This window comes from Hyperoodon ampullatus, assembly GCF_949752795.1.
Source record: "Hyperoodon ampullatus genome assembly, chromosome: 6".
NCBI lineage: Eukaryota > Metazoa > Chordata > Mammalia > Artiodactyla > Ziphiidae > Hyperoodon > Hyperoodon ampullatus.
The window spans coordinates 20,821,368-20,893,456 of NC_136919.1; the positions used below are offsets into that span (position 1 = coordinate 20,821,368).

Below are 72,089 nucleotides of genomic sequence, written 5' to 3' on the forward strand. Positions count from 1 at the left end.
GTAAATTTCAAAATGACAGCTCTAAAAATATCCACTCTCCTTTTGTTCTCCTCCTATCCCTTTGCTCTGAACACCTCTGCCCTGAGGCTTTGCCTTTACCCTCCTCTGATTACTGCTCCAAAAGGGTTTTTAAGAGCAGGGAGTATTTATGGTTTCATTTGCTCCGAAGTCCTTGGTGGAAAAGGATGCTTGCTTCCTTGTTCTTACTAATTCCACACTCACATCGTTAACACAAAAATCATTTTAAAAAAAATTTCCTCAGCGTCATATTTCTTCTGGACCAACACTGAAAGAATATTTTCAAAGAAACAATATCCTCTCTCCTTTGCTCTTCTGAGTTTCACGTTCTTACCTCCAGTCTCATTTTCAACCCTTATTACAGGATGCATCACAAAAATAGAAGAAAGTTCTGTGTGCTTTCCCTGTACCAGCCAATTATGCTAATTTCTTCTATCTCTAAGGAACAGAATGCGAAATCAACACAAAGCCTGATTATGCGACCTCTTCCAAGGGAAAGGTCTGAGAGTTGTCTATTTACTGATGAAGCTCAGTGTGTATTAAGGGTTGACTGAAGCAATCATCAGGAATTTTCATCCCTTAAATTAGTGTTTTCCACCAGATGCACATCTTTCATTTCGGATAATATAACTTTTAAGCTCAGGATACAACTGGACAAAAGAAAAGAAAAAAAGGTAACCAACACAACATTTGCAGTAATAACACACTAACAGCTATCATCCTTCCCTGAGGAATTCAGCCTACCTTATGGACACAATTTAGTACAAACTCATAAGAAAGTTAACAAAACCCAAAACCACTTCACAATAGCGTAGAGAGGTAAAGGTCAAAACTTATTACTGCCAGGCCCAGCAGACCATGGCACCTACCGGAAAGAGCACAGGACAGGAAAACCTGGAAGCCTGTATTCCAGTTTTGGTTATTCCTGTAAGCATTAGTAGGATCTGAGTGAACTCAGCCTGCCCTGCTTTTTCCTTTTATAAAAGCCTACATCACCCTCTCACTAGAGTGAAATGCCACATCTGAAAAGTTGCAGATCTCTTTAGGAAAGAAACAAAACTCATGCTTTCCAACCAAAATGGAATAATTCAGTCAATGGAGACTTAATAAAAATCTGCCATAAAGCAACTGTTTACTTGAAATCTATCTTTTGTGGTATAATTTATTGGGGTAAGGAGTGTAAGGAAATCATAATTAGAGTTACCAATTATTCCAGAAATCAAGATCATTGAGTTCAGATTCCAACTTTGACCTTGACCCAGGCTTACAGAGATGTAACATGTCCCAATACCTCATATCCACCATACATGGGAGAAACAAGGTATGCAGACAGATCCTCTTATGTAGTGGTTTTAATACAGGGTCTCAGATTCATTGCCATTCTTCGCATCCAGATGTGGCCATTTTCCCTTGAATTTAGGCAGGCTTTCCATGGCTTCAAACAATGGAGCAGGGGTCAGTAAATTATGGCTGGTGGGCCAAATCTAGCCCTCTACCAGCTTTTATAAATGAAGCTTTATTGGAACACAGCCACGTTCCTTAGTATGTGTATTGTTCTGTCTGTTTTCACATCAGAGCAGCAGAGCTAAGTAGTTGCAAAAGAGACAGTATGGCTTGTAAAGCCTAAAATATTGAGTGTCTGACACTTTATGGAAAACGGTCCCCAATGCCTGCAATAGTGTATAATGAAAGTGATGCTTTGTAACATCTAGGACTAGATCATAAAAGGTCATGCAGCTTTTGCATGATTCTCGTGGAATGCTTTAACTCTGGACACTCATTCTTGGGATACTCTATCTTGAATCCTAACTACCACGTTATGAGAAGTCCAAGCCACATGGGCAGCCATCTATAGGCACTCCAGGCAACAGTCCTTGTTGGGCCCAATCTTCAAGTCATCCCATCTCAAGAGCCAGACATGGGAATTAAAATTATCTAGATGATTCCAGCCCCAGCCATTTGAATCCTCATGAGCTGAGGTTTCAGATATCAGTCATGGAGCAGAGACAAGCCATCTCCTCTGTGTACTCTTTGAACTGCTGACCCACAGAATCTGAGCACATGTTAAAATTTTTGTTTGTTTCAACACTAAGTTTGGACTTCTTTATTATGTAGCAATAGACAACTATAGCACTGTGTCTGTACACAGGAGATCTACATTTCACAGAGCACATACTTTTAGATGTGAATGTTGACTGCTCAATTTCTAAGAAGAACGTACACACACATATAGGTACACAATGTTTATGTATATGTAAATATTAGACCTATATAAACTAATCTATATTATCCATAAAATGAGGGGCCCTTGATAATGGCTAACATTTATTTTCGGTATTTATTGTGTTCCAAGAACTGATAAATTCTTGCATTGTATGAATTTTCTCTTTTAACCCTCATAGCAACTCGCTGAGAGAAGTAATGTTATCTCTATTTTATAGATGAGAAAACTGAGGCAAAAACAGATAACATGCTCAAGAGAACTCAACAAGTAAATTTTAGAGTCTATATTTGAACCCAAGTTCTCAAGTTTTAGATCGCTTACTCATAGTCACCAAGCTATAGACTGAGGAAGGGGATGAAAGCTGAAGCCATTACCTCATGCTCAAGAAGTTAGACAAAAACTTAGCAGGTATGGTTGAAAGAAGACAGGACTTGGAGTCGTAAGTCCAGAGCCTGAGTGATGAAATGACTTCTCCTCTCCTCTAGATGTAGGTTTGTGTTTAGAAAATGAAGATGAGCACTGCATATTTTGATTGTTAATTTCTGGACTTAATGATGACCAAAGAATGGAATTTTACCAGGGAGCTATTTTGCAATGACATAAATTATTGATTCAAAATCAAACTTTTATTATAAATTACTGATTCAAAATCAAACCTTTATTAAGTCTCCCTTGCATCAGAAATCTTTCCCACTCTTCATTTCTTTTTAAACCCTTTCCTGTCTACTCTTGGCCAAAGCTTGAAGCCTAACTTAACATTTGGAAATAAAATAATGAAATAGTCATAACACAGCAATTCCAATGCCTATTGAAACGGAAGCTCTAAATAATTTTTCAGATAATTTAGGAAATTAAAAATATTTACATCATAGATGCAAAGACAGAAGTTATTTGTGTAATAAAATAAATGGTGAGACAAAAAGTTTCTGGTCAAGTAGATTTGTTTAAATATGAACACTAATCTGAGTTCTACCCCTGTGCTAAAACCCAGTGACAGGTTGCATACAGCTTCTAACAGGATAGTTCAGTGCATTGGGTCAAATTCATGCCCTAAAATGTGGTATTATTAATAGTACTAGAAGACAGAGTGTGACTGTCTTCTTTGGGACATAGATGAAGACCCCAAGATAGACAATATCAAGGACAAGTTATGTAGAATAAGGTATTATCTCAGTCCTTGGAACATGTCATCCAGGATAGAATAAGAAGTAGATTTATTATCAAGTACATGAAGACAGAGACAGTAAGCAATGAGTGGTAGTTGGTTAAAATAGACAGGTTTTAGAAGTAGAGGCACAGATGTAGAAAACAAACTTAGGGTTACCAGGGGATTGTGGAGGGGAGGCTAAACTGGGAGATTGGGACTGAAATATACACACTACTCTACATAAAATGGATAACTAATAAGAACCTGCTCTTCTTATTAGCACAGGAAAGTCCACTCAATACTCTGTAATGGGCTATTTGGAAACGACTCTAAGAAAAAATAAGAGTGGGGCTTCCCTGGTGACGCAGTGGTTGAGAGTCCACCTGCCGAGGCAGGGGACACGGGTTTGTGCCACAGTCCGGGAAGATTCCACATGCCTCGGAGCTGCTGGGCCCGTGAGCCAAGGCCACTGAGCCTGCGCGTCCGAAGAGTGTGCTCCACAACAGGAGAGGCCACAACAGTGAGAGGCCCACGTGCCGCAAAAAGAAAAAAAAAAAAAGTGGGTATATGTATATGTATAACTGATTCACTTTGCTGTACACCTGAAACTAACAACACTGTAAATCAACTATACTCCAATAAAAATTTTCTAAAAAATAGGTTTTAAGAACCATAGTCAGGGAGCAGTGTGGATTGGAAAGACCTGGCAGGAAATATTTCTGCATCCTCAGACAGTGCTCCCCAAGCTGGCTATTGCAAGGGTGAGCATTTGAGAGATCTTTGACCTAAGGAGGACATGAGATTAACAATCTATCACAATGTGCATGAATTATTCTCCTCAGTGCTATCAGAAAACAGATGGCATCCTAGAGCAAGGGTCAGCAGATCTTTTCTGTAAAGGGTCAGATAGGAAATATTTTGGATTTTGTGTACCATACATCTCCGTTGCAACTGCCCATCTGCTGCTGTAGCACAGAAACAGCCATGCACAATACGTTAATGAATGGGTGCGGCTGTGTTCAAGCAAAACATTATGTACAAAACCAGGAGTCAAGCGAGATCTGATCAGTGGGCCAGAGTTTGCGGACCCCAGTTCTGGGTCAGTGTTCACAGCTGAATGAGTCATGAGGCCTTAAGTTCCAGTTCTCATTGTACTACTTTCTACCTGGGTGAACTTGGGTTCATCCTATTATTTATATGGGCCACTATATTAGTCAAGGTTCTCCAGAAAAACAGAACCAACAGCAGGTGTATACAATGTGCCCATATATATTGATAGATATAGATCTAGATATCGATATTGATATCTATATCTATATCTATATAAAGATAGAGAAAGAGAGAGAGAGATTTTAAACAACTGGTTCACACAATAATAGAGGCTTGGTAAATTCAAAATCTGCAGGTTAGGCTGTCTAGAGACTCTAGGAAGAGTTGCAGTTCAATTTCTGTAAGTCTTCTGGCAGAATTCCTTTCTGCAACAGGGAAGTCAGTCTTTGTTTTATTAAGAGCTTTAACTGATTGGATGAGGCCCACCCATATTATGGAGGATAATCTGCTTTACTCAAAGTCCACCACCAATTTAAATATGAATTTCATCCAAAAACACCATCACAGGGACTACCCTGGTGGAACAGTGGTTAAGGATCCACCTGCCAATGCAGGGGACACGGGTTTGAGCCCTGGTCTGGGAAGATCCCACATGCCGTGGACCAACTAAGCCCATGCACCACAGCTACTGAGCCCATGCACTTAGAGCCTATGCTCTGCAACAAGAGAAGGCACTGCAATGAGAAGCCCGTGCACCACAACGAAGAGTAGCCCTTGCTTGCTACAAATACAGAAAGCCCACGTGCAGCAACGAAGACCCAACGCAGCCAAAAATATAAATAAATAAATAAATAAATAAATAAAAAATTTAAAAAACACAAAAACGTCATCACAGAAATATCCAGAATAATATTTGACCAAATAACTGGGCATGGTGGTCCAGACAAATTGACATGGAAAATTTACCACCTAAGCCATAGTTTTGTCATCTTTTACTGAGAAATTTGACTTATCTGAACTATTTTCATACCTAGAAGATACTTTCTACAGTATCTGTAGAAACATGATTTGGCTCCAAAAACCATAAGCTAGAGCATTTCATTCCAGGTCCCTCCTCAAATATCCATGATAGGTAGAAATTTGACATCAGTAGTTCTTGAAATCTCCCCAGGTGATTATAATATGCAACCAGGGCTGAGAATCTGGAGATGTAGAGAGAATTTAAATTGAACTTTAGTTAAACAGTAAAACAAGCTCTGACTCTACTGGCTGGAGCTAGACAAGGGATATGCATTTAGTGGGATGAGAAGATAAACAACACTAGGGAGTAAATCAAATGCTTTACACCTGTGCTTAGCTAATTGTTACTCAGATAATTCAGACAATCTTACAGCACCTGAACCCTGAAATTCCTTAGTTCTGTTTAAAAAAATGTAACTCTTCAAGTAACTGAACTCTGAGAATCATGTAAATCATAAAGAAAAAGAAGAAATCTTATTTTCTGAATTAGTTGATTTCATATATACTGTTTCACTTTCATGATATTAACTAGTTATCTTTCTTTCCATTTTATGTTTGAGGAAAGTAAGGCTTTAAAAATCTCAGTAATTTTCTCAAGGTCACTTGTTAAGTGTGTGGTAGGCAGCATAATGGCTCCTAAAAATGCCCTCACCCTAATCCCTGGAACCTATTAATATGTTACCTTACATGGTGAAGAGGACATTGCAGATATGACTGAAGTTATAGACCTTGAGAGAGAAAGATTATCCTGGATTAACTCATGGAACAAATCTAATTCCATGAGTCCTTAAAAGCAGAAAACCATTCCCAACTTTAGAAAGTGAAAGAGAGAGATGTCCTAATAGAAGCAGAATCAGAGTGATGCAACATTTTGGGTTTTGTAGGTGGAGAAAGGGGACTCTGAGTCAAGGACTACAAGTGACCGCTGGAAGCAGATAAAGTCCAGGGAACAGAAACACCCCTAAGAGCCTCCAGAAAAGAATGTAGCTCTGCCAACACTTTTTTTTTCTTTTTTAACCATCTATATTGCAGTATAATTGCTTTACAATGGTGTGTTAGTTTCTGCTTCATAACAAAGTGAATCAGCTATACATATACATAAATCCCCACATCCTCTCCCTCTTGCGTCTCCCTACCACCCTCCCTTCCCTATCCCACCCCTCTAGGTGGACACAAAGCACAGAGCTGATCTCCCTGCGCTTTGTGGCTGCTTCCCACTAGCTATCTATTTTACATTTGGTAGTGTATATATGTCCATGCCACTCTCTCACTTCATCCCAGATTACCCTTCCCCCTCCCTGTGTCCTCAAGTCCACTCTCTATGGCTGCATCTTTATTCCTGCCCTGCCCCTAGGTTCTTCATAACCATTTTTTTTATATTCCATATATATGTGTTAGCATATGGTATTTGTTTTTCGCTTTCTGACTTACTTCACTCTGTATGACACTCTCTAGGTCAACCCACCTCACTACAAATAACTCAATTTCTTTTTATGGCTGAGTAATATTCCATTGTATATATGGGCCACATTTTTTTTTTTTCAGTACGTGGGCTTCTCACTGTTGCGGCCTCTCCCGTTGCGGAGCACAGGCTCCGGACACGCCGGCTCAGCAGCCATGGATTATGGGCCCAGCCACTCCGCAGCATGTGGGATCTTCCTGGAGCGGGGCACGACCCGTGTCCCCTGCATTAGCAGGCAGACTCCCAACCACTGCGCCACCAGGGAATCCCTGTGCCACATCTTTATCCATTCGTCTGTCGATCCTGCCAACACTTTTACTTTACTCAATTGAGACCAATGTCAGACTTGTAATAAATTTACCTGTTTTGAGTCACTAAATTTTGGGTAATTTGTATGAAAGCAATAAAAAACAAATACAGAGGTTCTACAAGAGCCAGGCTATATATTTATACTTAAGTATTTCTGAAATGAATTTAACCTTGTGATTGACAGAAGCAGCAACAGCTTCCAAGGGATCCCACCACACACCTGAGGCAAAAGCAGCCTAATACAAAGCCATGACAGCAGCAGGTCACTGCCCCACACTTGGAGTAGAGGGGGACTTGATCTACTGTAGCAGCAGCATAGCCTGAATGGGAACTCATCCTCCTGTGGCACTAGTCCCATCAACATTAGTCTAGTCTGCTAGCATCTGCTGAGCCAACAGGCCCCACATATACAAACCCTCCAACTCAGCAGTATTAAGTGAGCCAGGCTCAGGGTTTCCTGAAACTCATATCCAATGGCACTGGAAAGCCCAGATATCACCTACAGTTATGAAAACATAAGAAAACAAAAACAGAACACTGGGAACTTCAGAAAGAAAAGGGGAACAATGGAATGGGTGAAAACAAATGGGGTAAATATAAGAGACTATCATTAGCCTCGTGAGTTTCTTAAATACTATATGATGGTCAAAGCGAAAATTATGACATCATGTGATGTGGTTCTCAATGTAGACAAAGGAAATACTACAGAAAATCAAACTTTAAAACTGGGGAATATTAAGAGACCTAAATGGAAGTAAAATTTTGAAACTTCACTTGAAGTAATAAAACACTGATTGCAGTAGGCTATGTTAAGTTACATATGTATACTGTAATGCCAAAAGCAACCACTAAGAAAACTATACAAACAGTATACACAAATGATTATAAATAAATTAAATTAAAATGGGCTTATTAAAAAATGTTTAAGTAACCCACAAGAAGGCAAAATAAGAGAAACACAAGATTGAGAAACTAAGGTAAAAGACAAAACAAAAAATAAAATGGTAGACCTAATCTTTAACATAGCAATAATTCATTAACTGTAAATTATCTAAATAGCCAAGTCAAAGACAGAGATTGGAAGAGTAGATTAAAAAATCACAAGCATGATCCAACTATATACTGTCTATAAGAAGCTTACTTTAAACATCATGATATAGGTAGTTCAGAGTAAAAGGATGAAAATGATATATCATGTGAACGTTAATCAGAAAAAGCAGGAATGGCTAAATTAATATCATATAAAGTAGATTTCAGAGCAAAGGAAGTTATTAGGGGCAAAGAGGGTCATTACATAAAGATAACAGGAATAATCCACCTAGATGACCTAGTGTTACTAAATGTGTGTGCACCAAACAACAGAACTTCAAAATACATGAAGCAAACACTGAAAAAGGTAGTATGAGGAGAAAATTTTAAATCCACAATTATTATTTGAGACTTCAACACAGCAATTTATAGAACTACCAGACCGAAAAATCAGCAAGGATATGGAAGAACTGAAAACATCATCAATCAACAGGACATAACTGACATTTAAAGAACACACTCAATAAGAGTGGAATACATATCCAAGTGTCCGTGGAACATTCACTCATATACCATATATTGGGCGATAAAAAAACATTAGCAGATTAAAAAGAATTAAAGTCATACAGAGTATGTTCTCTAGCCATAATGGAATCAGACTAGAAATGAATAACAGAAAGACAACAGGAGAATCTTCAATCACATGAAAACTAAACATCACAATTCCAAATAACTCATGGGTAAAAAAGACAGCGTCAAGGAAAAATTTTTTAATGCATAGAATAAAAGAAAATGGAGATATAACAGATCAAAGTTTGTGGAATGAAGTGAAAGCAATGCTGAAAGGGAAGTTTATAGCACTAAATTGGGAAAGAAAATATTTCAAAGCAATAATCTAATTTTCTATATTACAATAGTAAAAAAGGAATAGGAAAAAACACTAAAGAAGCAGAAAGAAGGAAATAATAAAGATGAAACAGAAGTCCATGAAACTGAAAACAGGAAAATGGTGGGGGAATCCATGAAACAAAAGGCTGGTTCTTGGAAATAAACAATTTAATCAATAAAGATCTAGCAAGACTGATAAAGGTAAAAAGAGAGATGGCACAAATCACAGCTATCAGAAATGCAACCAGGGATACCATGACACATCCTGCAGGTTAATAAGGGACAAGTTATTATGAACAAGTCTACACTATAAATTCAAAAATGTAGATGAAATGGGCCAATGCTTCTACACCCAAAACTACCAAAACTCAGCCAAGATGAAATAGATAATCTCAATTTTCCTGTAACCATTAGAAACACTGATTTTTCATTTAAAAACTCCCAAAAGAAATATTCAGGCTTAGATGTTTCACTTTTACCCAAGACTTAAAGAATTAAAACCAATTTTACATGATTTGATAAGAAATAGAAGTAGAGGGAACAGTTCCTAATTAATTTTATGAAGCCAGTATTACCTTGATACCAAAACCAGACAGGAATAGTATAGAAAGAAGAAAACTACAGACCAATATGTTTTATGAAATTGCCTGTAAAAATCCTCAGCCAGATATTAGCAAATGAAATCCAGAAATATATAAAAAGAATAATATACCATGATAGGTGGTATTTATTCCAGTTATGCAAAGTTGGTTAAGTATTTGAAAATCAAACAATGTAATCTACCATATCCAATAGATTGAGGGGGAAAAGTCATGTGATCCTATCCATTAATGCAGAGAAAGCATTTGACAAAATCCAATCCCATTCATGATTTGGCACATATATACAATGAAATATTACTCAGCCATAAAAAGAAACGAAATTGAGCTATTTGTAATGAGGTGGATAGACCTAGAGTCTGTCACACAGAGTGAAGTAAGTCAGAAAGAGAAAGACAAATACCGTATGCTAACACATATATATGGAATTTAAGAAAAAACAAATGTCATGAAGAACCTAGGGGTAAAACAGGAATAAAGACACAGACCTACTTGTGAATGGACTTGAGGATATGGGGAGGGGAAAGGGTAAGCTGTGACAAAGCGAGAGAGAGGCATGGACATATATACACAACCAAACATAAGGTAGATAGCTAGTGGGAAGCAGCCACATAGCACAGGGAGATCAGATCGGTGCTTTGTGACCGCCTGGAGGGATAGGATAGGGAGGGTGGGAGGGAGGGAGACTCAAGAGGGAAGGGATATGGGAACAGATGTATATGTATAAATGATTCACTTTGTTATAAAGCAGAAACTAACACAGCATTGTGAAGCAATTATACTCCAATAAAGTTGTAAAAAAATAATAATAAAATTAAAAATTTTTTTTAAAGAACAAAAAAAAAAACTCCAAGCAAACTAGGAATAGAAAAGGAACATACTGAAACTCATAAAGAGGATCTACAAACAACCTATACCGACATTATATTTCACTGTGAAAGACTGAATGCTTTCTCTGTAACATCAGAAACAAGGCACCGATATCTGCTCTCACCACTTTTATTAAATATATTAATGGAGGTTCTACTAAGAAAATAAAGCAAAAATAAATAAATACATAAATTTAAAAGTTAAATTTTAAAACGTTTATTTAAAAGATAAAAGGGGGCTTCCCTGGTGGCGCAGTGGTTGAGAGTCCGCCTGCCGCTGCAGGGGACATGGGTTCATGCCCCGGTCCGGGAAGATCCCACATGCCGCGGAGCAGCTGGGCCCGTGAGCCATGGCCGCTGAGCCTGCGCATCCGGAGCCTACGCTCCGCAACGGGAGAGGCCACAGCAGTGAGAGGCCCGCGTACCGAAAAAAAAAAAAAAAAAAAAAAAAAAGATAAAAGGACTATTCCTACTACGTTGAATAGGAAGGAATATAGCCTACTGAATGTTGAATAGTAATATATCCTATTATAGTGCCTAAGGAAAAGTAAAACTGTCTGTATGTGAAGATGAGATGATAATCTAAATGGAGAAAATACCAAGGAATCCACAAAAAGCTTGAGAAATAATATTAGTTTGTAAATGTTTTAGAGTACAAGATCAACACAATTTTATCAAATTATATATTAATAACAAATGTGTAGAAGCTTAAATAAAAATATGTGATGCCATTTACAACTGACCTAAATAAATACTTAAATATAAGCCCAATAAGACATTTATAGGTCCTCTATACTGAAAATTACAAAATGCTGATGAAGAAAAATTTAAAAGTCCCCCAAAAATAGGGAGACATACCTTGTTCATGGATTAGAAAACACAACATAATAAAGATGTCAATTCTCCCCAAGTTAAGAGGCTTAACATAATTACTCTTAAAATACCCTCAAGGTTTTTGTGGATATAGACAAGCTTATTCTAAGATCTATATGGTAAGAAGAGGCTGAAGAATAGCTAAAACAATTTGTAAAGGAAGATTAAAATGGGAGGAATTAATCTACCCAATTTCAAGATTTTGCAGTAATGATGGAGGGTAGATACACAGATCAATGGAATGGAATAGAGAACCCAGAAATAGACTGACATAAATACATTTAACTTGTTTTTGACAGCAGTGCGAAAGCTATCAAGGAAGAATAGACTTTTCAAAAAATGGTACTGAAACAGTTGGACATCCCTCGACAAAAACAAAAAAACAAAAAATGAACCTTAACCTAAACCTCCACACCTTACACAAAAATTAAATCAAAGTGGATCATAATCTTAAATGTAAAAGCAGGACATTTTTAGAAAAAAAAATAGGAGAAAATCTTTGGCATCTAGAACTCGGTGAATAATTCTTAGACTTGAGCCGAAAGTATGATCAATAAAAGCAAAAACTGATAAATTGGATCTCATCAAAATGAGTTAAAAATGCTTCATAGAAGATCATTTTAAGTGGATGAAAACTCAAATTACACAGTGGGAAAACATATTTGAAAATCCCATATGAGACAAATGACTTGTATCTATAATACACAAAGAACTCTCCAAACACCGTAAAAAAATCCAACTAGAAAATAGGCAGAAGACAGGAACAGACACTTCATGGAAGAGAATATACACATGGCAAAGAAGCACATGAAAAGATGCTCAACATTATTAACCATTGGGGAAATGCAAATTATAACCATAATGAGATATCAGAGAATAACTAAAATTAAAGTATAGTGACAACATCAAATGCTGGCGAGTACATAGAAAAATTATATCACATCACAGGTGGGAAAATAAAATGGTTTAGCCACTCTGAGAAACAGCTTGACAGTCTCTTTTAATCCTAAAATTAGATTCACCCTACAATGCAGTAATTGTACTCTTGAGCATTTATCCAAAAGAAACAAAAATTAATTAAGTTCCCACAGAAACTTACACATAAATGTTCATAGCAGTTTTATTTATAACAGCCCAAAGCTGGCAACTACCCAAATGTCTTTCAATGGATGAATGTTGAAACAAATTGTGGTAAAATCTTATGATAGAATACTACCGAGCAACAAAAAGGAACAAATTATTAATATATGCAAAAATTGAAATGAACTTCAAGGGAACGATGCCAAGGGAAAAATTTTTTAAAGCCAATCTCCGAAGATTAAGTAATTCATGATGATGTTTACATATTATTCTTAAAATAACAATACTGTGGAGATGGAGAACAGATTAGAAGTTGCCAAGGGTTAGAGATGGGGGTAGAAGGTACAGCGGGGGAACTTTGTGAGGTTTTTGTGGTCCCAGTACAAATAATACAGCAATCTTAGTTTTGATCCCTAAAGATGTTTAAAAGCAATTCCTAATAAGAGGTGTCCAGATATTTAGCAATGGCAGCAGATTAGAGGTATAGTTACCCAACATGACAACTTCAAAACAGATGGTACTAATTCAATGCATATGTTAATTTTAAAAAGACCAGTCACAATACTTAAATGGTATATATCTTAACAATATTATTCTAAGGATCCAGCTATACCAGATGGACTAGCAGGATTTTCTGTACATTCAATCTTATTTAAGACAGTAAATCTTATAATAAGACAGTTAAAAAAAAGGAAAAGAAAAAAAACAAACCAACTACAGTTGGATATTCTCATAGGAAGATGAGGTGAAAATATGTAGCAGCGGTTCAAAAGCTTAAGCAGTGGCACCTAAATTTGGCTGCACATTAGAATCATCTGAAGCACTTTTTAAAAACACACCAACATTTGGGCATCCTAAACCAATAAAATCATTTTAAATCTCCTCAGACGATGCCAAGGTCTAGCCAGAACTGAGAACCAGCGGACTAAGCAGAAGGGGATGTTTCTACAAAGATTTCTCAACAATAAGTCCTTTCACCCAATCAGATTTATCCCCCCGCCGCAACTGGGTAAAGAAGGTTAGATGTTGTCCATACTTGCTTAGCTTTAATTAGCACTTGTGACTTGCCCAAAACCTAGATCATGTTTCCCCTAAATTTCATGTTATTCCCTAAGTTTTTCAAATCCAGGGCTAAGGGGTTTGCCAGGATGAGATTTTAAGTGCTCACACAGGGGAAGTCCCTGGCAAACCAGGACAGAGGTCACTCTACACTGAAATGTAAAGCATCCTAAATAACCCTGCCACTGCTCCCAGATACTAGTCTGTGCCAACCAGTGGAGAAAAGGCATTCTCCATTACTACCACAGCAAATGCTGCTGTACTTGCCTTGGCTACTCCCTATCTTTTCCAGGCGCCACTCCCCTTCACCTGCTGGTGGACGCTTTGGCCAGCTGACAATGCAGATATTTTCAAACTTTAAGGTGAATAAAAATCATCTGGAGGGCCTGTTATAACAGAGATCACTGAGCCCCACCAGAGTTGCTGATTCCATAGGGCTGGGACAGGGCCCTAAAACTTGAATATATGACACATTATCAGGGGAAGCTGGTAAAGCTGGTCAGGTTGTTACCGAATGCAGGTTCGTGTGTCTAAAGCACAGTGAGGCCAAACAAACCTAAAGGATCGAGTCTGGAGCAGAGAAAGGTTTATTGCAGGATCAAGCAAGGAGAGGGGTGGCCCGTGTTCCAAAACACCCTGAAATCTCCAAAGGATTTCAGCAAAGCATTTTTAAAGGCCAGGTGAGGGAGGGACGTCCCAGGGAATGTGATCATCTCATGCACAATCCTCTGATTGGTTGATGTTGAGGCCACAGGACAGGTAACATTATCTATCCTTAGGTGCCAGAAGGTGTGGGGGCTACGTGCTCATGATCATCAAGGAGTTCATTTCTTCCATTGGGTGGTGGTTTTTAGCATCTGAAAACTCAAGAAATATGCCTGAGATACTATTATCTGAGTACTTCAGAGAGGAACTACAGCAGAGGCTATGGGGGATGGGTCTGTCCTAGGAAGGCCCCATAGGGTACTGCTTGGTTACAAGGTGACCATACCTTGAGAACCACTGCTCTAGTGGCTTGGAATGTTAAGAAAGTAATGGAAGAATCTCTTCCCAGATCTAGATTCTAGTATCGCCAGCTATTTTGGTGGGGGGGCAGGGTAAGTTTTGTCCTTGCTTGGACTTCTTGTTCACTTATATCAAAGCCTATTTGAGGCAGTGCGCTCGGCAGTCCTGCAGATCTGTCTTTTGCTTCAACAGCGTTTGGAATGAACAGACCCAGGGACGCTCCTTGCTCCAGCCCCCGACCACCGTCCAACCTTTCTTCCTGTCGCAACCTTTGGAATCAGCCACTCAGCTATCCTCAGCCTCCAGGACAGGCCAACACCGTTTTCTGAGCTTAGCTCCTTATCACAGATCAACCATGAGTTCCCAGGTTCGTCAGAATTATTCCATCGAGGTGGAGGCCGCCGTCCACCGCCTGTTAACATGCATCTGTGGACACTTACCTCTCTCTGAGCTTCTATTTCGACAGCAACAATGGGACTCTGGACAGTGGGGGCCACATTTTTCGCCAACTGGCTGAGGAGAAGTGTGAGGGCGCCCAACGTCTCTTGAAAATGCAAAACCAGTGCTGCGGCCGCGCCCTCTTCCAGGATGCGTGGAAGCCTTCTCAAGGTGAGTGGGGTAAAACCCAGGAGGCTGTGGAAGCCGCCATTCTTAGGGAGAAGAATCTGAACCAGGCACTATCGGATCTGCGCGCCCTGGGTTCTGCCCGCGCAGACTCCCACCTCTGTGACTTCCCGGAGAGCCGCTTCCTGGAGGAGCAGGTGAAACTCATCAAGAAGATGGGCGACCACCTGACCAACCTCCGCAGGCTGGCTGGTCCGCAGGCTGTGCTGGGCGAGTATCTCTTCAAAAGGCTCACCCTCGAGCCAAACAGGAGTCTCTGAAGTCCAGCGGCCGCTGAGGAGCCCCTCTGGCGTCAAAGCTTCTGCCTGAAGCCCCGCTATGCAGCCACTAGGCAGCTTTGTAACCGCCCTGGAGCCCTCTCCCAAGCCTTGGACCGAATGGAAACAATAACGCTTTTTGCAGAAGCGAAAAAAAAAAAAAGCCTATTTGAAACACAAACAGAATAAAGAGAAAAAAAGAAATATAATATATATATATATATTCATGTTCTTTTAACATATGAATTGCCCCACTTTATCTGTGTGAAATAAGTTTGTTCCCGTTATTGGGCTGGTTCTCAAGCTTTGCTGCTCGTATTAATTACCTAAAGAGCTTTTAAGAAAAACATTGGTGTCTGGGTCCCAGCCCGAGATTTTGATTCAGTAGGTCTAGGGAGGAGCCTGGGCACATGGAGGTCTCAGAGTTCCCCAGGTGATTCTAATGTGCAGCAAATTTGTGAACCACCTTTTGGCTTCAATCCAGCTAGTGATCAGATATTAAATCTAAGACACATGGGCTAGTGCGTGAGCCCTGTTGCTAGGTGTATTCCATTTTCTTCCTCCTGGAAGATTCGTGCCAGGGAAAATGATTGATAGCTGTGATACTTCTCTGAAATGGATTGAAATTTCCAATTAGCGTGAACAGGGGAGTGTGAATGGGTGAATGCAATAAGGTGTATCATTTATGTATTTCCCTATGTGTATGGCTAGAAGCTTTTGCAAATGAGGTCTGCCCTACTTTTCATGCTAATGGTAATGCTTGTCCTCCTAATGCAGCTGTAAACTTTATAAGCCCATAGGTACACAGCATCACAAAATATTTACCCCTCCCCACTGGCCCACTCTCAAGCTTCACTCCCCTTCCCCAATACACAAATGTACATCAATGCGCTTGAGACCAATATCAACATATTGACCTTCAATTCTTCTACTTTGCAGCTTCCCTCTTATCAGGAGGTGTCAGCATTTAGTGCAAGGACAAATGTTTGCCTCTTGGTGAGTAATGTAGACAATGCCTCCAAGAGACAAATAGCCCTTAGGGAGGGGGAAAAAGTCTTTCAAAAAGGTTGATGCCCAGAGGAGGCATTTTCAGTCATCTCAGCTTAGAGGTCAGATATCCAAAATAAAAAAGGTTAAAAAGAAGAAGAAGAAAGCAAGGAAGGAAAGAAGGAAACAATTTTCTTATCTCATAGTAATAAGGCAGTTTTCCTTAAAAAAAAAAAAAAGACTTAAGCCTTAAATTCTCTTTCCTAATCAAAATGTGCTTTTCCGTCTTTAGACTATTCCTCTTATATCCTGTATTATTCATGATGCTTAATTCTTGAAATAGCACATGGCTGAAAACAGAAGCTAACCTCTTGTCCACTATGAATTAAATCTTCTTTTCCTAGGACCCGTCTACAATGTACAATTTGGCGTTTGCCAACATAATGATTTTCTCTGAAATAAGGTACAGCATTTTGCCTTTTCAATATATAGTTATACAATACGTTGTTAACACAACATAGTTAATATAGTCAATAGAGTCAATATAATCAATACAACTATAACACACATGATATGCTGCCACTTTGGTGATTTTCTTCATCCATGTAATTCTGAAATTTGACAGGATAGTTTTCATATTCTAATGAGCTGAGTATTACCTTTGCAAGGATAGAAAAATAAAATAAATTCATAATATTCTTGTGTGGTTTGCCCCTGGGGTGGATTACCATAATGGGGGGATATTTGAGCCTTTCCCCAAGTCATTAAAAATCCTCCAGCAGCAGCCCCTTGTCCTCTCCAGGGAGTGGGGGGAAAGGATCTTTAATCATAATAATCCTGGGGGGAGAAATCTCGGAAATAAGACATCTGCTTCTGTGCCTTGTTGTTTTGCAGAATAGCAATGATTGCTTTAGCAGCTTCTATTGCCATATGTGTACAATAAGTAAATGAACATAAAATTGAATGAACGCATAAAAGAAGGATAAACCCACCCAGCTTAACAAATCCACTCTCTCACCTGCTGTGCCCTGAAACATGAAAGAAAGAATCACGGGATCATAAGGATTAATAAAATAACAGTCTCTGTTAACAATATTGACAGGAGGTATAAGGATAATTTGTCTGATGTGGGACCAACAGCTTAACTGCTTAATTCTTTTTTTTTTAAGGGCAACTCATTCATTTATTGTTTAAAGTTTGCAAGACAACATCTGAGTTTTTTAGCACAATTTAAATGTTTTACTTTTTTGATAAAGCAGAGAATGATAGAAAAAACAATTAGTTCCCAGTAATATCTATATCTCTATTCAGAATTAAGTCTTCCACAGACATGTTACCTGGAAACAAAAGCCTGTTACAATAAGCAAATCTTCAACGGAGTGGCTACTTTTCAGGCCAGGGAAAGGTTCATCCCTATAGGAGGATGATGTGCTATGTAAAATGGCTGCAAGGTCACAGCCTTGAGGGCGTTGGAAGTTGATTATCCTATTCCACATTAAGTAGTTTGGTGAACTTCAAACGTCCGTTCATCTGCAACCAAGCTGGCAACCTTTAACTGATATTTCAAGCAGGTAAGAAATAAATGAAAAGAAATCCCTACACTGATGTTCCTTGATTTACACTGTTAAATGGTTCATTAACATGTAATTCTGGCTAAGAATTACATTTGAGACTCCTTGCTCAGATTTTGGTTAACAGTACAAATCTTTCAGAAATTCAAGTTCTTATTCATCAATAATTTGCCAGCTAGGATACATTCAGGCATCAGCTGCAACTACAGAATAGGTGCACTGCCTCAGCGCTTGGGAAAGACATAATCTAGAACACTACTAGCAGGCAAAATATCTGTTACTAGACAGCACATGTGCAGTACAGCAAGACAAAAACATATATTCATATGTTGGCTTGTTTAAGCCTCAAGCCCTTGATCCTTTGTTGAAATACAATAATTTCATTCCTATGGTTTTCAATACCAAAAACTCAACCTCCAGGAGGGATATAGTCTAATTTGTACTCCAAACCAAGTAGCAGTGCAGTTCGCTACTACTGAGGCTGAATCCATAAAGGCTTCAAGACCACGTCCGGAAGACAAGTTATTATATATAATACCCTAGAAGGTCTGAATCATAATTACCTTATACATAGCTGGTCCTTCAGAGCTTTTTACCTATAACATGTTTTTTGATGAAAGTTATTTATGTACTGGAGATAACTGTGACTTACTGATCAAATATTTGAATACTTATACTTACCTGGGATTTCATTTCTGCTGAAAGAAAAAGGAAGAACAGGACTCACCTAAAAAAACCCCAAACTTTAGAAATGAAAGTAAAAAGCTTATCACACACTATCACTTTTGGAAGCAGCATAGAGGGGCAGTCAACGGTAAAACACTGGTGAAATAGGTCAAAACTCTAGGCCAAAAATCCATTATTATTATCATCAGTGACAGTACCACAACTGTGCCCTTCATAATTAATAAGCACTCCTAAGAATCTGCATTTGGCACCAGATGATGTGTTTAAGAGAAACACTCTGGGAGGTTTTGAATCAGACTTGGTTTTTTGTTAGCCAAGTTACAGGAGAATTTTTAAAGTGGGGGGAAGGGAAGAAGGAAACGGACCAGAAAAAGGATTGAAGCCATCATCTACAAACCAACAAAGCACTGAGAGTTCCAAACGTTATGTCAGACACTAAAATGACCGATGTAGGCTCAAGTGGTTTATAAAACCTATAAAAAGACTACACCAGCAACGTCCCCATTTATCTGTAGAGTTCAGAAACTAAAACAAGGAATATTTTAGCTTAACACCGTATCTCAAGAGAATCATATACACTTCACATGAATAAAAATACCTGAAACCAAACATTTTTAAAGGCTCCAATAGGGCTTCCCTGGTGGTGCAGTGGTTGAGAAACCGCCTGCCGATGCAGGGGAAACGGGTTCGTGCCCCGGTCCGGGAAGGTCCCACATGCCGCAGAGCAAGTAGGCACGTGAGGCATGGCCGCTGAGCCTGCACGTCCGGAGCCTGTGCTCCGCAACGGGAGAGGCCACGACAGTGAGAGGCCCGGGTACCGCAAAAAAGAAAAAAAAGAAAAGCTACAATACCCAAAACATAAAGAAAAAAATTTATTTAGAAGACTCAATCAATCTATGATAATCACAAAATGGCTGGACAATCTCTGTCTCCCTTCCACACTAACCATCCATCCCATGGAAGAGCAAGGAAGGTCAGACGTTCCAGCATTCTGCAACACCTGGCTGCTGCAAAATTCTATGGAGACTCCTTGTGGAACAGTAGTTTCCCATCTCTTGTGTCTCTCCCTATCATCATGCAGGAAGCAAGTCTGGCTGTGCTATTTCTTATCATTGTCTGTCACCCACCTGCAACATAATATTGAAAAAGTAGTTCCCTTTCCCCCAGAAGGTTGAGGCTCAGCTACAGGGGTAATTCTCCTGGGCACACAGTCATGATTTAGGCCGACTCAGTGACTTCAACAGGCTTAATCATGTGATCAGGTTTGTTGCCAGCTGCATAATGCTCCCACATCTGTAGATAGAGCCGCTCTAGCTCCATCGTGTATTGTTTGGTGTTGAACAGAGGGCTAGATGTTCTCTGCTTCCAGACTTTGCCACGAATTTTCTTCAGGTATTCGAGATCAGTTCCCAGTTTCACAGCTATCTCTTCATATTCTTGTCTATTTTTAGCAATCAGCTCAAGACAGCCTAAACAAGTGAGCTGGGAAGCTGCAACTCGGGAAGCAAGAGTCTCTCCTGGCATAGTCACCATGGGGGTCCCTGCCCAAAGGACATCCATCCCTGTGGTGTGTCCATTACAGAGTGGAGTGTCCAAGCAGACATCAGCCAGCTGGCCTCTCCGAACATGTTCCTCTTTAGGAGCAACAGGTGAGAAAATGATACGGTTCAGGGGAAGGCCCATATTTTGTGCGTACTGTTGAATATTAGCTTCTCCTGCTGCTGGAAAACGCAACAGCCACAGTACACTATTGGGAACACGCTTCAGAATATTTGCCCACATCTGCAAAGTAGATGGGTCAATTTTGTATAACTGATTAAAGTTACAGTACACAATGGCATCTTCCGGTAACCCATACTGAGAGCGTGTGGTTACAATAATGGTACGGGGAACCTCCTCTCCAGTGGCAGCCTTATTGTTGATCAGGGTAGTTGCCAGTCCATTGCTAATACTGAATCCATTCATTGTTATCTGAATTTGTCCTCTGTTAATCATTTCAATAACTGCTTCTGAAACAGTATTCATAGGAATGACAGGCACATTAAGAGCTGTATTACTGCTGTCTGCGTTGTCTTCTCCATCAGGACATTTCATCTTGACTATTTGCACATCGGATAGACTATCAAGAAATGCTTGGAGGTCGATGCCATTCAGCACAATCCGATTGTCATAAATGTGCCCATTGGACTTAAAATCGATGATGGCTTTTTTCTTCAGGTGAGGGAACATATTAGCATGATCACCAATAAAGAAAGTATGGGGCATATAAGCCAGTTTCTCAGAATACTGCTCAGCAACTTCAGCAGGTGAAGTTTCCTGATCAGTGATGATATAATCCATGAAAAGCGTGCCACTAGTCCCAGGGTACCCCAGCCACATTGCCTGAATAGGAGCTGGCCTGAGAGCAAAGAGTTCATTTCGAGCACCCTTGGTATAACCATTCATATTTACAAGGATGTGTATACCATCTTGATGGATGCGATCAGCTGCTTTCCCATTGCATGGAATCTGAGAAAGATCAATGAAATGATTGGCTTCTGCCATCACCTTCACTCGGAAGTTTGTGCCATCATGTGGGCTCAGGGCATAACAGAATATCTCAAATTTATCAGGATTGTGCATGCCTGGAATAGACTGCATAAGATGAGAAGTAGGATGATTCCCAAAGTCAGAACTCGCGTATCCTACACGCAGTCGACCATCACTGAGCTTCAAGTCTTTTGGATGTTCATACGGTGGTTTATGAAGGGCACTTACATTATCCAAGCAGAGGTTCCCATGCCTCTCAGCAATAGCCTTCCTGAAGCCATGAGAAAGAGGATAGAGCATACTATGATGAGGCTGCACAGAAGGCAACCTCTCCTTCTCCAACTGGTCAGCCACAATGCTGACCAACTTCTTCATTCGCTCATCATAGTCTGTCCAATCACAGACAATCTGCAGGCAATAAGCCAAATTACAATAAGCGTCAGGAAAATCAGGTTGAAGCTTCAGAGCAGTGCGATAAGAAGCAATTGCTTCTGGAATATTCCCTGAATCCTTGTGAATGGAAGCCAGATTGTTGTGGGCATCCGCAAATGCAGGGTTGATCTGAATGGCACGAGTATAACACTGCAAGGCTCCCTGAACATCCTGCATCTCCGTTAGAGCGTTTCCCATATTACAGTAGGCCTCAGCAAAGGTAGGACTGATTCGAATAGCCTCCTTATAATGCATCAGAGTTTCCTGCAGTTTTCCCTGCTGCTGCAATACACTTGCTAAATTTGAATGGGCAATAGCAAACTCTGGGAAGATTTCTAATGCTTTACGATACAAGCGAACTGCCTCTTCAATGTTTCCCTGTTCTCCTTTGATATTGGCTAGGTTATTCAGAGAGTGTGCATGTGTGGGACACAGCCGGAGAGCTGTATTATAACAATCTTCTGCTTCGGCAACACTGCCCTTCTCTTTGAGAGCACTGGCTAGGTTGCAGTAAGCATCAGGGAAATGTGGTTGCAATTCAATAGCTCGCCTGTAGGTGTCTATTGCCAGATCCATCAGGCCTTGCTCAAAGTATACACAAGCCAGGTTGCCATGTACCACTGCATGATTTGGACTCAAGCTTAGGGCACGAAGGTAAGCTGCCACAGCTCTGTCAAAAATCCGTGCCTCTTTGAAGACATTTCCTAAATTGATATAAGCATCCAGAAAATTGGGGTCAAGGGTGACAGCCTTTTCCAAGTGATGAATTGCAAGCCAAATCTCCCCTTGTACATTGAAAACACAGCCAAGATTACTCCAAGCTACTGCAAAGTTCGGTTGCGTCTCAATTGCTTTCAAATAACATGCCTTGGCTTCTTCCAAGTCACCCAGGGCATTGAGCACGTTCCCCAGGTCACTGCAAACACAGTACAAATCAGGATTGTACTGAAGAGCAGAGACGTAAGCTTGTACTGCCCCTTCCATGTCGCCTGCTGCTACCAAAGCGGCTGCCAGGTTAATATAACCATTGATGAAATCTGGTTTGAGACTCAATGCATGCCGGTAATGCTCAATTGCTTCCTGCAACTGCCCTCTTTCCTTGTACACATTCCCCAAATTCGAATAGGCTTCTGCCAGGAGAGGGTTCTGTTTAATTGCCAGAGTACTAAAGTGGGTAGATCTGTCCAGCCTTCGACACTGGAAGTGTATAGATGAAAGTAATAAAAGTACACCAGTATTGTCTGGCTCTTGTCTCCAGAGCTGCATGCAGTGTCTCTCAGCTGCCTCAAAATCTCCTGCCTGATATTCTCGATGTGCCAACTCAGCTAAACCTTGGAAGGAAGTCATACGTTTCGTTGGGTCTGTGCTGTCGGCCACGTTGCCCACGGAAGACGCCATCTGGAGCTTCTGGAGAGAGTGAAAAAAGGGGGTAATTGAGTCCCGCTGCCACCACTACTGGTAAGAATGTTTCTAGAGGTAGCAAGTACGAGGGCAGCCGCTGTACCACTGCTTCGGCAGCCTTAAGCAGCGGCAACAGTTACAGGCACCGAACCTTAGGAACTATGGTTGGCCATCTACCTCTCACGCTCTTGAAATCTTAATTCTTAACCCTGCCCTCTTCCACCATTTTTCTCCTAATCAGGGAATTTGCCTTAGAAGAAATCAAAAGTCAGTAGTCCAAACACTTTTTAAAATTTTGTTTTCTGTCCAGTTGTAAATGAAATACATGATTGACTTTCCTTCATCATTCATATAGTCAATGTGGAAAACATTAGGGCCGTGAATTTCAATACAGTAAGATGAGAAAATTTTAAATTGGCCTTCCCAAACCACTAATAAGTAACCGATGTTGTATATAATGCTAAAATCTTAGAGACTGAGTTTGATATTTTAAAAGTTCTGAAAACATTAGCTACTTTCTCCTCATCATATTTCTCATGCCTCAAACCTGAGTATTACTTTTTAAAAATAAATTTATTTATTTTTAGTTTGGCTGTGTTGGGTCTTCAATGCTGCCTGCAGGCTTTCTCTGAGGAGAGCGGGGGCTACTCTTTGTTGCGGTGCCCGGGCTTCTCATCATAGTAGCTTCTATTGTTTTTCCACAACCCTATGGGTTCTTTTTAGGTCCTACAAAGAATCCTAGAAATTATTTCATGTAATTATAGGTTTTTGCAAAATTGTTAAAATTGAGATATTTTAACTTCCATCAGGTAAGACCAGCGTCTCTTTCTTTGCCAGTTTCCTTCTACCATATTCCGCTACGTTGGATCATATCGGAATGGCCACAGGCGTTTTTGAAATCTGGCTAAGGAGATTTTTCTTCTTCTTTTTTTTTTTTTTGCGGTACGCGGGCCTCTCACTGTTGTGGCCTCTCTCGTTGCGGAGCACAGGCTCTGGACGTGCAGGCTCAGCTGCCATGGATCACGGGCCTAGCCGCTCCACGGCATGGGGGAACTTCCCGGACCGGGGCATGAACCCGTGTCCCCTGCATCGGCAGGCGGACTCTCAACCACTGTGCCACCAGGGAAGCCCTAAGGAGATGTTTGAAGTGAGGCTATTATGTGATTTCCAGACACCACATGTAATTGACTATATACTATCCCATTACAGGAATAACTTCCAGTACTCTTACTGACTACTCTACTGACTTAACTAGCACTAGACACAGAAGCGAAAGGACAAAAACCACCTTACAGTATAGCCATGTCTTGCACTTCACAGCTCTCAAAGCATGTGTGGTTTTTTTTGTTTTTGTTTTTGTTTTTGTGGTACGCGGGCCTCCCACTGCTGTGGCCTCTCCCGCTGCGGAGCACAGGCTCCGGACGCGCAGGCTCAGCGGCCATGGCTCACGGGCCCAGTCGCTCTGTGGCATGCGGGATCTTCCCGGACCGGGGCACGAACCCGTGTCCCCTGCATCGGCAGGGGTACTCTCAACCACAGCGCCACCAGGGAAGCCCAAAGCATGTGTGTTTGAAGAAGAAAAAAAGAACTGAAAAGTATAACACCAGAAGGTATTCTGTGGAAAATTATTTTAATCATCAGGAATGTGAAAGATAAGTCAAAGATTCAGTTCTCATCAATGCTTAGTTAAAACGGAAATTTTCTTCTGTCAAGAATATACTCCAGGGGCTTTCCTGATGGCACAGTGGTTAAGAAGCCACCTGCCAATGCAGGGGACACGGGTTCAAGCCATGGCCTGGGAAGATCCCACATGCCTCGGAGCAACTAAGGCCATGTGCCACAACTACGGAGCCTGCGCTCTAGAGCCCGTGAGCCACATCTACTGAGCCTGCGAACCACAACTACTGAAGCCTGCGTGCCTAGAGCCTGTGCTCTGCAACAAGAGAAGCCACCGCAATGAGAAGCCTGCGCACTGCAACAAAGAGTAGCCCCCACTCGCTGCAACTACAGAAAGCCTGCGCACAGCAACGAAGACCCAACACAGCCAAAAATAAATAAATAAATAAATAAATAAATAAATAAATAAATAAATAAATAAAAGAATATACTCCATCAATAATGTGTGTAATGGAATTGTGTGAATGAGTATTTTATCAGAATTCCTGTAATGCACAAACCTTTAGCAGTACTGAAATCAGTAATGCATTTATAATAGTAAATATTTATGAGGAAGTAATCCATAGAGGTTTTCTCAAAGTTAACAAGGAAAATTAATGTGACATTATCAATAATAAATTGTGACGCTGAAATAAACTTTTCTAAACTATTAATAACTAAAAGCAAACTCTAATCAACCATGTTAAAAGAAATCTATGTCTATAAACTACAAAGTTTATTTCTTAAAATTTTATTTCTAAAACACATAAACTGTCATATGAGGAGGCAGTTAAAGAATATACAGCTACAAGAGTGGGGAAAAACTTTTATAGAGACACATCTGGCAGTACTTAATTTTCAAATGTCATTTTTCTAGATTTTGTGACACCTATAGTATTGATATTTGAAAGCATTTAAAAAATTATAATTTGAAGATTTGCTACTTCCAGGTAGAATAAAATATTTTGAAGCAAAACAACGTTTCCACTGAGAAAAACAAAAAAAGCCAAATAAAATAGCCAGCATTCAATAAAAAGTTCTAGACATGCTAAGAGATAGAATCATATGATTAAATTCTAAGAAAAGAACAGACAATACAAAAATATTTATATAAGATCTTGTGTATCTTTATCAGGAAAAGTCTTTATCAAGAAAAGACTTTAAAATCATCAGAATTAATATTATATTTTATTTATTTGTATATTTTATTTATATATAGATATTTATATATTTATGTAAAGAACTTAAAGATAAAGCCCTAGTTAAGGCAGTGACAATAGCAGTAGCAGTGGGAGTGAAAAGAAATGGCTATATTCAAGCATATTTTGTCAGTAAAGGTCCAAGATCAAATGTCTGACTGCATACATGGGATGGATATGCGGAGTGGGAAAAATCAAAGTTAACTATAGAGGTTCTAGTGAAGATGGGGTTGCCATCACCCAACCCAAGGGGTTGCGATCATCCCCAAGGTCCAGGGGACTCAAAGGGAAGGTCATGGTCGAGGAAAAGTTAATTGCTGGGAAAATAAGACTCCCAGTCTCTCCATCTCCTTATACTAGTTTTTTTTTTCACATCTTTGTTGGAGTATAACTGCTTTACAGTGGTGTGTTAGTTTCTGCTTTATAACAAAGTGAATCAGTTCTCCATACACATATGTCCCCATATCTCTTCCCTCTTGCACCCCCCTCCCTCCCACCCTCCCTATCTCACCCCTCTAGGTGGTCACAAAGCACAGAGCTGATCTCCCTGTGCTATGCGGCTGCTTCCCACTAGCTATCTATTCCTTATACCAGTTTTGTTTTTCTGCTCATATACGTAGCAGCATTTCACTCAAGGGGAAAGTCATTGATCTGACTGGTCAAATTAAACACCATAGTTCAAGGCACATTTACAGTGGTTAGTTCCTCCACAATTTAGAAAGTAACGTTCACAATTTCCCTCTTCCTACACCGCGGAACACATTGGCAATTCCTCCAAAGTTTCCACTCCATAGAGTGGACCAGAGATGACGTTAGCCCAGAACTGAGAGCTTGGCCTAGAGCTCTGGCATAAGTTATGACCCAACCCAGCTCTACAGAGAGCTCTGCATGGAATCTTGTCTCAGCCATAATAATGTGATTCTGTTTTTCATTTGGTTTTCTTCTTTGCTTAACTTTCCCTGGCCACTCTCACAAACAAAATTTCAGGCATTCCTGGGCCACTCACTAACTTTATTCCATCTAATGTTATCCAGATTCCCAAGAAAATTACTAACAATAAAGGGGGAAATTTGGAACATGGTGAGTTTTAGGTGCCTGAAATATATAGGTAACTGAATCCAGTTAAGTAGCAAATTATTTGGATCTCAAATATGCCAGTAGAAGAGCAGACTAAGCTCAATTTAATGTACTCTTACTGGAGACACATGTAAACTCTGGGTCAATTTTGAAAAAGTTTAAAGCACATAGCTGAGATTAAAAGAAAGAAAGGAACACCTGCATGTTTCAGAAAGTAACAGAGAAATTAAATCCAGAGAAACAAGAGCAGACTGATGTGTATGGGTTCCGTTCCTTAGTATAGGCCTTATGTAAATAGGGGCTGGAGCTAGAAATCTAACATTACCTTGAGGCCAGGAATTTAGACTCAGGATGGAACAATATTGAGAAGTTAGTACAGATATCCTACAGAAATTTCATGAGGAACTGCTTAGTCCATTAAGAGGGCCAAGGGAGGTGGTGAGGAAGATTGATATCTCTTGAAAACCTTCAGGTACAGAAAACATCAACACCTCTGAAAAGTAGGCCTGTCCTTCCCAGAGTTGTGATGGCCAGGTTGTCACTAACCTGTAAGGCCTTGTAGGAATCAGAAACTGCAAGGAGAGTAATTCAAAGAAAAACAGATGCAGGATGGGTGTGGCAATAAATCCTAGGACCCTATCAGAAACAAAATTAAAACCACCCTAGAGGGAAATTTTAACAAACCAGGGCAGAGAGTATCCTAACCAGAACAGAATAATAATTCTGAGGAAGTTACTTTACTTATTTAAGTAATATTCAACGCATTTCCACGGCCAGGCCCTTTTGAAGAATTCTAAAACATATACAAACAATTCATTTACATCTTATATATCCCACCATCCAGAGCAAAATTCACTTAAGAACTGCACTGGTGGAAATTGGGCAGCACTATGGAGAAAATAAAAGGTGTTTACCATCAAAAAACATGAAGGTAAGAAAGAGAATGTCTAATTTTTTAATTATCCTGTGGTTTCTTGAAATCTTTTGGAAACCCAAAATAGAGAAACCTAGGAGGAAATGAAGATTTAAATATTTAGAGATTTATCAACTCATCTATAAAAGCTTTATTAATCTCTTCTTTTAATAACATTCCTGAGAGGTATAAATGTGTCCAGTGATACTGTTGAATAAGCCTGAGAGAATTTCAATTGTTTACTATTCTTGGTCAGCTCCTAAGACCTTTCAGGAGCATCTTGATTTTCATGGCCTCATCCAACAAAAAGCAGGATATTTTACAGAAAGTCCTGGTCCACTTTTTGGCTTGCTTTTGTGTTTATGTTTTTGGTTTTTTCACATTGGGCGGTACATTATGCTACCTATTGCATACTCCCTCATTCATGCATGCATTCATTCAAACAATATTTACTGAGTTGAGACATTTAATTAACACTCAATAAATGATGTTTAGATGAATGAATGCGCTTTTTATCAAAGTAAGTGTAAGTACTGAGAAAAATTACAGAATGTATGATCCCAGCCCCACAATAGCTTATAACTGTGTTGAGGATATAACATACGCTGATGAAATAACTAGTATATCATATTGGACAGTTTCTAAGTTCAAAAATGAGTTTTTATAAATAATCAGAGCCTAAGGAGGACAAAGAAGGAACAGTTCATTATAGGTTGAATCTATCAATAAATGTACATTTCAGATGAGATTTGAGATTGACCTCAAAGAAGAGGACTTAGATATATGAACAGAGAACAAAAAAGGCATGGTGATAGCATGTGCATAGATAGTGTGGCCAATATTTATGTTCTTCATTAAAGATAGTCAGAGATAACCCAAATGTAACTGTTTCCATGGGTCCATTCTCAGTATCCAAACAAAACGGCAAATCCTATCTTAGTAAAGCTAATGAAAAACACAGTCTTTAACAAAGAGATTGTGAAGGAAAGGGGGAGAGAAAGGCTTGCATCCCACACCACACAACAAAACTTATTGAATTATTTGTTTAATTTTCTCCCTCTGCAAATTTCCTCTCCCGCTCTCTGTACGTCTCTCTTCTCCCACATCTGGCCACACTCTACCAGCCATCTTTCCAGATCTTTCCAGAACTCTCCATCCTAGTTTCTTTAGGCCACAATTTAAACATCTCACAGGTCTCCAGGATGCATCCCCATCACTTATTCCACAAAGACAAACAAAGGACACTTCTCAGGATCACGTTTCTTTGAAGGAAGAGGTCATGAGGAGTGATTACAAATAATATAAGGTGGAGAGCAGTGACTTAAAATACCATCTTTCAGCTTAGAATGTGAATACAGGGAACTTTGGGAAACTAGAAAATCTAGAAAGGATTCATTGATAATTATTTATTTTCAATGAATAAAATAAAATGTAATCATATGGCTAAACTCTGACAGATGCACTTTTTCAAAAGTTGCTTTCACACACCTTCACTATTGGGATGTTTGATAAACACACCTTTCCTTCTTTACTTTCTTCTTTCTTTGCAGATACTGGCACCAAACTTTCAAACAATAAGAACCTTCCCATAAGTCCCTTGCCAGGCAAGATTAAGGTATAACAATCCAAACAAATTTTTGAAGAAGATAACTGGTTGAAAGCACAGGAAAAGAGCTGGGTTTCTCTTATTCAACAGTCACATAATGAGTAATGTGGGAATTGGTTTAAAAAGTCTCTCTGCATCAGGAGCTAAGGTTAAGATTAGAACTTCTGAGGCCAGAAGAGCAAAATGACTACAACAATCCACATATTTTCAAGAGCCGCCCTTTGGATGTGAGGGATTGATTTTTCCCACTATTTTTTCAGCAACCCAACTGGTGTCTTTATTAAACGACATAAGAGAATACAGTGTGGCCAAGAAGGCTTAGATTTCCTTAGCCCCAAGTCAGATATTCTCCAGTGACTGTCCACTCAAATTAAAAAGAGAGGTTTACAAGAGGAAACTGGATACAACTGAGTGTACTTTAATTTCAACCCTTTACCTGAATTATTTGTTTTGTTTTCAATTCTCTGCTGAAGTGCCTACATTAATATATTTTTAAGAACATTCCCTTAAGTTGAAGTATTCATTCAGTATATTCATTTCCTATAATTTAGAAAAGCCAAATGATTTAGGCAAATTCATTTCTATATTGCCACAGCAGTGTATTGTGAACTACATGACACCTGGCAGTTCTTTACTCAGATACTAACTCAATTAGAAGGCAGAATAAGGATACCTACCCATTCAGGGAAGGAAAGGTCACTTAGCCTCTATAGCTGTCTTAGGCCTCTTATCATCACAGTAACAAATTGAAGACTAAAAACCATATGATCATCTCAGGAGATGCAGAAAAAGCTTTTGAAAAAAATTCAATATCCATTCATGGTAAAAACTCTCCAGAAAGTGGGCATAGAGGGAACATACCTCAACATAATAAAGGCCATATATGACAAGCCCATAGCTAACATACTCAATGGTGAAAAGCTGAAAGCATTTCCCCTAAGATCAGGAACAAGACAAGGATGCCCACTCTCACCACTTTTATTGAAGGTAGTTTTGCAAGTCCTAGCAACAGCAATCAGACAAGAAAAGTAAATAAATAAAAGGACTCCAAAATAGAAAGGAAAAAGTAAAACTGTCACTGTTTGCAGATGGCATGACACATAGAAAGTCTGAAAGACACCATCAAAAAATTATTAGAGCTCAAAAATGAACTTGGTAAATTTGCTGGATACAAAATTTATATATAGAAATCTACTGTATTTCTATACACTAACAGTGAACTACCAGAAAGAGAAATTAAGGAAACAATCCCATTTACAATCACGTAAAAAAGAATAAAATACATAAGAATAAATCTGCCTAAGGAGGTAAAAGACCTGTACCCAGGGAACTATACGACACTGATACAAGAAATTAAAGATGACACAAACAGCTGGAAAGATATACCATGGTCACGGATTGGAAGAATTAATATTGTTAAAATGACCATCACACCCAAGGAAATCTACGGATTCAATGCAGTCTGTATCAACATATCAAGGGCATTTTCCACAGACCTAGAACAAATAATTTTAAAGTTTGTATGGAAACACAAAAGATCCTGAATAGTTAAAACAGTCTTGAGAAAGAAGAACACAACTGGAGGAATCATGCTCCCTGGCTTCAGACTGTGCTACAAACCTACAGTAATCAAAACAGTATGCTACTGGCACAAAAACATCGATCACTGGAACAGAATAGAGAGCCCAGAAAGAAACCCATGCACTTATGGTCAATGAATCTATGACAAAGGAGGCAAGAATATGCAATGGAGAAATGTCTGGGCTTCCTTACGGATGGTTTCATCAATTAATTTGTTTCCTTAAACGGACCATACTTTTCCATGTCTTTGTATACCTTGTGATTTTTTTGGTTGAAAATTTGTCTTTCAAATATTATAATGTGGTATCTATGGAAATCAGATTCTCACACTTTCCCAGGGTTTCCTGGGCTTTTGATTGTTGAAGGCTGTAGTAGTCTGTTTGTTTAGGGACCTTTCCAAACTATTTTTGCAATGACTGTTTTCCTTAGCGTATGTACGCACTGAAGTCTCTGTTCTTTTAGTTCATGTTTAGCTAATGTTTTGACAGAGATTTCCTTGAATTCCTGCACCTAAAACAAACAAAAACAAATATACACAAGCACATCCACATGCACACTCAAAACCACACACCTCTGCCCGTTGTGCAGATTGCTGCATCACTCCTTCAACATTTAGCTGACCTGCATTGAGTTCAGGGCTCAGCCCGTGGTAAAAGCTTAGAGACTCCTCTGGTGTTTTCAGAACATGCATCGTATCTTGAGTATGCATGTGGCTTTCTTAATTTCTCTGGACACATGTGTACTTTTTGTAGGATCTAATTTCCCAAAGAATCTCCCCCAACTTTGGCTCCTGCATCTTATGTGGTCTATTGTATTTCAATGTACAGTCTTCTGCCCCAGCCATCTGTGCTTTGTTGGTTCACCTTGCACTTTTTTTGAGCAATGACCGCTGCTTTTCCAGACTGTGTTCCAAGTTAGCTAAGACAGAGATAAGCATCTTGTGTGCTCCCAGACAGGTTAGAACAGATACACATAATAATCTGACAGTACGGTCTCTTCTGCTCCCTCCTCAAGCATGATTGAGGGTCCCATACTAGGAATGGTCTGCTGCTACTTTAAGACTATCACTGCATTAAGACTGCACCACTTTAAGACCATCACTACACTAACGGTGGATGGGGCAAGGGCAAGTAAAACTGCCACAAAGCTTTCCTGCCATTTTCAAATTGCCTCTTCCCTGGTTCAGTATGTGTTTGGTTGCTATAAATCTTTGGCTGATTTCAGGACTAAGAGAAACTCAAAGAACCCCACAGCAAAAAACAGTATAATCAAACTCTCAGAAGCCAAAGGACACAGAAGGAATCTTTTCTCCCAAAGGAGAAAGAAAAAAGAAATTTGTTACAAAGCAGGGATCCTCAAAAAGATTAGAGCTAATTTCCTATATGAAACCATGGAAGCAAGAGGCCAGACATATTTAAAGTGCTGAAAGAAAAAAAGTGTCCACCAAGAATTCTATATTTGGCCAAACTGGTTTCAAAACTTAGGGAGAAATTAACGCATTCCCAGATGAACAAAGGCTGAGGGCGTTTATGTTAAAACTTCCTACCACTGCCCTATGAGAAATCCTAAATTGAACCTTCAGGTTGAAATGAAAGGACACTAGACAGCAACTCGAAGCTGTATAAAGAAATAGAAATCTCCAGTAAAGATAAATACATGGGCAAATACTAAAGCCAGTATTGTGTTACTGGCTTGTAACTCTACTTTTTATTTCTTACATGATTGAAAAAACAAATGCATAAAATAATCATAAATCCATGTTATTGGGCTCACAAAGTATAAAGGTGTAATTTGTGACAACAATAATGTAAAGAGGAGGAATGGAACTGTAGAGGAACAGAGTTTCTGTGTGCTACTGAAGTTGGTTTCAATTGAAATTATATTGTTTTAACTTTAGAATGGTAAATGTAATCTTCTTGATAATCACAAAGAAAATATCAATAGACTATATGCAAAAAGAAATGAAAAGGGAATCAAGAGTTCACCACAAGAAAATCGGCTAAGCACAGAAGTCAGTAATGGAGTAAATGAGGGGCAAAAAATGCATAAGACATACAGAAAACAAGCAGGAAACAGACAGAATTAAGTTCTTCCTCATCAGTAATTTTTGAAAAAGTAAGTGGATTAAGCTCTCCAATAAAAAGATAAACATTGGCAGAATGGACTTTAAAAACAACCACAACCCAAGTATATGCTGTCCGCAAAAACTCACTTGATTTCAAAAGATACAAGTTGCTTGAAAGTTAAAGCATAGAATAAAATATCCCATGCAAATAGTAACAAAAAAGAAAGAAAGAGAGAAAAAGAAAGGACGGAAGGAAGGAAGGCAGGAAGATAGATCTGGGATGGCTATGTTAATATCACACAAAATATACTTTAAATCAAAAACTATCACAAGAGGAAAAGGAGGCCACTACATGTGGCTAACAAGTTCAATCTATCAAGAAGATATAACAACTATAAACATATATGTACCAAACAACCCCCAAATATGTGAAGCAAACATTGACAGAATTGAAGGAAGAAATAGATAGTTCTAAAATAATAGTTGGAGATCAATACCTTGCTTTCAATAATGGAAAACACTTCTAGACAGAAGATCAGTAGAGAGGTAGGGGGACTGAATAACACATTTAACCAACTAAACCTAACAGCCATATATAGATCACTCCACTCAACAACAGCAGAATACACATTTTTCTCAAGTACACATGGAACATCCTCCGGGAAACACCATATGTTAGGCCACAATACAAGTACCAATACATTTTTAAGAAATTGAAATCATACAAAGTATCTTGTTTAGCCACAGTGAAATGTAGAAATCAATAACAGAACCATTGATAGCCATTTCCCATCATGCCTGTCACACATGATATAAAGCAATGAAGGGAAAAACATAATTTACCATTTAGAGAAGTGGGAAAGAGGACATACCATTGACACAGAGTGTGTGCTGTTTCCCGTTGTCAGGGATAGAAATAAATTAGTATCATTTATTCATTAGTGTGTTAATTTCTTGGTCAAGCATTGGGCAGCCAGTGTTTCTGTCTGATGGGAAGATTTCCTATACTCAGTGTTGAGTGGAGCCAACCTTGAAAGGGACATTTTAAAGGATTATACTGTGATGGGCTTCGCAGTACCCTTCCTCCTATGCCAGTATTTAGGCTGGGGTATTTCCATGGTGTGTGTACAATCGTAGGCCCCAGTTCACCAGAATTTAGTTTGACTCGTTTTGTTAATACATTCCCTCAGTACTTTGTCTTTTGTATCCTTTTACATTTTCTTCATTCTTTATTATCACTGCAAAACAACTTTGTTTCCCGTTCAGATGCCAAAAAGTGGATATCAATACCTCCTGAGTTTTACACATCACAGATCAGTTTTGGATATCAGGGACAGAGACAACAGCTATTTCCAATGACTCTGAGACATACTTTGAACATGTGATTAACATGTTGAGTGTTGAAATGTGTGTCGAGCTCGTTATACTTGCTCTAAAAGGTTTCAAACTGCAAAGATTTAAAAATCTTTATCTTTGAATAGTTTTCCTGTGCTGTCCCTTTGTGTCAGACTGTTAACGTGCAGTCTGGCACCTTCAAATAATGTGGCTTTGTAAACATTTACATGTTGTTTTATCCACAATCTTTTTTTAAAAATAAATTTATTTATTATTTATTTTTGGCTGTGTTGGGTCTTTGTTGCTGAACACAGGCTTTCTCTAGTTGGGGCGAGCGGGGGCTACTCTTCGTTGTGGTGTGTGGGCTCCTCATTGCTGTGGCTTCTCTTGTTGCGGAGCACGGGCTCTAGGCGCTGGGGCTTCAGTAGTTGTGGCACGTGGGCTTCAGTAGTTGTGGCTCATGGGCCCTAGAGCACAGGCTCAGTAGTTGTGGCACACGGGCTTATTTGCTCTGCGGCATGTAGGATCTTCCCGGACCAGGGCTCGAACCCATGTCCCCTGTACTGGCAGGCGGATTCCCAACCACTGTGCCACCAGGGAAGTCCCCACACAGCGAATCTTAAGGTCAAAACATACAACTCGATTAACTACACTTCCTCCTGTTCACATTTCCCTCATCTTTTCTTCATCTTCTGTCTATGTATCCTTGGCCCTGTTTATGTTAAGTGCTTTTGCAGTTATATTTGATTGTCTGTATTCCGGTGAGTTACCACAATGCTTTATGAGACACGGTAGGATATAAATGCATTTAAGTAATATATATATATATATATATACACATACATACATACATATGTAGTTTTCTTGAGTGCAGTGTTTTTTGTTTTCTGTACTGAATTCATTAGCATGGGTCAGTATAAAATTTAGCATAGGTCGACATGTAATTTGTAAACTAATAAAGTCTTAAAAGTGAGGAAATAAGTGTTTTAAATTTAATTATTTATTGTAAAGAGCAGAATAGCATACATAAACAGCTGCCTAATGAAAACCTGTATTCTAATTTGGAACTCTCATGAACACCTATTTTTTTGTTCTTCTAATGGTATGATAGTAGGCCATTTGATTATTTTTATTTTTATGGCTTTAACTTTAGAACAATGAAATATTCGTAAATTTTTTTTTTTTTTTTTGCGGTACGCGGGCCTCTCACTGTTGTGGCCTCTCCCGCTGCGGAGCACAGGCTCCGGACGCGCAGGCTCAGCGGCCATGGCTCACGGGCCCAGCCGCTCCGCGGCATATGGGATCCTCTGAGACCGGGGCACGAACCCGTATCCCCTGCATCGGCAGGCGGACTCTCAACCACTGCGCCACCAGGGAGGCCCTATTCGTAAATTTTAAAAAGTATTTTTCTGTATTTGATGGGGGTGGGATACTGGAGAAAGGTCAAACACCTATTGAGGAATCCATAATTGTCTATATATTGTGTACTTTTATTTCAATAACTGATTTAAAATTCCTAAAAGGATGCTATAATAAGATATTATGCCATTTTACACACTGAATTAAGTGGACTTCAGGGGGCTATGAAACTTGCCTAAGGCTATCCAGCTGCCAAGTGGTAGAAGTGAGAATTAAATCCAGGTATACCTATCGCCAAAGTTTCTGCTCATCTCTTTACATCATCCACTTTTAATAGCCAATGCTTTTCTGCTTACAAATATGACTGAGGTTTCCAGACAGTCAACATTGCTTTTTAATCAGATAGAAAAATTACTGTTGCTTCTCTAAAGACATATTCCTTTTCCATTAAGTGACTTTAGTTGTTCAAATAATACTTCCAGACAGTAGTAATCATACAGTTGGAGACTAAGAACAGAACTCAGGGGTGTGTCTAGCAGTCAGTAAAGACCAACTGGGCTCACTGATGATACTTACGGTCATTTCCTGTAGACTAACATAATCTTATTAATAAGACCCTAATAATTCACAGTACTGCCATTGCCTGGTTGTTTGTTCTTCTCCCTCTATCACTCTCTCTTTCCCCATATTATTATTATTTTTGACAATTTTTGGTGACTTAAATTCAGGGATTAGTATTCAGGAGTGCTAGTCACATGAGCAGAGAATCTTAGCTCACACCAAAGGAAGAAAATAGAGAAAAAGTATAAATTATATGAATACACACATATCACACATGTACCAACTATATGTTGCACTTCTCCAAAATCTATTCAGTATCTGCACATTTATTGTATGTTAGCAGTAAGACTAGAAATGAGTGTAACGCTCTGTTTACAAGATACAGAAAACAGACCCAAATATGGAAATTACTAGCAATGAGAATGGGGAAGAAAGACTACAACAAGGAATGTAGATGATATTTTTGTTTCTTAGCTATGATGCCAAATAGTGAACTTTCAACTTGAGACAAGGAGGCCATAAAAAGTTGTATTAGTTTCCTAGAGCTACCATGACAAAGTACCAGAGACTGAGGAGGTTAAACAACAGAAATTTACTCACTCACGGGTGTAGAGGCTAGAAATCTGAGATAAGGTGTCAACAGGATTGATTTCTTCTGAGGTATCTCTTCTTGGTTTGTAGATGCCATGTTTTCCTTTTATCTTCACATGGTCTTCTCTCTGTTCATGTCTGTGTCCTAATATTTTCTTTTTATAAGGACACCAGTCATATTGAATTAGAGCCCACCCATTGGACCTCATTTGACCTCAGTTACCTATTTAAGGGACTTATCTCCAAATACAGTCACATTACGAGGTATTGGGGGTTAAGACTTCCACATATTAACTTAAGCAGGGCACAGTTCAGGTGATAATAGAAGATAAGAGTAATTTAAGCAAGTAAGTAACTATTGTTACAGTGAGTTGCTTAAGGATATGAATTTACTCAAGAAAAACAAGAAGAAATTACATAACACTGTGTGTTACACAAAGATATTAAATTAATCATCATAACATCCTGTGAGATGGGCATTAAATTAGACTAAGCAAGAGTAAGCAACTTATCCAGAATTGTTTAGTTGGTACTTTCCAGAATTTAAGCCAGGTATTTTCCCAGTTCCATTCTACGTTATATATTCATTTCATTCTTTGAAATGAATTTTGAGTCTTCATTTTGCTTAGTTTCTGAAGTTATATGGGGATAGAATGGAGTTGGATATTTTCAGTGACATTCACCCATGGGGAAGGAAATTGAGTCCAGAAGCTTCAGCAATGTTTCCATGGAGAACGCTAACAACAGAACCAGAAACACCGTTATCCTTTTGGTTCAGTGATCTTTCCTAAAGCACTACAAGAATCAATTTTAAGAAGCCCAATGTTTTCCAAACTTTCAGCAATGGGCTCTGTAGGGTCCTCTAACAATATCTAAGAGACTAACTAGTTTCACATTGCAAGCCACTTAAGACAAGGAGTTCTGATTGTTCTCTGGGAGGAAATCAAGTGACAATCATAGCTGGTAATTTAGGGTAGTTTCTTCAGGGCCCAGGCAAAACCTAATACACAAGTAATAATCATTGTTAAGTGCATCTTTGACAAGGATTAATCAAGTATCAAAGAGGTCCATAAATTGGGAGAAATTATGATCAAAGACAAACATAGACCACAGACATTTAATTAATGCTCAATTATTTATGAGTTTAACTTTGGTTAACCTCATTTTCCTTCTTCTAGACAATTTCCAATTCATCTCCACAAAGAGACCAGAATACTTACCTTCCAAAACAAGAGTTATTGTGTTCCTTTAATTCAAAGCATACAGTGACTTCTACATTCACTCCACCAAGTTTTGCTAGGAGAGAAAAGGAGACATTATATTTTGTCTTGAATTACATATGCCACCATACTTGACTTAGCCCATCCTACTGGAAGCACTTTGACGCAGATCCTACAGTCTTGTCTTACATCCTCTACGGAATCAAGCCAAGGGAATCACACATAGTTACAGCTGGAAAAACGTTTGTTCTGGGTTGATACTTTTAGCCTTTACCACCAAGACTTTATCACCAAGATCTATCTTTACAGTCTCTAAACAGGAGACCTTCTTGTCTTCCGTTTTCATACTGACAAGGAAGGTAAAGGGAAGAACTGAGAAGTACCCAAAGTCAGCTAGCAGCCAGCACAGATAAATCATCTGTGGAGATATTGTTTCTTTCAAAAGATATAAACATAAGAGGAAGTCCTAGTGTTTGAAACAATTGTGCATAATAAAATTCCATGAAAACTTAGAAATCCAGATGCACATCAGTAACGTATTGGCTAAATAAGCTGTTATGTTCATGCAATGGACAAGTGTACATACATTAAGAAGAACGAGATACTCTTTTCTATGAGATTCTCTTTTCACTGAACTCATCAGTGCTGCAAAAACAATGTTACAAAATACTTTTTGTTTAACATTATATCAGGCATCCTCATCTTGTCCTGCATTTATTGCCAGTGTTTCTAAAGTTTATCATTTACCTCTTTCTCTTTTAGACATACAATTTCTTCTTATTTTGGAAGCATTCATCGATCCCTATTTTACTCTTTCTTTTAAATTACAAATGAATATTGAATTCTATAAACTATATTTTGGGGGATATTTCAAGTGATTGTATAGTTTTGCTCTCCTTGGACCTTGTTATATGGTAAATTATATTTTGTTATTTTATATATGCTATTTATTATATATCGTATTATGTTTACTAATTACATTTATTATATTATAATTACATTATAATTAAGGTAGCATTTTGTTTTAGATAGACAAAACAACCAGTGGAATAGGAAGCATCTTAAACAGATGCAAGAGCATAAGGGAATTGAGATTAAAATAAAATTCACATTTTGGATCAGTAGCAAAAATTATTCAACAAAAGTGGGAAAATATGGTTATCATTACTAAATTCTAGATACAGCAACTAGTTAAAAGTTAAAAAATAATGAAACTGTAAAAGTATCAGAAACCTGGGAGACATGAAATAAAGTATTCATGAGGAATACCCTTCTAAGATACAAAGAAAAAAGGAGACATTTAATTATATAAGAATTAAAATTTGCCTCATGGCAAAATGCACTACAAGTCAGAAAACAAGCAAAAGAAATTGGGAAATATATTAAGAAATGGATATGCTTTCTTTACAACTTTTGAGAGAAGCACATGTTTAACCTGTTATGTGGGTATTAATGTATAATGTAAGTGCACGGTTCCTTTCCTTTAACCTGTAATGTGAGATTTAATCTATATGGTAAGTGCATGGTTCCTTTCCTTTCATCTGTAATGTGAGTGTCAACATGCGGCACTGTTAACAAGCACAGACTTTGGATGTTCCTGTACTGGTCCCATCACTGACCATCCACAAAAACTTACAAATGTTGCTTCACTTTCCTGGGGGTTAGAGTCTTAGCTAAGAAATGGAAGCAAAATAGAACTTTCCCGCAGGGATGATAGAAGGTTTAAAGGAGTAAATATGTAAGTGACTTAGCACAGTGCCTAGTACAAAAGAGATCAATAGAAGTACTTACCAATTTTTTAAAGAGACAGATGAAAGAAATAAAATGTGGTGATTTCAATCTATTGATATATATTCTTGACTTTAAACTACCTTTTCTTCATTGGATGACCTAACTTGCTCATGCTTTTTCTTACTCTAGTGAACTTGGGTAGCTAATATCATAGTTTAAAATTTTTGCCTTTATATTTACAAGTAAATTTGACCTGTAAATTTCTTTTTCCTTACAGTCCTAATCTATTTTCAGTATTAGGATTATATAGACTTCATAAGATGAATAAAGGAGCATTCTTCCTTCACTACTCTCTAGAAGTTTTTCTTTGTTAATATTGATGTTATCTGTTTAATAGAAGTTCGATAGAATTCACCTCCCAAATGATCTGGCTGGGTCTGGTATTTTCCTGGTGAAAGATTGTAAAGTATTGACTTAATTCCTTTACTGGTGAAAGAACTCCAGCTATCAATTTCCTCTTGTGTCAGTTTTGGTAAACTTTAGGAGCTAGGAAATTGTCCACTTTACAGAAATGTTCAAATTTACTGGCATTTTATATATCCTCTGTTTGTACTCTCTGCTATAACATTGTCCTGATTCTTTCTGTATATTATTTACTTATGTTTTTGTTTTGCTTAATCAAAGTGTGTTTTCTAAATCTTTTCAAAGAATATTCTTTTGACTTACTAAATCACCTCAATTTTATACTTTTTTCTGTTTTATTAAGTTCTACTCATATCTTTATTATCTATTTTTCTATGTTCTCAGGGTTTATTGTTTTACTCTTCTGATGTCAATTAAAACACTTGGTTATTAATTTTAAGAAATCTTTTTAGTTATAAATAGTTGAACTTTTTGAAGATTCCAGCTTAGTTGTAAGTATCTAAGGGTCAGCTCCTCCACATTGCTGCTGGCCTAAGGCTTAGTTCACCCTATTGCAATGTATATATTGACATTTTTTCCCCTCGACTTTCTGTGTTTTGCTCCTTCTCACTTTTCTTTGGAGAGAAGCCCTTTGAAATACCCTTAACTTATTTTACAGCCAATAAGTCTTTAAAATAATGTGTATTTTTTAACGATAAATCTACTTGTATAATTAGGCAGAAAATCTGATCTGCCATATTTTTAAAAACAGCATAAATTCACTCTTCTCCATGATTAATCTGCTGTATTACACAACCTTCGAGTTTTTAGCTTTATCAATGACATGTACTTGAAAAATGTTTTAAAGATCCTACCCAGTCTTTTAAAACATCCTTGTTCCTTGTTTCAGTTCTAGCTTTATGTATATTTTCTGCCTTGCACCTGATTATTCCAACATCTGATGGATGGCCTTGGGAATCTAATTCTGGTATTGATTGTTTTTTGCTGATTCTCTCCACTTGTAGCTGATTTCCTCATTATTGTGTAAATTTAGATCATGAGCTCATGTTTAGCTAAACTTTATCTGTGGGAATGCTATAGGCCTGTGTTGAAGGTCTACCTCTCCAGAAAGGGTTTAGTTTTGTGTTTGGAATACCACCGATTTGGGAGCATTTTAAGTTAATTTCTTAGCTTCTGTTTGCAAGACCGCACATAAATTTGCAACCCAAACACTGTGAACACAGATCTGGGGTTCAGAATTCTCAAGATTTCCTACCTGTTTCCTACCCAGAGCAGAGGCCAAGAGAATTTGGTCTTAGTTTCCCTTTGCCAGCAGATATTTTTTCTCCTGGCACACCCTTTCATTAAAGGTGAAGCTAGGGAGAGATAGGTTTAGTTCTAACTTCCCATCTAGTAGGGATGGAGTCTCACCTCCTGCCTCCCATGTGGTCATGGCCGTTTAAAAACAAATCTCTATGTCAGGTGTGTCAGTAAACTATGGCCTGTATTCCAAATCCAGAGAGCTGCCTATTTTGTATGGCCTATGAGCTATGAATAATTTTCACATTTTAACTGGTAACATTTTAAATGGCTACGTAAGTACCTAAATAATATCCTCAATTTTGCCTCTTTGGTCTACAAAGCCTAAAATATTTACCACTTGGCTCCATAAAAACAGGATTTCCAGCTTCTGTGCTAAGCTATCAAGATCTTCAATCCACTCCTAATATAGCTATAACTCTCACACATGTACCACCCTTCTTTCATGGGTCCTGGAAATTTCTACTGCATACTTCAAAAATCAACCACGCACTTAAAAATAAGTTGTGTACATTTAACCTAGCATACCTAACCCTTTTCCTTTAGGAGAGTTTTTCAAGTAATCTTGCCCACCGTATTCTTTAGAGCTTTATTAATAATGGCAAAAAATTAAAACAACTTAACATTCAACAAATGGGAATTGTTCATAACAATTATAGAAGCACATACAGTAGAAAACTATAAACTGTTATTGAAACAGTGAGACATAACTAGTTTTATTCTTAGAGAACTACGTTTATTTAGGTCCCTTTTGTATAAATAAGTATATTTCTGTGTACGTATGTATATAGTCATGTATTTATATACACATACATTATTTGTATGATATAGTTATATAAACATATGAAATACATACCTATACACATACCTTTGATTTATATTTGTATACATACACAGAAATATAATTATATATATTATATAGTTATATACATTGAACTGAAAACTGGTAGTATACATATATATCGTGTATAAATGTGTGTCTATGTGCATGTGTAGAAAAGCAGGTTGAGAGATATGGAAGCATGAGTTAGACAGGGTTCAAGATTGTAAAAGTAGTTATGTGTAGGTAGTGAGGTTAAGGCCCATTTGATTGAAAATATTGCATATTTTTACATCAATTGTTATGATGAACAGATTCCTATGTAAATAAAATTATAAATAGCTATACATACTTGTATGTGTAATGTATAATTAAAATATATATAGTTTTATAGATGTATTATATTTATATTACATAATACAATTGTCTTATACTAATACATTATATATTGTGTTATATAGAATATATTAACTATAGTCTATTATATAAGATAATAATAATTATATATTTATAATATATATATAAATATATATATATTATGATATAATTGTTTTATAATCAATATTACAGGATATATCATATTAATATTATGAACATATTAACCATATAAATACATTTCATTACTCATATATTTAGTATACAATATATGCTAGGCAAAACTATATATTAATATAATACATAATTGTTATACATTAATATAAATATTAGTATATTACATTTATACATCAATATAATATTTAATATTGGTATATTTATATTATATTTAATATATACATAGTTAATGCTCTTTAAAGCCATCTGCTACAAGTAGAATAAGACCAGGAGTACGGCCAAAGCAAATTCTAAAAATATTAGATTACTTATATTCATTTATATCTCATTTTCCGGGAATCTGCATCTGGCTATTAGAGAGGACACACAGCAAAATCAACAAAAGTGCCCAGGAGGACATAGGATCCTTTATTTATCGGAACCTCAAAGGAAACACAGTGCTATCCAGTCCCCCATCAAAGAGCCAAGAGCAAACCTTGAAGCACCCAGTAAAAGCCCATTCAAACAAAAAAGCTTTTCCACCTAAACTGGAAAAAGTTAAGTTCCCAAGAGACCCCCTACATCAACCACCGAAGCTCATTTGGCAGTAAAAACAATAATGTTCACCGAACAATAAGAAACCCAAAACAATAGTTGTTTTAGCACAAACAAAATAAAGCAGCTAATTAGTGTCTCTCCTGTTTGAAAGAAGGGGGTGGGAAGTGGGCAGAAGACCTGATAGGAAAGATAAAAAGAAAAGGAAAAGGAAAATAAAAGTTTCCAGTTTGACACTCAAGCTGTCTTCTGCATCCATTTCGTCAAGACCGCCAAGTCAATGTGGAGGCTTTTTCCTCCTTCCCTTTTCTTTTCATGAGACTGATCACAAGCAGCACTGCAGATTCCATCGAATTAAGGAATGCTGTTGCCTACATGTGTGAATGAGCTGTGAGTAAAGTACTGAAGTAGAGGACACCTAGGACACCTAAAGTGAAACGTCTTCATGAATGTCCATGTGGCTGAGCAGGAAGTTAACCTTTCACAGATGTGCTAAAGAAGAAGAGTTGGCTTTTATTTTATTTACTTTTCCCTGGACTGTGTTGAATGACTACCATCTACAAGTTCAGGCTACTTTTTGCTGAGGATTAATGCACTGGGAGAGCTGAGAGAAAACTGAACAGTAGAGCTGTCTTTTTCTTGACCAGTTCACCTTACTTTCCCAAACTCTAAGTCTTTCCCTAATGCTTTCTCCTTTTTGTTGTAGTAAAATGAACAGAACACAAAATTCACCATTTTGATCATTTTACAATTCACTGTACCATTCAGTGGAATTTAGTACTGTCACAATGTTGTGCAACTATCACCACTGTCCAGCTGCAAAACATTTTCATCACCCCAAGAGGAAACCTACACCCATTTTAAGGAGGCATTCCCTGTTTCCCTCTGTTCCAAACCCCTGGCAACCACTAATGTATAATATTTGCCATGTGTATGGATCTGCCACCGCTGGACATTTCGTGTAAATGGAACCATACCATATGTAGCCTTTCGTGCCTGATGAGAAGTTGTGCAGTGGTAGGAAAAACTAAAATGTGATGTACTGTATGATGTATGTTTTACTGAAGTGTCTTGGTCAGATTATAATGATTTATGATAGAAATCACGTAAAGCAAGCATCACAATTCTCCAGGAATGTTCTGTAGAATGCTAATGTTAATTACAAATATGTGAATCCCAAATCTTTCATTTGTATTGACCTTATCTCATTAATTCTTCTTCCAACACTGCCATAATTAGAGTTGAGTTCTAAAATGTACCTTCCTCTTTTCCCATAGAAATTGTCCCACAATTTCAAAAAGTTCTCAAAGGTGAAAAAGTGCACACGACGTTTATCACGTTTGCAAATGCCGATGGAAATGCTAAGCTAACACTGTCCAAAATGCAATACTCTTCTGTGAGAGCACCCAACTTTAAACAAATACACATATTCTAAATACAGCTTAGATCTGTGACATGTTTTGGCCACTGAAGTATGAGCAGACATGATGGCCTTAAATGAGCAGAAGAGGCCTTAAATGGGCTTGTGCGGTTGGGCTCACCTCTTATGTTTCAGTGAACTTTTTGAGCACACAGGGCCTGGGAGCTGCAGCCTCACAGTTGGGCTCCAGAGGAAGATGTGTGTGACAGACTTCAAACTGACCCGAAACATGGAGCAAAACTAGCCATCTAGAGGTCTAAAAGAGAGCCACTGCAGCTAGCCCATAGGTCCAAGAAAAATAAATTCTTGTTTATGTAACTGAGTTTGGTGTGATTTGTTCCAAAGCATTATCACAGCAAGAGCTGACAAACAGAACATCCTCCAAATCATTGTTATGTAAATGGATGCCACCATGCCTACATTTAAGGCAACTGTGTACTCAAATTGTGAGAATTCTTGAACTCTTGGTGCCTCTCCATCACAATATACATGGCTAAATTTCCACAAATAAGTTCACTGATATGCCACAAAGATCTCCCTAAACTTTTATTAAATGTAATGCAAAGTTCTTTCTTTTCATTTTCTGCTTCTACATAGTTAAAATGCTGTTTATCAATGTAAAACGGTTCTTGCCGTTTGGCTTCTGTCGTTAGAGTCTTTTGAACTCCTTGGCTTTTCAGCTCCTAGGCTGTAACATTTGAATCAGCAAATGCCCCAAGGAGAAAAGCTGCACCAAATGTCAAGCTTGCGTCTGTGTTTCCCTTCTCTCCACAACTTGGCCCACGTGTCTTGGTGTCTCTCTAACATTCAGACGCCAGTGAACAGAAGTTTTCCTACTCTATCCAGCTTTTCTAAAATTTCTTTAGACTTTGCCTGATCTTATGTTATTATTCAACTATCATCTCAATTACCCCTAGGAAGAAAATTTACAATTTTTAAAGAAAACGGAACCCTGGTACACTGTTGGTAGGAATGTAAACTGGTGCAGCCACTGTGGACAACAGTATGGAGGGTTCTCAAAAACTAAAAATAGAACTACCATATGACCTCGCAACTCCACTCCTGAGTATAAATCCAAAAAGAACAAAAACACGTGTTTTCAAAGACATGTATTTGAAAAGATACATGCACCCCAATGTTCGGAGCATCAGTATTTACAATTACCAAGATATGGAAGCAACCTAAGTGTCATCAAGTGATGAATGGATAAAGAAGATGCGGTACACATAACCAATGGCATACTACTCAGCCTTAAAAAAGAAAGAAATTTTGCCATTTGCAGCAACATAGATGGACTTGGAGGGCATTGTGGTAAATGAAATAAGTCAAACAAAAACAAACACTGTAGGATATCACCTATATATGGAATCTAAAAAATACAGCAATCTACCGAATATAACAAAAAAGAAGGGGAGTCACAGACGTAGAGAACAAACTAATGGTTGCCAGTGCGGAGGGGGAGGAGGGGGCAATACAGGGGTGGGGAAGTGAGAGATGTAAACTACTGGGTGTACGATAGGCTCAAACATGTACGGTACAACACAGGGAATATAGCCAATATTTTGTAATAACTGTAAATGTAAAGTGACCTTTAGACTGTATATAAAAATTTTTGGAAACAATTTAAATGTCCATCAACAGGAAAATGCACATATAAATTATTGTATTTCCCTACATGGGAATCCTACATAGTGAGGAAAGTACATGAACTAGACAGATCTTTACGTGTCAGCATGGATGAACCTAGCAAAGATAACACTCAAAAAAGCAAGTAAGAAGAGAAAACATAGTAGAATACTATATGAGGTTTAAGAATACTTAAAAATGTAGCCTAAATAGAAAGACATCCATGAAGTGATGGAGACCCAGGTTCAGAAGAGTGGTTACCCAGGGTCAGCTGGGGAGTGGCTGTGTTTGGGAAAGTGGTCACAGCAGGCTCTTCAACAGGAATGGTAATGTTTCAGTTCACACGCTGGCTGGAGGACGGAGGAGTGTCTGCGATGTTATAATGTGACCACGCTGCATGTGAAAGCCATTGCTGACCACATCTAGGGGATCTGATGTGCGGGAGCTGGTAGTGGGTGGAGGCATCCAGAAGGTGGTGGTAGAAGAGGAACGTTGTACGCATAACGCCTAAGGCCTGACCAGAGGACGACCACTGTTCTAGAAACTGGACACAAATCCAACTTCTACGGCCAATGTTAAAAGACAAACTGAGACATATTTAAAATAAGACTTTACGTGAGCAAAAATAGATTCAATTCAGGCACCGCCAAAGCGGAAGTGGTGAGGAGCGCTCCAGCCACAGGAGCTGCAGAGATTTTTATTTTAAAAGGGCAGAAGCCAAGCAAGGAAATGACTGACTTGCTATCGCTTTAAAGCCTAGTTGGTGGTTTGTGACTGGTTGTCCTCAGCAGTGTTCGTCACCCTGAGGCGTTGACAGGCTTAGATTTTGGTTGGTTTACGGAGGCGGCCGCATCACTAGAGCCACCACAGGCTAACGGCCTCCTTGCAGGGTTAATTTACTAACACCAATTGTCTGAGTCCTTACTCTTACTCAGTCACTTCACTTCCTACGCCTCAGTTTCTCTTCTGTAAAGTGGATATTCAGTAGTAAATTCTCTGTGGAGTTGTCAGTACAAAACAAAGTGATTATTAGTAACCACGATCATGTCCTGAATGCATGGAACACGTCACCATTTGCCAATTACCGTGTCAAGTTAGCTGAAACTACAGAAATTAAGAGCTCTCCGCATAAATTCACACACCCGTGCACCAGGTAAGGGACCACAGGCAGACGTTCACTCAGCCTTTCCTGTGTCCCTCACGGAGTGCACGCTCTCTCCTGGGCGGGGGGAGCACAGACACTTACGGGAGTTTACTTTTAAAATGCGTTGATACAACCAGGTCTCACTCTTGTTTGGATGAGTCAGCAAACGCTTTTTGTCAACCCCAAAGTCTCCACACCTCCTACGTCTCGCGCTGCCTTAGTCTCAGAGCTCCAGCCCCTACTCCTCAGGCCGCGTCACCACAGGAGACGGGGCTGCATGCGGACGCACGGCGAGCGTGCTGACGTCCTCAAGCCCCGCCCCCACGGTCCCGCCCGCTGACTTAAACCCCAGCCCCGCGGCGTGGAGGGCGTGGATGTCGGTGCCAACACCAGGCCGTGCGCGGTCTCCGGAGCGCGGCATGGAGGGGCCGGCCTAGCTGGGGCCCGTGGCCGTATGTCTTCTGGCTGAGACGCCGGTCCTGCGCACGCTGCGGGGCCGCAGCCGCCGGGCGGTGGGCGCCCGAGGGGCCGGGAGGCGAGCCGGGGCCCCCAGGCGGGTGTGGACATTGTGTCCGCAGCCAGCGTCCCCGAGGCCGCGCTCGGGCCGTGATCACTCGGTGAAGCTGCGCCGGGACAGCGCGGCCGACTTCTTCCCGCGCTCTGAGGACCTGTGCGCGCTGCAGGACTCGGTGCCTCTGCCCTCCGTGCGCGCTTCCCTGCAGGAGGGCCTGCTGGACTTAAGGCCGACTGCCTCCGCGGGGTGCACTGGGCGCCGCTCCTGAGCCCCCGCTGCCCCTGATTTGTATCCAGAGCTTCTTCCAGCCAAGGCTTGTCGAGACAGGTTTGTACTTCCCGCTTCCAGGGCCCCTCGTGTGGGCGCTGAGAAGCGGGGTTTTAAATGGTGCAAGGTGGAGGGTGGGCACTAGAACCAGTGCCCAGTGCCCGGGTGTGCGTGCATTAGACGCGGCCTGTGGCCTAGGACTCCTGCCAGCTCGGTGACCCCGGCTGAGTGCCTTAAGGCGTCAAGGTCTCAGTGTTCTCATCTGTAGCATGGGCTTAACAGGACCCAGTCTCTGTGGCGGTTACAAGGATGCACTGTGTTAATGCTTCTAGACTCTACAAAGTAGAACACTTAGCACAGTTTGGAGCATCGTTAATTGTTGCACAGATGTTACCTGGTCTGTTGAACTTGCCTGGTACACACCAAAGCGATTAGGAAACGGATATATCCCAGCTTCATTTCCTTTCCATTAAAACAGGGCTCAGGGAAAAAAATTTTTTTTTCAATAGTCGTATCATATAGTGCAAAGGGCACTGGTGTGAAGGCAGCTTAGGGTTTGAATTCCAGGGCTTATGCTCTCTGTGGCCTGGGCAGGTTTCTTTTGCACTCCAATCCCAACACTTGTAAAATGACATTAAAAACCACTCTTTCTGTGGGTTCTTAGAATTAATTAAGCAGGTTATGTGTGTAAAGTAGCCTGGCACTTGAATGAGTTGTCAGAACCAAGGGCTGCTGGAGACGATGCTTCTGCCCTAGGTAATCTTCCCTTCTACTGGGCAGCAAGTAAACACAAGCACAGTAGTCAGTGCTGTGGAAGAAGTGAGTTCTGGTGCTACAGAGCACAGAATGTCTTTTTTCTTTAATTTAATTTTTATTTTATATTGCAGTATACTTGATTTACAATATTGTGTTAGTTTCAGGTGTACAGCAAAGTGATTTAGTTATTCATATATCCATTCCTTTTCAGATTCTTGTCCCGTACAGTTTGTCCCAGGCTATGGAGTAGAGTTCCCTGTGCTGTGCAGTAGGTCCTTGTTGATGATCTATTTGATGCAGAGTCGTGTGTCTATGTTAATGCCAAACTCCTAATGGATCCCTCCCCCCCCCACCTTTCCCCTTTGCAGAGCACAGAATCTTGGAAGGGAAAGTTCAGGGTAGGCTTCTTGGAGGAGGTGCCATCCTTTCTAAGGGTATGTAGAAGCTCCTGGGGTGGCAGGAGAGAGCAGTGTGTGTTGAAGTTTGAGAAATATAAGAAAATATGGCAAAACGAATGTACAGGGGTGGATCTCAGGGTTTGGGAAAGAAATGAGAGTTGATACTGGAAACTTAGTGGTGCCCAAGAGAAGGGGGCCTTGTTTGTCCTGTCAGAAGTTTGGATGTTTATCCTGAAGGCTGTGGGAAACACCAAAGAACAGTGAGATGGACTTGTGGTTTAGAGGCTCACTCGGACCTCCATGTGGAAGGCAGTTGATTTGGTGCAGGGTGAATTGTAATCTGAGGGTCCCACTTAAGTTATAAAAGGTGGGACTGGGTTGTGCAGATCTGAGAGAGAATGGGTGAGGCCTGGTGACCAGTTAGAAAAGGGAGGGCAGCAAGCGTGGGTGACAGTTTACAGCTGCATCTTTTTGAGAGATACAGAGCACAGTAGGAAGGGATTGGGGGTGGCGAGAGGATCTTGCTTCATCTTCAGTGCTTTAGAGGGGCCTGGTAGACGGGTCTGGACCCAAGGTACAGATGTGGGCTTTTTGGGAGGACAGGTGTTTGAAGGCATGGTAGAGACTTAGGTTATCCACAAGAAGATCCAGAGAATCATAGGTCTGAGAGATTTTTAAGTGGGTATATTTGAGGATGTTTATAATCTGAGAGAAAGTAGCCAGCAGAGGAAGGATGTAAAGATCTAGGACAGGAAATGATTGTTCATTTGATTTTGAAAAGCTGAATACTCATCGTGTGCCTGGCCCTTTTCTAGGATCTGGGGTTCACACCATCTGTTACCTCCTCTGCAAGGACAGTTCAACTCATCCCCTGGTGAAGAGAAGTCAGATTATTCTTTGCATCCCATTCAGGTATAAGAACTGTTCTGTACCTCTGAAGGGGCTTTACTTAATCAGAGTAATAAGTTAGAAATCAAAAGAAATTAGAGCTGGAAGGGACCTTAAAGGCCACTGTACTTAATTTTGCCTAATATTTTACATTGAATGTAAGAAAAGTTTATTGCAGAGCCCATTCTCTTCAGAGTTCCTTCACTGAACTTTCTTTATGTCTTGCATCCAGTGGGTCTAGCTTGTAGATTTTGGCCTCCTCCTAAATTTGCTTCTTCATCCATATTACATTTTGCCCCGACTATGGCAGAAATTCCTGGGTGGTTTCACGGCCCCTGGGTTCAGTTCCTCTAAGTTCATCTGCCTACTCGGGTTAAGTGATCTTCTAACATAAAAAGATGTGCTTAAAATAATGCTGCTAATGGCTTGCCCACACAGACTTAGTGCATACTAGCCGCCCAGCGTGTGCTCTTTACGGAGGCGTGTAGTATGAACTGTGTTCTGCCAAGCCTCATAGGGCTCTTTGCCCTGAGGAAGGGGAGCTTTTTGTGATCGCTCCCTTTATCTAGTCGGTCCTTCAGCAGCGGGGAGCCTTTTTCTAATCAGCGGAGGCATCCTTACTCAGCCAGTGGTAGCCCCAGGTCTCACCACCTGTGGGATACAAGCCATGCTCTCTCCCAGGCTTGCTTGGACCAACATCTCTATTTTCATTTCTGTCTCTTCTCACACTTGGACCCCTGGCCTTTAGTCATCCCCACCTGCAGTATTTACAGTGCCCAGCAGGAGTCAGGCTTGAGTGTCTTTTCACAGGTGCTCCCTCTGCAGTTAATGCACCTCCTACTCCAACTCTGCATAGCCTCATCTTTCTAGACTGTACTTCAGGGTTATCATGAAGCTGTCACTTAGATATAACTTTTTGCCTCCATAGGAACCTCTGTGCATAAAGGTTATGTTTATTTATCTCATGTGATTGAAATTTTGAGTTTATACATCTTCCTCCTTAATGAAGGCTTTAAGGGCAAGAGTCGTTTCTAATACTTAGCACAGAGCAGATGCTTTTGTTTTTGTTTAGATACTTTTTAATGATGATAAAATGTATGGTTTAAATCACTCATTTTACAATAATTTTGCTTTAGGTTGTGACAGAAAAAGAGTTTACAGAAGTCGTGTTCCTGCGATAAGAAATAAAGATGTGACCTTCCAGTTGTGTAAAGCTCATAAATGCTGTGTAAGTGTGTCGGGTGCGCTAAGGAACGTGGAGCTAAGTGGGCTAGTTGTGAGAGAGAGAGACTTAACTATGTTAACAAAGGTAAGCCTTCATTGTGTCCTGCCAACATTTGATAGTTGCTTTTGGGGCGAACTAAACCAATAAAAGTTTAAACTGTTCCTCCCCATTAAAGGGATTGAATAATTGGCTTCTTTGGTGCACCTGTGTCTTGTGAATTGTCCAGCTGGGGATGGAGGTTTAGAAAGTGGGTTTCAGTCTTGTTTAAGTCTCTTCCCATCAGACTGGTCTCGTGATTTCCTACACAGCATGTCTGTCTACCTTTTCCTGTCTACCTTTTGTTGGTATTGTTCAGGCCTGGATTGTCTCCTGTACCTGCTCAAACCTTGGTCCATTCTCATTTGTACCATGGAAGTTTGTCATGCTGGATACTGTCAGAGTTAATCTTACTTAAGTTTGTGTTAAGCCACAAACTACATGTTTTGTATATTTTTTGTTTTCTCTGTTTGTTTATATTTTTATGGTTTCTCTTCAAGAAATATTATGGGAAGGGAAATAGCAAGATGAAGAGCAAAAAAGTCATCATTCTCTTTAAATTGTTAGAACATCTATCTGCAATCATAATTATGATGCACTGTGGTATGTGTCAAAATAGGAAATATATGTAACGTCCCGTAGGAGCAGCAAACTCAGTGGTGTTGGTGAGGGTGTGTCATGGAAGTAATCACAAAGCAGGTGACTCTTGATTAGGGTCCTGAAAGATTAGTGTGCCTTCCCTGTGTCCAATAGTGGTCTGGAGGGGTCAGGAAGCCTGCCTTTCAATTTGAGGGAACAGAGGGTTTGAGGTCCTCTCTCTTTTATTGCTCTAGTATACTGCATAGCAGCTAATAAAATACTGGGTTTATAGTTGACATTTAAATCGCTGATTGATCATCAAGATTAGCATGTATCTTTGGAAATGAAAATCAGAGGAGTCTTATGCTTTTTAGGTTTTTCTTTTTTTTCCTTTGTCTCAAAAGTATGTAGTACTTTACTGAGTGGTTGGGAATAAAGTTTGCAGTATTCAGTGTATTCAGTTTTCGTACCTAAATAGAATTAAACTGTTGCTGTAAACTGGAATAACACTTTGTTACTGACAAGTTTTAGGATGCATCAGTTCATCAATTACCTGTTTGGGAAGATTGTAGTTAATGATTTTAAGAATGTGGCTATAAACCTCCAATTGACTCAAGAAAAGCAAATAAGTCAAGATTGACAAATGTATAGGCTCTTCATCTTATTGTGTGTGTGTGTTTGTTTTCCTTTTAGTTACTTGTCAAGGTATAAAGAACTCTATCACTGTTAAGACAGTAAACTTCACGGGGTATAATCTGACATGGCAGGGAACAGATCACATGGTCAAGATCTTAAAGGTGATTTTATGTTTAAACTTTCATGAAAACATATGTGATTGAAGCACACTAACATATTGATACAGATGGCAGTTAATTTTTGTCTTTTCATTCATGTGAGTGCAGCTTTTGTTTTGTAGAAAGAATATGACCAAATGGTGATGTGAATTGCTGTTGCATAAACTATAGTGTTGAATCCCCAGTGTTTGCACTTGAGTTTAACAACTCTGTGGTTTCCTATCTTCTTCCTGAGACACTTAATCTCAGGTCCATCCTCGTTACACAGAGTGGTAAATTAGAGAACGATTAATATCACCATTTAAAGAAGTGAGACTGAAATCTCAACCGCCCTGAACACAGGAACTAAAGGGGCCTCTCAGCAGTTCAGAGAGTTATTACCAAGCCAGTCGGCTTAATGCTGTTCAGTTTTCTCCATAGCAGAGCCTTCCAGGTCCTTCTTTTGAGCTTATTTATTTTTATACACAATTCTGTATGGATACTGTACATAATACTCAATAGTTGTATTAACTGGGTTTAACTGGTGATGTATTTACATGAAGATCTAACTTCGTTTTGTTGATATCTTTTTAGGGGCTTTCCATTCATCAAAGCTCGTGATGTATGTAATCAGTTGCTGGTGTGTAGCTATCATATTTATGATATATAGGGCTTGAATTGGGAAAGGTGGATGGTCATTCTTCTTGCTTTTTAAACTGACAGAGGGCTTCCCTGGTGGCGCAGTGGTTGAGAGTCCGCCTGCCGATGCAGGGGACACGAGTTCGTGCCCCGGTCCGGGAAGATCCCACATGCTGCGGAGCGGCTGGGCCCGTGAGCCATGGCCGCTGAGCCTGTGCGTCCGGAGCCTGTGCTCCGCATCGGGAGAGGCCACAACAGTGAGAGGCCCGCGTAACAAAAAAATAAAAATAAATAAAAAAAAAATAAACTGACAGAGCCTTACAAGAAGCATTTCCCTCTCTGAAATAAATCCATGTAAAACATGTTTGGTCGCTCTCCCGATGCAACTGTGTAGTTGTGTGGATTTGGCACACAACGGGCAGCCTTGTGGTTATGTCTGTAAACAAGGAAGCCTGTTTTCCAGTCCACAAATCAGCTGTTGCCCAGTGAAACGAACTTGACTGCCATTTCTGACCCCTCACATGGAGCTGTCATACTCAAGAATGTTCACATGTTTTCAAGAAACGTTGTTTGCGGGCTATATGTACAAATTCCTGATCTGAAAGCCAATATAAAGCAACATCTCCCAAACCTCTGCTCTCTCACCAAGGCTACACACATTCCCTCGCTTATGGCCTCATGGCAAGCTAATACTGTCAGTATCAGATTCTCCTTCCCAGTGGTCTTGGGAGACTGCATAGTTGCTCTGTGAAAGGCACCACTGCTGAGGTTGAGAGAAGAGCATCTTGGGTGTCAGTCCTGGCCTTGCATTCCCAGAGAGAGGGGTGTGCACCTCGTTCTCCTGTTAGGGTTTTCCTATGCTGCAGGGTTTGCTGCTTGTTGTCAAAATCATGTCCTAGTGTATTGTTTTCTGCGTGGTTATATAATCCCAGCACACTTCTTTATGATCTGTAGACTTCTATGGGGTTGTGGCCAGGTCAGGTTTTTTTTTTTTTTTTTGGCGGTACGCGGGCCTCTCACTGTTGTGGTCTCTCCCGTTGCGGAGCACAGGCTCCGGACGCGCAGGCTTAGCGGCCATGGCTCACGGGCCCAGCCCCTCTGCGGCATGTGGGATCTTCCCGGACCGTGGCACAAACCCATGTCCCCTGCATCGGCAGGCGGACTGTCAACCATTGCGCCACCTGGGAAGCCCAGGTCAGTTTTTAAATGTTTGGAAATGTCCTATTGAACAACATTGCAGTGGCAGTGAAGCTTGATGGGAGAATTGTATTACTGTTGCCCTAGTTTTGGCTTAAGGGTGGTGAGAAGATGAAATTTTTGATGGGTCAGTTTTAGTTGTGTATGTGTATGTGATTTATTTTTTAAAATTCTAATGTCTATTATTCACAGCTTAGATATGTTGACTTTCTGATTATTCATCAGTCCCTTTACTGATGTATTTTCCTCTGAAAAACTACATTTTCTTCCAGACTGTTTTTGTCTGATGGTGAAGAATAAATTTTTCATTTGCAGTATAAAGTTGATCTGAGAAAAAATGTTTACCTTGGATCTTCACTTGGCTTCTGTGAAAGAAACTTAATAAAATAATATGGGCAATTCCCATTACTAATCCTAACCATGTACAACAGAGGTCTGTACAGTAACATAGCAAAAATAAGTTCCTGTAATTTTACTTAGTCATTGACTGTTTTAGACTAAGGAGCAGTGAGAGACATTTATAAATAACAATACCTCAGATCACTTTTGTTAAGTGTCTGCTAATATTTGCATATTTGGATCTGACTTGTGTTATCTATTTTACAATCTGGTCTTCTTTCTTTGCACTTTAGTGTAACAACTCTGTGATTTCTTATCTTCTTCCTCAGACACTCAGGTCCATCAGAATTTCCTGTGACTGTGACAGTAGAGAGTCCTTCCTCCTCAGAAATCAAAGAGGTTGATGATTCCTCAGAACGTGTTCAGGAAGAGCCAGAGAAAATCCGTTGGAAACAAGAAGCATTGCAGGTACAAAGTTATCACTTTAAAGCTATAGAGAAGATTATTTTTCAAATGGAAGCCTGATTGCAACACTGCACAGCTTGTGTGAGGGTTCTGTTTTCTCCTCCCATCTGCACTGTATCCCCTTGAATGGTTCCTTAAGCTTAGACCAAGGTGAATGGTGGACATTTGAACTCTAAGAAATAAAAATCAAAACATGTCATTAGGGCTTCCCTGGTGGCGCAGTGGTTGAGAATCTGCCTGCTAATGCAGGGGACACAGGTTCGAGCCCTGGTCTGGGAAGATCCCACATGTCGCGGAGCAACTAAGTCAGTGAGCCACAGCTACTGAGCCTGCGCGTCTGGAGCCTGTGCTCCGCAACAAGAGAGGCCGCGACAGTGAGAGGCCCGCGCACCGCGATGAAGAGTGGCCCCCGCTCCCCGCAACTAGAGAAAGCCCTCACACAGAAACGAAGACACAACACAGCCAAAAATAAAATAAATAAATTTATTAAAAAAAAACAAAAAACATGTCATTAGTAATATATTTTCCTTTCCTTAGAACCTTAGTATATTAGATTTAGGGAGAACCTTAGTGATCATAAGATAAGGAAATTGAGTTCTGAATGAATATAGTCAGCTGATTCAGTGCTCTTGTTTTACAGATGAGAAAATTGACAGTTCTAGTTGAACTCTCTTTTTATAAGAGGAAAATATGGCCTCATTTTAAATAAAAGTAAAGTTGAAAAATGTTTTGATGTTGATATTCTCCTTTCCTAAAATCAAAAATATCAAGAAGCTACATTTTATTACCAAATAAACCTGACCTCTAATGTCATTCCATACTTTTGTTTGTATGGACAGAAAAGAAAAATTGATTTTCATAAGAAATTTTTGCACCTCAAAAATAATATATTTATTTTATTTCAACTTCAATGCAGAGCTGAACACTTCTAGTACATGAGGAACACCATTTGGGGGGACCTTGTCTTTGTGCTACAAAGTCCATGTTTCATTTTTTAAAATTATTTAAATTTAATTATTTAAATTTAAAAATTATTTAATGTGATCTTCTTTTCATATGAAACATGAAACTTGACAGGTTTCAGAACTAATTATCCCATTATTGTAGGACTATGGGAATTACTCTTTGATTTTCAAAAGAGAAAGTTAGATTTTTATTTTTTATTATTTTATTTTATTTTTTTTTTTTTGCGGTACACGGGGCTCTCATTCTTGTGGCCTCTCCCGTTGCGGAGTACAGGCTCTGGACGCGCAGGCTCAGCAGCCATGGCTCACGGGCCCAGCCGCTCCACCGCATGTGGGATCTTCCCGGACCGGGGCACGAACCCGTGTCCCCTGCATTGGTAGGCGGAGTCTCAACCACTATGCCACCAGGGAAGCCCGATTTTTATTTTTTTAATGAAAATTAATGATAATATAGAGAAATTTTAAGAAAAGAACTTAGAAAATTATGAGTTAGAGTAGGAGAAATCTATAGTTCATGTAGAGTTACCCCCTTTCGTTTTATAAATGAGCACCTACAATTTGTAGCACGTAAGTGGTTTATTAGTAAATGGCAGAGTACGACAAGACCCTAGAGCATGTAACCCGCATTCCTTGTCATTTTAGATGTGGTGTATTCATTTCCTTCACGAGTAGACCAGGAGATTGTGTTTCTAAAAGCAATGATAGACACTGGGGAAGACCAAGATGTTTAAACACTGGGAACACAGAAGAGCAGATTCAGAATGCACTGAGAACACTTTTAGCTCTTCTCTGTTTTGACAAGACACTACAATGATGGTATCAAAGTGTTTAAGTATATAAGCCCACAACAACCAAGAGATTTCAACATAGTTTTGAAAGACGGAAGACAGGTGGAAGAATGTGAAACTGAAGCAGCAGAACAGAGGAAAAGCATCACCTAGAATATGCACAGGGACCACCTGCAACTGAGGAGGATTCTGACCCCACCTGCAGAAGTAGCCCCATGCTCAGATGCGCATGTAGGAGAGAGGGTGGAGTTAGTTAAACGTGTGACTGAAATAGGGGAGCTCATTGAAGGGTTGTGTTTGGAGGAGTGGACTCCCAGCCCCGCCCTCACGCTCCTGAAATGAGATGATTTCATTTTGAAAACAGTGAAACTGGCGAGATCTAGGGCAGCTAGTGTGAGTTTTTACACCCTAGAAAATTGTGTTGGGGGGGATCCTGTTACAGTTACTGCCCGCTTCTTCCTGCATAAGAAGCCAATCAATCGTTGACTTCAGGGAGCTTTCTGCACTCATTCTTAAATAGAAAATAACTGTCATTTGCCTGATAGCTGAGTAAAGCTTACAACATCAGAGAGGGGGAAAAAGAGTGAAAACATATCCTAGTAGGACCAGGGACAATTTAGGGAACAAAATAATTTAAGGAAAAACCTTAATTAATATTCTGAGAGAGGTTTAAAAAAGAGCTAGCAACTATAAAATAAGACTAGGGTGTTAATTAAAAAGAGAATGGTCAGAAATCAAGAGAGGTCTCCTGGAAATGAAAATATGGTTGCGGAAATAAATTCAGTAGGAATTTTAAAAATTTCTCAGTATATAAAAAAGAAAGACACAATGGAAAATGTGATAGAAATATGTTAGAGAGGCTGCACACGGGAGATCCAACATGTTACTATTAGAAACTCCAGACCCAGAAAAAAAATGGAGGGAAGCTGTCAAAGGGCAACAAAATTCCCCACAGCTGAAAGTAGACATCAGGCCTCAGATTGAATATAGTTATGCAAGATGAGCAAGAATGGACTCATACCTAGGCACCCTTCATTGTGAAACTTTAAAATACTGAAAAAATAAATTAAAATAGAATAAAATACTGAGAGGATACATCCATTCCAGAGAGAAAAATACTGGTCACCTAAAAAAAAATTTTTAATCTGACTTTATCATACTTGTCATCAGCACCATGGATCCTGGAAGGCATTAGAAAGATACCTCCAAAGTTTTTCAGGCACATAATTTTCACCCTAGGGGTTTGTATCCAGCCAAACTATGAGTCATAAGAGGAGGCTGAAGAAGATATTTTGTACACAAAGAAATTTGAAAAATTGACCTCCTGTGCTACACCTTAAGCTATTTATAGAAATAATCCAGCAAAATGAGGCAATAAACCAAGAAGGAAGGTAATAGGGGATTCAGTGCAGATTGCAGCTAGTCTAGAGTGGAGAGACTTCTACTGATTGTGTGATTGAGAGCTTAGAAACACCTTGAGGCATATTGTACTTACTAGGTATTAGGCACTGTTGGAAGGGAGGAGGGAGAGGAAGAGGAGAAGGAACTTGAACTCCAGAGGAGAAAGGGCTATACGGACATAAACCTGAAGCAAACTAAACTATGGTTGATTTTTAACCTACTATTGCTGAGGATGGGAAGAATCCACTTAAACTTGACACTATAGATGTGCCCCTTTTCAGTGACACACAGGGGTAATGACCACCTATCTAATTTGTTGTCCAAATCAGAACTTGTCCAAACTCCTTACACTTCAATAGTGTAAGGAGGCGCTCTAATGCTGTAACATCAGGACAACAGGTATAAACTGGAACAGCCCAAGGCGGCTTGGGGTATTTGGTCACCCTGCACAAGGGCAGTGACACTGGCACAGTATGGAACGAGGTGTAGTCTATACACAGAGACACAGTACATCTGCAGTGGGCAATATTAATTTCATTGTAATAATGGCAGTGCTGTCTTGGTTTGCAGCTTTTATTGTCAATTTGCATGTAATCACAAATAACTAACGTAAACTATACTTAGTATGTATTAGTATTAACTTGCTATGTACTGAAATGTATTGTATACTAGTATGAACTTAGTATAATTAGGCTCTAAGTGTTTTTGCATATATTAACTCATTTAATCCTCTGAATAGCCTTATGAGGTTGGTGCTAATATCATTCCCACTTTTGAGAACAGGAAGCAAAGACAGGGAAGGAACTTGCCCAGGCTGTACCTAATTTGAGTTTGGATCGAGCCTTTGAATAGGCTCTCCGCCTGTTCTCTTAAACCTTACTCTGTACTGACGCTCAAATAACAGAAGACTTAACTGCACATAGAACAGAATATAAATTTCAACTTTGACAACGTAAAAGCTTGGTTTGGAAGGTAGACAGGAGGTAGGAAAAAGGGAAGATGGTATGAATGTCCTCATTTTACAAAGCGTGACGTTGAGAGAGTTTCTAGTTGATCAACAATGTAGGTTTTTAAGTATATCACTACAAGTCAAAGAGATCATGAGCAGTGGAATAACTCATGATGACATAACTTTACTGAGCAGTGTGGACATAGGAAAGAGTGTAAAGGAACTAAACCCTTACTTATTAGTAAGTTAGAAAGTGAACAGATAATGCCTCCAATTTAGTGAGAAAATAGTCATGTAAGAGTATTACTTGGAAATGGAGAAGAATTCAAAATAACAACAGTTGGACCTCCCTGGTGGCGCAGTGGTTAAGAAACTGCCTGCCAAGGCAGGGGACACGGGTTCGAGCCCTGGTCCGGCAAGATCCCACATGCCACGGAGCAGCGAAGCCCGTGCGCCACAACTAAGGAGCCTGCGCTCTAGAGCCTGCTAACCACAACTACTGAGCCCACGTGCCACAACTACTGAAGCCCACACGCCTAGGTCCTGTGCTCCATAACAAGAGAAGCCACCGCAATGAAGAGTAGCCACCGCAATGAAGAGTAGCCCCCGCTCGCCGCAACTAGAGAAAGCCTGCACGCAACAACGAACACCCAACACAGCCAAAAATAAATAAATAATAAAAAAAGTAAAAAAAACCAATAGTTGATGTAAACCTCATAAAAAAGGAAATCCAAACAGCCAGTAAACACAGAAAAGTGCACGACTTCATTAAGTAATAAGAGAAAAGTGAGTCAAAACCAAGGAAACTACATGCCAATGAGATGGACAAATACACAAAATCTGGTAATATCAGATATTGTAGACCTGGAGTACTATGGGAATCTTTTACCCTGCTTACACTGGAGTACAAATCGACACAGCTACTTTGGAAAGCATTTAGCACTCTCCATCAACTGAAGGTATATAAATAGCCTGTGAGCCAGCAGCCCTCACCCCTGCCCTGTGTAAATGCACCAGAATAACCGATACAGAAGGATTCCTGTCCATGATTTGCATTAGCACAAACTGAAAACAAACCAAATGTCCATTAAGAATCAAAAATTAAAGATGATACAAATAGATGGAGAGATATACCATGTTCTCGGATTGGAAGAATCAACATTGTGAAAATTACTCTAGTACCCAAAGCAATCTAAAGATTCAATGCAATCCCTATCAAACTACCACTGGCATTTTTCACAGACCTAGAACAAAAAATTTCACAATTTGTATGGAAACACAAAAGACCCCGAATAGCCAAGTCAATCTTGAGAATGAAAAACGGAGCTGGAGGAATCAGGCTCCCTGACTTCAGACTATACTACAAAGCTACAGTAATCAAGACAGTGTTTTACTGGCACAAAAACAGAAAGATAGATCAGTGGAACAGAATAGAAAGCCCAGAGATAAACCCACGCACACATGGTCACCTTATCTTTGATAAAGGAGGCAGGAATGTACAGTGGAGAAAGGACAGCCTCTTCAATAAGTGGTGCTGGGAAAACTGGACAGGTACAGGCATGTGAAAGTATGAGATTAGATCACTCCCTAACACCATACACAAAAATAAGCTCAAAATGGATTAAAGACCTAAATGTAAGGCCAGAAACGATCAAACTCTTAGAGGAAACATAGGCAGAACACTGTGACATAAATCACAGCAAGATCCTTTTTGACCCACCTCCTAGAGAAATGGAAATCAAAACAAAAATAAACAAATGGGACCTAATGAAACTTCAAAGCTTCTGCACAGCAAAGGAAACGATAAATAAGACCAAAAGACAACCCTCAGAATGGGAGAAAATATTTGCAAATGAAGCAACGGACAAAGGATTAATCTCCCAAATTTAGAAGCAGCTCATGCAGCTCAATAACAAAAAACAAACAACCCAATCCAAAAATGGGCAGAAGACCTAAATAGACATTTCTCCAAAGAAGATATACAGATTGCCAACAAACACATGAAAGAATGCTCAACCTCATTAATCATTAGAGAAATGCAAATCAAAACTACAATGAGATACCATCTCACACCGATCAGAATGGCCATCATCAAAAAATCTAGAAACAATAAATGCTGGAGAGGGTGTGGAGAAAAGGGGACACTCTTGCACTGCTGGTGGGAATGTGAATTGGTACAGCCACTACGGAGAACAGTATGGAGGTTCCTTAAAATACTACAAATAGAACTACCATATGACCCAGCAATCCCACTACTGGGCATATACCATAAACCATAATTCAAAAACCATAAATTCAAAAAGAGTCATGTACCAAAATGTTCATTGCAGCTCTATTTACAATAGCCAGAAGATGGAAACAACCTAAGTGTCCATCATTGGATGAATGGATAAAGAAGATGTGGCACATATATACAGTGGAATGTCACTCAGCCATAGAAAGAAACGAAATTGAGTTATTTGTAGTAGAGGTGGATGGACCTAGAGTCTGTCATACAGAGTGAAGTAAGTGAGAAAGAGAAAGACAAATACCGTATGCTAACACATATATATGGAATCTAAGAAAAAAAATGTCATGAAGAACCTATGTGTAAGACAGGAATAAAGACACAAACCTACTAGAGAATGGACTTTAGGATATGGGGAGGGGGAAGGGTCAGCTGTGACAAAGTGAGAGAGTGGCATGGACATATATACACTACCAAACGTAAAATCGATACTTAGTGGGAAGCAGCGGCATAGCACAGGGAGATCAGCTCGGTGCTTTGTGACCACCTAGAGGGGTGGGATAGGGAGGGTGGGAGGGAGGGAGACGCAAGAGGGAAGAGATATGGGAACATATGTATATGTATAACTGATTCACTTTGTTATAAAGCAGAAACTAACACACCATTGTAAAGCAATTAGACTCCAGTAAAGATGTGAAAAAAAAAAAGTGTAGGCTGTTTTTATTAGTGGATGCAAGCTAGTGATGCTGTAAAAGCTTTCAGCAAGTATGTATTTCTTTCTTATATAAAGAACTGTCATTAAGGCTGCCCTAATTTTTTTTAGATTACATTTACCTATAGATTACTTACAGGCTCAAATCTACAGTGGAAATAACTTTTTTTTTTTTTTTTACTAGTTTTGGAAAGATGTTTTTATACCAGTTCCTTAGAAGACTCCTATGTGACCCACACTAGTAAAATATACCTTCAGGTGCCTCCTCTGTCTCTAGGCAACAGCAGTGTAAAATATGTAAACAAATGAGTGTCCTTGTTTGCTAAAATTTAATATGTTGATCATGTTGTATTATTGTTCTTCTCCAAATTCTCTCTCCCCATCAGGTAACATTCCTTATTATTAGGAAGAGGAAGTTCCTTAAGATATTATTTCGACAGCATAATATACCCAGATGATGGTCATTATGATGATGCTTTATTTGTTTTTTGAATTATTTTATTTTTTTTGATGATGCTTTAGATTCATTTAGAGTCCACCATTCAGAGAGGAAGAATAGGTGGCCTACATTATTTCTCATACTTATTAAAAATTGCTGCCTTCCCATTTGTGAGTTTGTTGAACGACTGGGTAGCATACCTCTTTATAAAGATAAAATGGAGAGTAATAAATGAAAACACTCCCTAGCTATACTATTGATTTAATTGTTTATTAAAATAACCTCATATTGGACTTGTATTTTACTCTTAGAAAATTGGCAAAGTGCTAATATATTTAGTTTAACTGGACCAAGTACATGTCTTATTTAACTTTGATTCCCCAGCACAAACTCATTTATTAAGAATAAATGCTTGGGACTTCCCTGGTGGTGCTGTAGTTAAGAATCCACCTGCCAGTGCAGGGACACGGGTTCGAGCCCTGATCTGGGAAGATCCCACATGCCGCGGAGCAGCTAAGCCTGGGCGCCACACTACTGAGCCTGCGCTCTAGAGCCCGTGAGTCACAGTTACTGAAGCTCACACACCTTAGGGCCCATGCACCGCAACTACTGAGCCCACATGCCACAACTACTGAAACCCATGCTCTCTAGGGCCCACGTGCTGCAACTACTGAAGCCCACATGCATAGAGCCCCTGATCTGCAATGAGAAGCCACCGTAAGGAGAAGCCTGCACACCGCAAGGAAGAGTAGGCCCCACTCGCCACCACTAGAGAAAGCCCATGCGCAACAATGAAGACCCAACGCAGCCAATAAATAAATAAAATAAAATAGAATAAACAGTTGAGAATATTGGACTTTATTTTTTTTAAAAAAGAGTAAATGCTTGTTGAATCGAATTAATCAGCCAAACAGCAGACAAATTAAAGTTGTGGTTAATAAAATGGGCCAGACTGAAATACTATTCTTGTTGAGAAGCTTACCTTAATCACTTTCTTATTTTCCAGCCTTATATAATCATGTATTAAAGTGATAGAATATTTCTCATATTGAGAAAATAATAGTTTTGTATTATGCTGAATCTGCCTGGGAATAAAATAGACACCTTATGAAATTCATTGGAGGTGTCATGAGAACTGATACCTAAGAGTTGTTGTGGGAACACATTTAAATTTTAAAAGTATGCAAGATTTTTGATATTGTCTCATGCCCAGTATTTTTTGGGAATAATGCAGTTTCAGATTATAGAATTGCATCATGTATTTTAGGGCTGGAGAGAAACTTGCTAAGTCCTGCATTGAACCTAAAGAGGAATGGATTGCAGTAAGGTGCTCATTCAAAAATCAAATAATGATGTGAATAATGTTGATCATCTCTACTGGAGGAAAAACATGCTACACATTAAACACATTACTTATTATATATTTATTTAACAATCTTGGACTTTATTAATACAATGTTTTGCAGTATGTATGCCTTATTTTTTTTCTTATAGTTAAATGTCTGAATTCTGAGAAATTTCAGCATGCTTTGGTGAGAGGAACAGTCATCTTATTTTCAAAATGATGCAGGCACAGACTGTTTTTGACCAAAGGGTGTATTACTGACCAAAATTCAGCAATCTAGTCTGGAAAATTAATGAAGAATTCTGCTGCTGGTGAGGTGAATACATAGATAGAGGGAGGTGAAGAATATAAACTACTTAGCAGCCTTAAACTTTCTCTTGACTTTGATATAAGTGCTGGAGAAATATCAATGTTATCATTCCTAGAAGCCATTCATTTAGAAATGGAAATTAGAATAGATGGAAAAATACAGTGTTGGGAGTTACCTATCAGGAAACAAAATGGATGTGTGTGATATCTACCCACTGTCATGGTGAGGGCCCTGCATTACACTTACTGTCTAAAGCTTACTGTGCTGAAACCTTCACAGCAAAGGTTCCAGTTTCTCATAATGACCTCTAAGTGAAAGTGAATGAGGTTTAGCTACCAGGTACGTGCTTCTGGAACAACACACGATGGGACCTTTTTTTTTTTTTTTTTTACTTTATTTTTATTTTAATTTAGTTTTTGGCTCCGTTGGGTCTTTGTTGCTGCACGCGGGCTTTCTCTAGTTGCGGCAAGTGGGGGCTATTCTTCATCGTGGTGCATGGGCTTTTCATTTCGGTGGCTTCTCTTGTTGCGGAGCATGGGCTCTAGGTGCACAGGCTTCAGTAGTTGTGGCTTGCAGGCTCTAGAGCACAGGCTCAGTAGTGTGGCACATGGGCTTAGTTGCTCCGCGGCATGTGGGATCTTACCAGACCAAGGATCGAACCCGTGTCCCCTGCATTGGCAGACGGATTCTTAACCGCTGTGCCACCAGAGAAGGCCACAGTGGGACCTTTTAACGTTGTTTCCAAAGCTATTTTCTTTGGAATACTGTTCTGTGAGATTTGGTAGAAAAAGAATCCCATGATCAGAATGTTTGGGAAACACTGAATATTTTATCCCCATGGTATACATTCAAAATGTGTATTTTTTACATCAGACATAAAATTCCTAGAGTAAACAAAAACTGAAAAAACAAAACAAAAAATCCCGCTAATTCGATTAATACAAGGTTTCCAGTGAACACTTGTGAATGTTTTTGAGGCACTGGCTGATACTGAACACAGTCGTGGAAAGGCTGATCTAAGGAATTAAAATTCTGTAAATGATGAGGAAAACACTTTTAGGTGAGAAGAGATGAATATGGTAGCAGGCTTCAGTATTCTGTATTTCCATTCGGGAAATTGTTCTTATTTGATCCCTTCCACCCTTGATCCTTTTTCCTTGCAGTGGACTCTGTAGTAGGGATAAAGGGAAAAATGTCATTTAGTACCCTAGAAGAGCTATTTACTCTACTGTAAATACCGTGGAGGCTGGTAAAAGTGTGTTGATAATAAGACATATTAGCTTAGGTTCTCTTGGTAGCACATAACAAAAACTAAATCAAAGTTGGATATATGAAACCCAAGGGCAGAAATAACAGCCAGGCTCAGGAAAGGTCTAGGAAGCAGCTATATCATTTCCAGTAATGTGATCGCCGAACTGCTTTTCAACAAAGGGCGTCTTCCTAATGAACTTCAAAATGAACTCTGCTGCTGGTTGGAATCAAAAAATATATATATATACATATATATATATATACACACACACACATATATATACACACACACACAAGTATGCATATATACATATGATACAAAGGAAAGAAAACATATAAGTGGATGTTTTGTTATTACAACATGCATGCCAGGCATTGGTGACCATGGGAAGTCACCTCTGTGTTTCTGAGCACGAAAGCCTAACGCTCATTTTTCCATTTTCAGTGTTGCCCAGAGTGAACTTGTCAAAGAGATACTCCACCATTCAGACTTCCAAACCCCTCCATCCCCCATCTTGCTACTCATACTTAACCATTAGTATTTGCATAATTAATGCACATAAACATTTCAGGTGAAACTGAAGACACCCTTTATTTTAATCCCTGCCCAATCCCATTCCCTTCACTTGTTCCCCAGAGGCAACTGCAATCATGATTTTCAGGCTATGGTTCTATACTTTCACTATGCACATGCACCCACATTCACCAGGTACCCCTACCTCACCACAGCCCACCCCAGTCTACCCCCATATACCTACATTATTTATAAGGGGAAGACTGATTTTGTGTTTTCCAGGGCCCCATGGAACACCTTCTCCCTCCCACTGTGGAGATCCTGAGCTGCATATGGTTGGGGTATGGCTGTGTTCAGAAACTCCTGGATACCTGTTTTAAAACTTAAAAAATGAGAGATTTGCCCACATGAATCAACCAGAGACCTTTATTTATTTATGAACCAATAACTTTATTGGAAGAAACGGAAAAACTGGAAGAACAAAACTTAAGTGATAAAATAAAGTCCAGGAAAAGAGAGTCCTGCACTTGTTGCAAAAAAAACCCCAAAACTTAAGTGAAATTCTTCTGCAAGGGCACGATTGCCGTCTGCATGGCAGGCACGGTGACCAGGGCTCTGGTCACCCCGTGGCTCTGGGGAAGTCCAGTCCAGACTCAGTTCTTCTTGTCGCTGTCGCCCAGGGTGAGCTTGTCAAAGAGGTACCCTGCCAGGTCGACGTCCGGGACCCCCATCATGCTCAGGGTGGTGACATGACCCTCCAGCTGTCTGATGAACGCCACCTACTGGCTGAGGTAGTGAGTTGCCAGGAAGTGGCGCAGGTGGGGGTCACACTTGTCGGTGGCCAGCTGGTGCAGTGGAGCAGGCTCCGGGTCACTTGCTTCTCCAGGAACAAGGCGCACTTCATGGCCTTGAGGCCGCTCTTCCACTCGTCACTGACTGGCTTCCTGATATCTTGGAAGTTGAGGCGGCCCCCGAGCTGGTTCTGCAGGCGCTTCAGGCCCTGGGCCCGGAGCGGTGCAGGAAGAACCGGCTGAAGTGTTCCAAGGCCACGTCGTCACTGTCGAGGTAAAAGGCCGCGGCCAGGCACACGAAAGAGGCGTGGAGCTCCAGGGTGAAATGGCTGTTGGCGGCCTCGCAGTCGGCGTGGTAGTTCTGGCACACCTGCGAGGGAGGCGCGGGCAGCGTGGCGGGCGTGAAGGCCAAGGTGAAGGCGAAGCCGCGGGGCCTGTGGTAGCTGCCTCAGAGCCCCTTTCAGGTTATTTACCAATTTCCTTCGTCTTGGGTAAGTGCAGACTTCTCTTTTCTTTGTCAGAAAACAAAAGGCTTAGATACATTCTTAGAGAAAAAACTTAACTGTGTGCACGTATTTATCCCCTCCAGCCTCATTTGTCCTTTCACTGCCACTCAGCAAGCATTTTTTTAACCCCTCAATTATGTTGTATGGAACGAGCCACAGTGGTAGGAAATACCATTGATCTCAAATTATCTTTCATTCATTCATTCAATAAATATTTATTGATTACTTAATATGGCCCAGGCACTGGTATGGGATTTGGGCATATATTAGTAACAAAGAGAGACAAAGTCTGTTCCCATGAGGTTTGTATTCTAGTGGAGAAGCAGACCAAAACAAAACAAAAAACTACTGTTTTTCTCTCTTTATTGTCTCAAGTAAATACATATAAGATATTACACATGTATATGATATTAAAAAGTCAATATTTTCTTAGAAGTTAAGGATGTTATAGTGGAAGACATAAGACCAATCTAGGTATTTATAATTAATTAATTCAACATTAATTCAACAGCCATTTATATACAGTATTCCAAATATGTGTCACTGTTTGACTCTGGAGATACACAGAAGAATCAAACATGGTCTGTTCTCAAGGTACAAGAAAGAGTGATGGACTGTCTTAAGTGCTCTCAATGGTTTTAAAGCTTTTGGATAAAATAGCTGTTTTCACATAACGTTTTGTTACCATGGCTTTGACTAATGTACTTTTTTGGGGGGTCTCTTTATTTATCTTTGAAAGCTCATGCTATGCTATAATCATTGTTTATGAAGGAAGCAAAGGATCAAATATCAACTGTCACACTGTAAACTTATCTAAGCAATTTTAGAGGCATTTAATTGTTGAGTCTGTAAAGAAATAGAATAATAACAATGTCTATTTGATAAGTTGATTTTAATGATAGGATCATACATTAGAGATGGAAAAGAACTACATGATCAGTTTCTCAGTGAGATAAAATTGTATTCTATGTTTGCTTAACACCAGTGTTTAGTCTTAATATAATTGCAGTCTTTCAAAAATTTCCTTGGAAGAGTCCATTGTAGACTTCACTGGAAGAATCTATTTAAATAGAAGAAATCTTGATTTTATAGAACATTTTCTCATTATGTCCCAAGATTATTTAATAATTAATTTATCTGGACAACTTTACTCTTCAAATATTAAAATAATACTATTGAATGGTTCTATGTGTACTCAGGGGTGATAATGGTGTTTCTCAGATGTTTTATCCTTCATCATTACTCCCTAGGTTAGAAGATAATGTTAAAATACATGTCACAACTAAGAGAGACCTAAGGTTTAAAATCTAACTTTTTTAAGGGAAATCAATAAACTAGCATGAACTGGAACCTCAAATTTCCATGAAGGAAATATACATATATATAAACAAAAACATTGCATCCAGTTTTTCTTTAATGAGGAATGTAAAGCTAAATACAAACACAGAATGAGAAAACTTCAGAGCAGATCATGTTTTTAGAAAAATTTTAAATTTTGTTTTTAAAATTTATTTTATTTTTTAATTTTTGGCTGCATTGGGTCTTTGTTGGATGCGGGCTTTCTCTAGCTGCAGCAAGTGGGGGCTACTCTTTGATGCAGTGCCTGGGTGTCTCATTGCGGTGGCCTCTCTTGTTACGGAGCACGGGCTGTAGGTGCTCGGGCTTCAGTAGTTGTGGCATGCCGGCTCAGTAGTTGTGGCACATGGGCTGAGTTGCTCTGCGGCATGTGGGATCTTCCCGGACCAGGGCTCGAACTGATGTTCCCTGCATTGGCAGGCGGTTTCTTAACCACTGTGCCAACAGGGTAGCCCCCAAATTTAAAAAATTTTGATAATCAAATTTTATAGTTTATAACTTGGTCGGTCTGTGCTAAGATAATGTCTTTTAAAATATCAATATAGGAGTATAAGATGAAGGTTTCTTTGAAATGTTTGTGGTCAGTGTTGGTATTATGTTAGGATCCTCCAGAAAAACAGAAACAATAGAAGATATATTTGTATATTATGTAAAATAAGGAATTAGCTCACGTGATTATGGAGGCTGACAAGTCTCAAAATCTGCAGTTGCCATACTTGAGACCCAGGAGAGTCCATGGTGTAGGTCCAGTCCAAAGGCCAGGAGGCTCAAGACCCAGGAAATTCAAGTTGAAGGCAGGAAAAAACAATGTCCCTGCTCCAAGGCAGTCAAGCAAGAGGAGTTCCCGCTTACTCGGAGGAAGGTCAGCATTTTTATTTTATTCAGGCCTTCAAATGATTGTATGAGGCTCATCGACTTTAAGGAAAGCAATCTGCTTTACTTAGTCTACTATTTCAAATGTTAATCTCATGGAAAAACACCGTTTCAGGCACAAACAGTAATATTTGACTAAATATCTGGGTACCCACTGGCCCTTTGAAGTTGACATATAAAAATTAGCTATCACAGTATTATTCGTGATAAATGCAGAGTCAACTAATAAAAATTCTCATGCTATAATCTGCAAAAACTGTTTTGACTTTCAGTTCCCTTCATTAATTTAAAAATGTTACAGAGCTAATAGTTACACAACTGATATTAGACAATAAGTTCTGACTCCATGTCAATGATTAGCTCTCATTCATTCATTCAGCATATTTCTATTGAGCACCTATTATATGACAGGTATTTTATAGGTACTAACATAAAAACTTGTTCTAGGGCTTCCCTGGTGGCGCAGTGGTTGAGAGTCCGCCTGCCGATGCAGGGGACGCGGGTTCGTGCCCCGGTCCGGGAAGATCCCACATGCCGCGGAGCGGCTGGGCCCGTGAGCCGTGGCCGCTGAGCCTGTGCGTCCGGAGCCTGTGCTCTGCAACGGGAGAGGCCACAGCAGAGAGAGGCCCGCGTACCGCAAAAAAAAAAAAAAAAAAAAAAAAACTTGTTCTATAAGCTCCTCATATTTGTATTTCTTTTGTAGCTAAGTGCTAGTAAATGTTACATATAATTCCTTCTTTGAAAAGTAATACATGAAGTAGGATCAGTGGTATAATCTTAAGGAAGTAGACCATAAGTAGCAGCAGTTGGTGGCTTATCTCACTCTCTGTTGTGTGTGTGTGTGTGTGGTTGTGTGTGTGTGTGTATACATATGTATAAATAAATCATTTAATGAGAGGTAGTGAAAAGTGATACATCAATATTATATATCTCTGGGCTGTTCACTCTGCATTATCTCATTATTACAGATACTGGATTAAATTTGATTATTATTACCCATATTTTACGGATAAAGAAATTGTGAATTAAAGTACGTAACATGATCAAACACAGAGCTTGTAAATAGCAGAGAGTGACACTCTGAATTGGATTCCTCTCTAGGTAGTTTGGGAAATTTGGCTGGACCATGAGCTCCTTTAGAACAAAGACTGTTCAACTTGTGATGCTAAATTTCACATAGTAGGGGCTCAAAAATATAAATTAAAATATTGAGTGGCCTATTAAAAGCTTTAGTCTCATTATTTCTCCAAATTAAAAAAATGAGTGGGAGTAGATGTTGAATATATATTTAAACTCTGTTTCCTTTAGAAGGAAAAAAAATCAAAGGCACCCAATGGTGATAAATTACTATTATAATTTTACTTTAATGTGCATAAACATAAAACCAGGCATAGAAATTGGTATGCTTTTATAACTGTAAACCCAACAATTTGTAAATATATGCAAATACAACTATAAAACTATTAAAATTAAAATTAAGAAATTCCAATTATGCATCCGATTATGCTTTTTGTCTTAAACACAGTCCCTTCTCACTGAGAACATACTAGTTGATGAGATGCAAGTTTCCTTTTGAGTGTGCCATGCCTGTGCCCCGATATCCTTGAAACATCTCAGTTCTCTACCACCCTTCTTTACTGAAGACATGACATACTTTAGCTCATATGATGATTCGTAATGTACTTTTGCTTTCAGGTAGTGGAAGTCATCATTCAAATATTGTCTGTCCATGTTCTTTTTTATTAGTTTGTGAA

The 72,089-nt window shown here is 39.4% G+C and overlaps 2 protein-coding genes and 1 pseudogene across 3 annotated transcripts; 1 reads left to right on the plus strand and 2 right to left on the minus strand.

Moving 5' to 3' along the window:
- Positions 1–14,987: 14,987 nt before the first annotated feature.
- Positions 14,988–15,516, plus strand: LOC307054778 (ferritin light chain-like; the record flags this gene model as incomplete). Its single annotated transcript, XM_079706672.1, is given in 3 exon segments — positions 14,988–15,042; positions 15,045–15,059; positions 15,062–15,516. Coding segments are annotated over 3 exon segments (525 nt in total).
- Positions 15,517–19,976: 4,460 nt separating this feature from the next.
- LOC307054686 (UDP-N-acetylglucosamine--peptide N-acetylglucosaminyltransferase 110 kDa subunit-like) lies at positions 19,977–23,117 on the minus strand (the record flags this gene model as incomplete). The annotated part of the gene is made up of 1 exon (XM_079706527.1): positions 19,977–23,117. One exon carries the CDS (start codon positions 23,115–23,117, stop codon positions 19,977–19,979), a length of 3,141 nt encoding a protein of 1,046 aa, XP_079562653.1.
- A 44,345-nt stretch (positions 23,118–67,462) lies between these two features.
- On the minus strand, positions 67,463–72,066 carry LOC307054779 (ferritin heavy chain-like; annotated as a pseudogene). Its single transcript has 2 exons — positions 71,990–72,066; positions 67,463–68,043 (listed from the first exon to the last, which is right to left on the minus strand). The product of its transcript is annotated as a ferritin heavy chain-like (transcript).
- Positions 72,067–72,089: the final 23 nt, after the last annotated feature.